The sequence below is a fragment of the Hemitrygon akajei genome, chromosome 11 (genome assembly GCF_048418815.1).
Source record: "Hemitrygon akajei chromosome 11, sHemAka1.3, whole genome shotgun sequence".
In the NCBI taxonomy this organism is placed as follows: Eukaryota; Metazoa; Chordata; class Chondrichthyes; order Myliobatiformes; family Dasyatidae; genus Hemitrygon; species Hemitrygon akajei.
Genome location: NC_133134.1, coordinates 170996464 through 171068552, shown reverse-complemented (window position 1 = coordinate 171068552; position 72089 = coordinate 170996464). Strand labels below are relative to the sequence as shown.

General features: G+C 47.9%; 1 protein-coding gene across 1 annotated transcript; it reads right to left on the bottom strand.

Annotated features, from left to right (window-relative positions):
* Positions 1-37057: 37057 nt before the first annotated feature.
* Positions 37058-58129, bottom strand: mrgbp (MRG/MORF4L binding protein). The gene is made up of 5 exons (XM_073062254.1): positions 57953-58129; positions 55114-55235; positions 44538-44619; positions 43767-43841; positions 37058-37611 (listed from the first exon to the last, which is right to left on the bottom strand). The coding sequence occupies exons 1-5, from the start codon at positions 58071-58073 to the stop codon at positions 37439-37441; spliced, it is 573 nt and encodes a 190-aa protein (XP_072918355.1). The 5' UTR covers positions 58074-58129; the 3' UTR covers positions 37058-37438.
* Positions 58130-72089: the final 13960 nt, after the last annotated feature.

Genomic DNA, 72089 nt, shown 5'->3' with positions numbered 1-72089 from the left:
ACTAGTATAAATTTATTACAAAGTAGACATAACACATATAGGATGTACTAGTATAAATTTATTACAAAGTAGACAATACACATATAGGATGTACTAGTATAAATTTATTACAAAGTAGACATAACACATATAGGATGTACTAGTATAAATTTATTACAAAGTAGACAATACACATATAGGATGTACTAGTATAAATTTATTACAAAGTAGACATAACACATATAGGATGTACTAGTATAAATTTATTACAAAGTAGACATAACAATTTCTTTTGAACTTCGATTCAAAGTTGGCTTGGTGATGGGAGCTAATAGGATTGGTGGAAGGGATGCATTTCTGAATGAGCAAACAACCATAATTTAGTTTGTGGTGCAATACTGTGCAAAGGTCTTACACACACACACACACACACACACACACACACACACACACACACACACACACACACACACACACACACACACACACACACACACACACACACACACACACACACACACACACTCACACACACACACACACTTACTTTGTACTGCTGCCACAAAATAAAAACAGATCTCCTGACATATGAGTGATGATAAACCTGATCTGGTTTGGGTCTCTTTTGTGGACTGAGAGTGGGAAGGGGGCAGAGAGAGAGGATTCATGGTTGGGAAAAGGCAAAAGGGAGAGGGGAAGGAGTGGGAAGCACCAGAGAGACATTCTGTAATGATCAATAAACCAATTGTTTGGAATCAAATTACGTTGTCACACATAACCCGCAGTGGGGTTAATAATTAGCCCACCTGATGTGAGCCCCTGACTAAGTCCACTTTAGAGAAAGTTATCTTTCTGGCCAGGTGGGATTGGGTAATGATGGGGGTAGTGGCTTTGTTAAGGCAGTGGTAATGGCCACGTGGGTGGCAACCACAGGCTTTGGGACCACGTGGAGGGGAGAAGCCCAAAGGATATTCAACCTGCTGACAATTAAAGCATTTCCATGTTACCAACTGGCCACCTTTCCTGAGTCCAGTCTACCAGTGTGGACTAGTGAGCCGGTTGTGGAAATGTGGTGCTGGACCCCATGCTCTGTGACTGTAGTGGAAAATCAGGTTTGGGAATTTGCCCAGTAGGCATGAATTTACATGTGGTGGTGCGTCAGAACTTACTGGGGTACAGTGTAACGACCCAAAGTCCTCCGTGTCCATAAGCCAGCAGTTTTTAAGATCTAACAGTCCTTCGGCCCAAGCAGAGGCCTAGCAACTTTAGCCAAGGCAATGCCCGTTGTGTAGTATCGTCCACTGAAGCAGAGCGTCACACATCTCGTCCCATAAGTGTGCATCCTGCTGCCATTGGCAGCCTCCAGCAAGGGCTCTTATAATCAAAGGATTCAAAGTACATTTATTATCAAAGTGTGTACACAGTATACAACCCTGAGGTTCATCTTTCCCACAGACAGTCACAAAACAAATAATGGTACACGTTCAAAGAAAAAAAATCACTCACCCCAGGCTAAAAGAACAAATCGCACAATTGGCAACAGGAACATCAACACCCTCACACAAACAGCAATTCACACAATTGGCAACAGGAAGATCAATACCCTCACACAATCAGCAACAAAAACATCAACACCCTCGCACAAATAGGAAATCGCACAATTGGTAATAGGAAAGAATGAATGAAAACACAGAATGTAAAACACAAAATCGAAAGAATCCATATTGAGTTCAGCTCAGTGCTCATTTTCCAATTCAAAGTCACCCAAAATTACAAAAGAAAAAGGAGCGACCAGGACCAATCCACAAACCGCAGACCAGAACTTTGGCAGCCGCATCCGACAGCATCGAGGGAGAGAGACATATTCCCTCAGGAGCAGGGAGCGAGGGAGAGGGAGACCATCATACACAGACAGCTTCCTCCAACAGCAGCAAGTGAGGGGCTGCTAGACAGCGCTGAAAACTTGCTCACTTTCCACACTCACCTCAATATTTTAAATCTTCCTCAATGCTTTATTTGACAAGAAATGTAGCTAACCTTAGGCTCACGCCCAATCTTTAAGCCTCTTGACTTTGAGGCCACTTGGCTCATTAACCCTCTGGAGGACAGCAAAGAGCCAGACTGCTCAATCGGCCCAAAGACACACCCTCAAACTGTAGATCACAGGCTCCTACGGTACTGGACCCACATCGGAAAGAAAAAGAAGTGAAAGAAACAGTTTCATGGACCTTCTGCAGAGCATCGTCCATGCTTGTGTTGTTCGCTGGTGCAACCCGGCAGCACTCACCACAGCACCCATCTCACACAGCAGCTGTCACTCTGAAAGGGTGTCTGGAATGAACAGTAGACCAGCCTCGGTATTCACAGACCTCGGATGTCCCGATAATCCGGCAAAGCTGCATCGCAGTCATCACCTCTTGGCATTTGTGCCAAAGTGTGCATGGTGAAAACACAGACCCAGCATTGTCTGGTTCGGAGTCACGGGCATGAATCTGCTGGAAGCTCTGCTGACAGGGCTTATTGAGACAAGAAAAGGAGGAGGAACGGTGCACCTCAGCCTGGCTGAGTATAGACTACTGGCCATTATACCCAACTCCCTATAGTCCTTCGTGTCTGTATTAGCGATGGCTATATGAACTTGATCAGGCATTTGCTGCATGAAGAGTTCCTCAACAATAAAACAAGGGTGGGGATTGCCCAGGAGAGACAGCATGTGCTGATTCGTTCTGAAGCCCTAGTGTCACCAGGCTGGGAAAGGAGAGCAACTGCTTGGCACAGTCACACTCAGACAGCACAAAGGTCTGTAAGAGGGGAGGTTTCAGAGTTATATATTTATCATATACAGGTAGGTCCGGGTCAACTACTAGGCTCACCACTTCGGCTGCGACTTAATGAAATAACATAGTACACAGTAAAACTAGGTATTGTCCATGGTGACTGGGCTTCTGCCTGTGCAAACCACGCAGTAACATGATGCTCCCAGTACAAACCACGCAGTAACATGATGCTCCCAGTACAAACCACGCAGTAACATGTCACCCCAGTACAAACCACGCAGTAACATGTTACCCCCAGTACAAACCACGCTGTAACATGATGCTCCCAGTACAAACCACGCAGTAACATGTCACCCCCAGTACAAACCACGCAGTAACATGTCACCCCAGTACAAACCACGCAGTAACATGTCACCCCAGTACAAACCACGCAGTAACATGTCACCCCCAGTACAAACCACGCAGTAACATGTCACCCCAGTACAAACCACGCAGTAACATGTCACCCCAGTACAAACCACGCAGTAACATGTCACCCCAGTACAAACCACGCAGTAACATGATGCTCCCAGTACAAACCACGCAGTAACATGTCACCCCCAGTACAAACCACGCAGTAACATGATGCTCCCAGTAGAAACCACGCAGTAACATGATGCTCCCAGTACAAACCACGCAGTAACATGTCACCCCAGTACAAACCACGCAGTAACATGATGCTCCCAGTACAAACCACGCTGTAACATGTCACCCCCAGTACAAACCACGCAGTAACGTGTCACCCCAGTACAAACCACGCAGTAACGTGTCACCCCAGTACAAACCACGCAGTAACATGATGCTCCCAGTACAAACCACGCAGTAACATGATGCTCCCAGTACAAACCACGCTGTAACATGTCACCCCAGTACAAACCACGCTGTAACATGTCACCCCAGTACAAACCACGCAGTAACATGTCACCCCAGTACAAACCACGCAGTAACATGTCACCCCAGTACAAACCATGCAGTAACATGATGCTCCCAGTACAAACCACGCAGTAACATGTCACCCCAGTACAAACCACGCAGTAACATGATGCTCCCAGTACAAACCACGCAGTAACATGTCACCCCAGTACAAACCATGCAGTAACATGTCACCCCAGTACAAACCACGCAGTAACATGATGCTCCCAGTAGAAACCACGCAGTAACATGATGCTCCCAGTACAAACCACGCTGTAACATGTTACCCCCCAGTACAAACCACGCAGTAACATGTCACCCCAGTACAAACCACGCAGTAATGTTACGCCCAGTACAAACCACGCAGTAATGTGTCACCCCCAGTACAAACCACGCAGTAACGTGTCACCCCCAGTACAAACCACGCAGTAACATGATGCTCCCAGTACAAACCACGCAGTAACATGATGCTCCCAGTACAAACCACGCAGTAACATGATGCTCCCAGTACAAACCACGCTGTAACGTGTCACCCCCAGTACAAACCACGCAGTAACATGATGCTCCCAGTACAAACCACGCTGTAACGTGTCACCCCCAGTACAAAACACGCAGTAACATGTCACCCCCAGTACAAACCACGCAGTAACGTGTCACCCCAGTACAAAACACGCAGTAACATGTCACCCCCAGTACAAACCACGCAGTAACATGTCACCTCCAGTACAAACCATGCAGTAACATGATGCTCCCAGTACAAACCACACAGTAACATGTCACCCCCAGTACAAACCACGCAGTAACGTGTCACCCCAGTACAAAACACGCAGTAACATGTCACCCCCAGTACAAACCACGCAGTAACATGTCACCTCCAGTACAAACCACGCAGTAACATGATGCTCCCAGTACAAACCACGCTGTAACATGTCACCCCAGTACAAACCACGCAGTGACATGTCACCCCCAGTACAAACCACGCAGTAACATGTCACCCCCAGTACAAACCACGCAGTAACGTGTCACCCCCAGTACAAAACACGCAGTAACATGTCACCCCCAGTACAAACCACGCAGTAACATGTCACCCCCAGTACAAACCACGCAGTAACATGATGCTCCCAGTACAAACCACGCTGTAACATGATACTCCCAGTACAAACCACGCAGTAACATGATACTCCCAGTACAAACCACGCAGTAACATGATGCTCCCAGTACAAACCACGCAGTAACATGATGCTCCCAGTACAAACCACGCAGTAACATGTCACCCCCAGTACAAACCACGCAGTAACATATCACCCCAGTACAAACCACGCAGTAACATGTCACCCCCAGTACAAACCACGCTGTAACATATCACCCCCAGTACAAACCACGCAGTAACATATCACCCCTAGTACAAACCACGCAGTAACATGTCACCCCAGTACAAACCACGCTGTAACATATCACCCCCAGTACAAACCACGCAGTAACATATCACCCCTAGTACAAACCACGCAGTAACATGTCACCCCAGTACAAACCACGCAGTAACATGTCACCCCAGTACAAACCACACTGTAACATGTCACCCCCAGTACAAACCACGCAGTAACGTTACCCCCAGTACAAACCACGCAGTAACAGGTTACCCCCAGTACAAACCACGCAGTAATGTTACCCCCAGCACAAACCACGCAGTAACGTTAACCCCAGTACAAACCACGCAGTAACAGGTTAACCCAGTACAAACCACGAAGTAATATGATGCTCCCAGTACAAACCACGCTGTAACATATCACCCCCAGTACAAACCACGCAGTAACATATCACCCCTAGTACAAACCACGCAGTAACATGTCACCCCAGTACAAACCACGCAGTAACATGTCACCCCAGTACAAACCACACTGTAACATGTCACCCCCAGTACAAACCACGCAGTAACATGCTGCTCCCAGTACAAACCACGCAGTAACATGATGCTCCCAGTACAAACCACGCTGTAACATGTCACCCCCAGTACAAACCACGCTGTAACAGGTCACCCCCAGTACAAACCACGCAGTAACATGTCACCCCCAGTACAAACCACGCAGTAACAGGTTACCCCCAGTACAAACCACGCAGTAACGTGTCACCCCCAGTACAAACCACGCAGTAACAGGTTACCCCAGTACAAACCACGCAGTAACGTGTCACCCCCAGTACAAACCACGCTGTAACATGTCACCCCCAGTACAAACCACGCTGTAACATGTCACCCCCAGTACAAACCACACTGTAACAGGTTACCCCAAGTACAAACCACGCAGTAACATGATGCTCCCAGTACAAACCACGCAGTAACATGATGCTCCCAGTACAAACCACCCAGTAACATGTCACCCCAGTACAAACCACGCTGTAACATGATGCTCCCAGTACAAACCATGCAGTAACATGATGCTCCCAGTACAAACCACGCAGTAACATGATGCTCCCAGTACAAACCATGCAGTAACATGATGCTCCCAGTACAAACCACGCTGTAACATGTCACCCCAGTACAAAACACGCAGTAACATGTCACCCCCAGTACAAACCACGCAGTAACGTGTCACCCCCAGTACAAACCACGCAGTAACGTGTCACCCCAGTACAAACCACGCTGTAACATGATGCTCCCAGTACAAACCACGCAGTAACATGATGCTCCCAGTACAAACCACGCAGTAACATGATGCTCCCAGTACAAACCACGCAGTAACATGATGCTCCCAGTACAAACCACGCTGTAACATGATGCTCCCAGTACAAACCACGCTGTAACATGTCACCCCAGTACAAACCACGCAGTAACATGATGCTCCCAGTACAAACCACGCTGTAACATGTCACCCCAGTACAAACCACGCTGTAACATGTCACCCCCAGTACAAACCACGCAGTAACATGTCACCCCCAGTACAAACCACGCTGTAACATGTCACCCCCAGTACAAACCACGCTGTAACATGATGCTCCCAGTACAAACCACGCAGTAACATGATACTCCCAGTACAAACCACGCAGTAACATGATGCTCCCAGTACAAACCACGAAGTAACATGATGCTCCCAGTACAAACCACGCAGTAACATGATACTCCCAGTACAAACCACGCAGTAACATGATGCTCCCAGTACAAACCACGCAGTAACATGTCACCCCAGTACAAACCACGCTGTAACATGTCACCCCAGTACAAACCACGCCGTAACATGTCACCCCAGTACAAACCACGCAGTAACATGTCACCCCAGTACAAACCACGCAGTAACATGATACTCCCAGTACAAACCACGCAGTAACATGTCACCCCAGTACAAACCACGCAGTAACATGATGCTCCCAGTACAAACCACGCAGTAACATGATGCTCCCAGTACAAACCACGCAGTAACGTTAACCCCAGTACAAACCACGCAGTAACATGATACTCCCAGTACAAACCACGCAGTAACATGTCACCCCAGTACAAACCACGCAGTAACATGTCACCCCAGTACAAACCACGCAGTAACATGTCACCCCAGTACAAACCACGCAGTAACATGATGCTCCCAGTACAAACCACGCAGTAACATGATGCTCCCAGTACAAACCACGCAGTAACGTGATACTCCCAGTACAAACCACGCAGTAACATGTTACCCCCCAGTACAAACCACGCAGTAACATGTTACCCCCAGTACAAACCACGCAGTAACATGATACTCCCAGTACAAACCACGCAGTAACAGGTTACCCCCAGTACAAACCACGCTGTAACATGATGCTCCCAGTACAAACCACTCAGTAACATGATGCTCCCAGTAGAAACCACGCAGTAACATGATGCTCCCAGTACAAACCACGCAGTAACATGATGCTCCCAGTACAAACCACGCAGTAACGTTAACCCCAGTACAAACCACGCAGTAACATGATACTCCCAGTACAAACCACGCAGTAACATGATGCTCCCAGTACAAACCACGCAGTAACATGATGCTCCCAGTACAAACCACGCAGTAACATGATACTCCCAGTACAAACCACGCAGTAACATGTCACCCCAGTACAAACCACGCTGTAACATGATACTCCCAGTACAAACCACGCAGTAACATGATGCTCCCAGTACAAACCACGCAGTAACATGATGCTCCCAGTACAAACCACGCAGTAACATGATACTCCCAGTACAAACCACGCAGTAACATGATACTCCCAGTACAAACCACGCAGTAACATGTCACCCCAGTACAAACCACGCTGTAACATGTCACCCCAGTACAAACCACGCAGTAACATGTCACCCCCAGTACAAACCACGCAGTAACATGTCACCCCCAGTACAAACCACGCAGTAACATGTCACCCCCAGTACAAACCACGCTGTAACATGATGCTCCCAGTACAAACCACGCAGTAACATGTCACCCCAGTACAAACCACGCTGTAACATGTCACCCCCAGTACAAACCACGCAGTAACATGTCACCCCCAGTACAAACCACGCTGTAACATGTCACCCCAGTACAAACCACGCAGTAACATGTCACCCCCAGTACAAACCACGCTGTAACATGTCACCCCAGTACAAACCACGCAGTAACATGTCACCCCCTGTACAAACCACGCAGTAACATGATGCTCCCAGTACAAACCACGCAGTAACATGTCACCCCCAGTACAAACCACGCTGTAACATGTCACCCCAGTACAAACCACGCAGTAACATGTCACCCCCAGTACAAACCACGCAGTAACATGTCACCCCCAGTACAAACCACGCTGTAACATGATGCTCCCAGTACAAACCACGCTGTAACATGTCACCCCCAGTACAAACCACGCAGTAACATGTCACCCCCAGTACAAACCACGCTGTAACATGTCACCCCAGTACAACCCACGCAGTAACATGTCACCCCAGTACAAACCACGCTGTAACATGTCACCCCAGTACAAACCACGCAGTAACATGTCACCCCAGTACAAACCACGCAGTAACATGTCACCCCAGTACAAACCACGCTGTAACATGATGCTCCCAGTACAAACCACGCTGTAACATGTCACCCCAGTACAAACCACGCAGTAACATATTGCTCCCAGTACAAACCACGCAGTAACATGTCACCCCAGTACAAACCACCCAGTAACATGTCACCCCAGTACAAACCACGCTGTAACATGTCACCCCCAGTACAAACCACGCTGTAACATGTCACCCCCAGTACAAACCACGCAGTAACATGTCACCCCCAGTACAAACCACGCAGTAACATGTCACCCCCAGTACAAACCACGCTGTAACATGATGCTCCCAGTACAAACCACGCAGTAACATGTCACCCCCAGTACAAACCACGCAGTAACATGTCACCCCCAGTACAAACCACGCTGTAACATGTCACCCCCAGTACAAACCACGCAGTAACATGATACTCCCAGTACAAACCACGCTGTAACATGATGCTCCCAGTACAAACCACGCAGTAACATGTCACACCAGTACAAACCACGCTGTAACATGTCACCCCAGTACAAACCACGCCGTAAAATGTCACCCCAGTACAAACCACGCAGTAACATGTCACCCCAGTACAAACCACGCAGTAACATGATACTCCCAGTACAAACCACGCAGTAACATGTCACCCCAGTACAAACCACGCAGTAACATGATGCTCCCAGTAGAAACCACGCAGTAACATGATGCTCCCAGTAGAAACCACGCAGTAACATGATGCTCCCAGTACAAACCACGCAGTAACATGATGCTCCCAGTACAAACCACGCTGTAACATGTCACCCCCAGTACAAACCACGCAGTAACGTGTCACCCCAGTACAAACCACGCAGTAACATGTCACCCCAGTACAAACCACGCAGTAACATGATGCTCCAAGTACAAACCACGCAGTAACATGATGCTCCCAGTACAAACCACGCAGTAACATGATGCTCCCAGTACAAACCACGCAGTAACGTGTCACCCCAGTACAAACCACGCAGTAACATGTCACCCCAGTACAAACCACGCAGTAACATGATGCTCCCAGTACAAACCACGCAGTAACATGATGCTCCCAGTACAAACCACGCAGTAACATGATGCTCCCAGTACAAACCACGCAGTAACATGTCACCCCAGTACAAACCACGCAGTAACATGATGCTCCCAGTAGAAACCACGCAGTAACATGATGCTCCCAGTAGAAACCACGCAGTAACATGATGCTCCCAGTACAAACCACGCAGTAACATGATGCTCCCAGTACAAACCACGCTGTAACATGTCACCCCCAGTACAAACCACGCAGTAACGTGTCACCCCAGTACAAACCACGCAGTAACATGTCACCCCAGTACAAACCACGCAGTAACATGATGCTCCAAGTACAAACCACGCAGTAACATGATGCTCCCAGTACAAACCACGCAGTAACATGATGCTCCCAGTACAAACCACGCAGTAACGTGTCACCCCAGTACAAACCACGCAGTAACGTGTCACCCCAGTACAAACCACGCAGTAACATGTCACCCCAGTACAAACCACGCAGTAACATGATGCTCCCAGTACAAACCACGCAGTAACATGATGCTCCCAGTACAAACCACGCAGTAACATGATGCTCCCAGTACAAACCACGCAGTAACATGTCACCCCAGTACAAACCACGCAGTAACATGTCACCCCAGTACAAACCACGCAGTAACATGTCACCCCAGTACAAACCACGCAGTAACATGATGCTCCCAGTACAAACCACGCAGTAACATGATGCTCCCAGTACAAACCACGCAGTAACATGATGCTCCCAGTACAAACCACGCTGTAACATGTCACCCCAGTACAAACCACGCTGTAACATGTCACCCCAGTACAAACCACGCAGTAACATGTCACCCCAGTACAAACCACGCAGTAACATGTCACCACAGTACAAACCATGCAGTAACATGAAGCTCCCAGTACAAACCACGCAGTAACATGTCACCCCAGTACAAAGCACGCTGTAACATGTCACCCCAGTACAAACCACGCTGTAACATGTCACCCCAGTACAAACCACGCAGTAACATGATGCTCCCAGTACAAACCACGCAGTAACATGATGCTCCCAGTAGAAACCACGCAGTAACGTGTCACCCCAGTACAAACCACGCAGTAACATGATGCTCCCAGTACAAACCACGCAGTAACATGTCACCCCAGTACAAACCACGCAGTAACATGATGCTCCCAGTACAAACCACGCAGTAACATGTCACCCCAGTACAAAGCACGCTGTAACATGTCACCCCAGTACAAACCACGCTGTAACATGTCACCCCAGTACAAACCACGCAGTAACATGATGCTCCCAGTACAAACCACGCAGTAACATGATGCTCCCAGTAGAAACCACGCAGTAACGTGTCACCCCAGTACAAACCACGCTGTAACATGTTACCCCCAGTACAAACCACGCAGTAACATGTCACCCCCAGTACAAACCACGCAGTAACATGTCACCCCCGTACAAACCACGCAGTAATGTTACGCCCCGTACAAACCACGCAGTAACATGTCACCCCTAGTACAAACCACGCAGTAACATGTCACCCCAGTACAAACCACGCAGTAATGTTACGCCCAGTACAAACCACGCAGTAATGTGTCACCCCCAGTACAAACCACGCAGTAACATGTCACCCCCAGTACAAACCACGCAGTAACGTGTCACCCCCAGTACAAACCACGCAGTAACGTGTCACCCCAGTACAAAACACGCAGTAACATGTCACCCCCAGTACAAACCACGCAGTAACATGTCACCTCCAGTACAAACCACGCAGTAACATGATGCTCCCAGTACAAACCACACAGTAACATGTCACCCCCAGTACAAACCACGCAGTAACGTGTCACCCCAGTACAAAACACGCAGTAACATGTCACCCCCAGTACAAACCACGCAGTAACATGTCACCTCCAGTACAAACCACGCAGTAACATGATGCTCCCAGTACAAACCACGCTGTAACATGTCAGCCCCAGTACAAACCACGCAGTGACATGTCACCCCCAGTACAAACCACGCAGTAACATGTCACCCCCAGTACAAACCACGCAGTAACGTGTCACCCCAGTACAAAACACGCAGTAACATGTCACCCCCAGTACAAACCACGCAGTAACATGTCACCCCCAGTACAAACCACGCAGTAACATGATGCTCCCAGTACAAACCACGCAGTAACATGATACTCCCAGTACAAACCACGCTGTAACATGATGCTCCCAGTACAAACCACGCAGTAACATGTCACCCCCAGTACAAACCACGCAGTAACATGTCACCCCAGTACAAACCACGCAGTAACATGATGCTCCCAGTACAAACCACGCAGTAACATGTCACCCCAGTACAAACCACGCTGTAACATGTCACCCCAGTACAAACCACGCAGTAACATGTCACCCCAGTACAAACCACGCAGTAACATGTCACCCCAGTACAAACCACGCAGTAACATGTCACCCCCAGTACAAACCACGCAGTAACATGTCACCCCCAGTACAAACCACGCAGTAACATGATGCTCCCAGTACAAACCACGCTGTAACATGATACTCCCAGTACAAACCACGCAGTAACATGATACTCCCAGTACAAACCACGCAGTAACATGATGCTCCCAGTACAAACCACGCAGTAACATGTCACCCCAGTACAAACCACGCAGTAACGTTACCCCCAGTACAAACCACGCAGTAACATGATGCTCCCAGTACAAACCACGCAGTAACATGTCACCCCAGTACAAACCACGTAGTAACATGTCACCCCAGTACAAACCACGCTGTAACATGTCACCCCAGTACAAACCACGCAGTAACATGATGCTCCCAGTACAAACCACACAGTAACATGATGCTCCCAGTACAAACCACGCAGTAACATGTCACCCCAGTACAAACCACGCAGTAACGTGATGCTCCCAGTACAAACCACGCAGTAACATGTCACCCCAGTACAAACCACGCAGTAACATGATGCTCCCAGTACAAACCACGCAGTAATGTTACCCCCAGCACAAACCACGCAGTAACGTTAACCCCAGTACAAACCACGCAGTAACATGTTACCCCCAGTACAAACCACGCAGTAACAGGTTAACCCAGTACAAACCACGCAGTAATATGATGCTCCCAGTACAAACCACGCTGTAACATATCACCCCCAGTACAAACCACGCAGTAACATATCACCCCTAGTACAAACCACGCAGTAACATGTCACCCCAGTACAAACCACGCAGTAACATGTCACCCCAGTACAAACCACACTGTAACATGTCACCCCCAGTACAAACCACGCAGTAACGTTACCCCCAGTACAAACCACGCAGTAACAGGTTACCCCCAGTACAAACCACGCAGTAATGTTACCCCCAGCACAAACCACACTGTAACATGTCACCCCCAGTACAAACCACGCAGTAACGTTAACCCCAGTACAAACCACGCAGTAACAGGTTACCCCCAGTACAAACCACGCAGTAACAGGTTAACCCAGTACAAACCACGCAGTAATATGATGCTCCCAGTACAAACCACGCAGTAACATGTCACCCCAGTACAAACCACGCAGTAACATGATGCTCCCAGTACAAACCACGCAGTAACATGTCACCCCCAGTACAAACCACCCAGTAACATGTCACCCCAGTACAAACCACGCAGTAACAGGTTAACCCAGTACAAACCACGCAGTAATATGATGCTCCCAGTACAAACCACGCAGTAACATGTCACCCCAGTACAAACCACGCAGTAACAAGATGCTCCCAGTACAAACCACGCAGTAACATGTCACCCCCAGTACAAACCACCCAGTAACATGTCACCCCAGTACAAACCACGCAGTAACATGATGCTCCCAGTACAAACCACGCAGTAACATGTCACCCCAGTACAAACCACGCAGTAACATGATGCTCCCAGTACAAACCACGCTGTAACAGGTCACCCCCAGTACAAACCACGCAGTAACATGTCACCCCCAGTACAAACCACGCAGTAACAGGTTACCCCCAGTACAAACCACGCAGTAACGTGTCACCCCCAGTACAAACCACGCAGTAACAGGTTACCCCAGTACAAACCACGCAGTAACGTGTCACCCCCAGTACAAACCACGCTGTAACATGTCACCCCCAGTACAAACCACGCTGTAACATGTCACCCCCAGTACAAACCACACTGTAACAGGTTACCCCAAGTACAAACCACGCAGTAACATGTCACCCCCAGTACAAACCACGCAGTAACATGTCACCCCCAGTACAAACCACGCAGTAACATGTCACCCCCAGTACAAACCACGCAGTAACATGATGCTCCCAGTACAAACCACGCAGTAACATGATGCTCCCAGTACAAACCACGCAGTAACATGTCAGCCCCAGTACAAACCACGCAGTAACGTGTCACCCCCAGTACAAACCACGCAGTAACGTGTCACCCCAGTACAAACCACGCAGTAACAGGTTACCCCCAGTACAAAGCACGCAGTAACATGTCACCCCAGTACAAACCACGCTGTAACATGATGCTCCCAGTACAAACCACGCAGTAACATGATGCTCCCAGTACAAACCACGCTGTAACATGTCACCCCAGTACAAACCACGCAGTAACATGTCACCCCAGTACAAACCACGCTGTAACATGTCACCCCAGTACAAACCACGCAGTAACATGTCACCCCAGTACAAACCACGCTGTAACATGTCACCCCCAGTACAAACCACGCTGTAACATGATGCTCCCAGTACAAACCACGCAGTAACATGATACTCCCAGTACAAACCACGCAGTAACATGATGCTCCCAGTACAAACCACGCAGTAACATGATACTCCCAGTACAAACCACGCTGTAACATGATGCTCCCAGTACAAACCACGCAGTAACATGTCACCCCAGTACAAACCACGCAGTAACAAGATGCTCCCAGTACAAAACACGCAGTAACATGTCACCCCCAGTACAAACCACCCAGTAACATGTCACCCCAGTACAAACCACGCAGTAACATGATGCTCCCAGTACAAACCACGCTGTAACATGTCACCCCAGTACAAACCACGCCGTAACATGTCACCCCAGTACAAACCACGCAGTAACATGTCACCCCAGTACAAACCACGCAGTAACAAGATGCTCCCAGTACAAACCACGCAGTAACAAGATGCTCCCAGTACAAAACACGCAGTAACATGTCACCCCCAGTACAAACCACCCAGTAACATGTCACCCCAGTACAAACCACGCAGTAACATGATGCTCCCAGTACAAACCACGCTGTAACATGTCACCCCAGTACAAACCACGCCGTAACATGTCACCCCAGTACAAACCACGCAGTAACATGTCACCCCAGTACAAACCACGCAGTAACAAGATGCTCCCAGTACAAAACACGCAGTAACATGTCACCCCCAGTACAAACCACCCAGTAACATGTCACCCCAGTACAAACCACGCAGTAACATGATGCTCCCAGTACAAACCACGCAGTAACATGTCACCCCAGTACAAACCACGCAGTAACATGGTGCTCCCAGTACAAACCACGCTGTAACAGGTCACCCCCAGTACAAACCACGCAGTAACATGTCACCCCCAGTACAAACCACGCAGTAACAGGTTACCCCCAGTACAAACCACGCAGTAACGTGTCACCCCCAGTACAAACCACGCAGTAACAGGTTACCCCAGTACAAACCACGCAGTAACGTGTCACCCCCAGTACAAACCACGCTGTAACATGTCACCCCCAGTACAAACCACGCTGTAACATGTCACCCCCAGTACAAACCACACTGTAACAGGTTACCCCAAGTACAAACCACGCAGTAACATGTCACCCCCAGTACAAACCACGCAGTAACATGTCACCCCCAGTACAAACCACGCAGTAACATGTCACCCCCAGTACAAACCACGCAGCAACATGATGCTCCCAGTACAAACCACGCAGTAACATGATGCTCCCAGTACAAACCACGCAGTAACATGTCAGCCCCAGTACAAACCACGCAGTAACGTGTCACCCCCAGTACAAACCACGCAGTAACGTGTCACCCCAGTACAAACCACGCAGTAACAGGTTACCCCCAGTACAAAGCACGCAGTAACATGTCACCCCCAGTACAAACCACGCAGTAACATGTCACCCCCAGTACAAACCACGCAGCAACATGATGCTCCCAGTACAAACCACGCAGTAACATGATGCTCCCAGTACAAACCACGCAGTAACATGTCAGCCCCAGTACAAACCACGCAGTAACGTGTCACCCCCAGTACAAACCACGCAGTAACGTGTCACCCCAGTACAAACCACGCAGTAACAGGTTACCCCCAGTACAAAGCACGCAGTAACATGTCACCCCAGTACAAACCACGCTGTAACATGATGCTCCCAGTACAAACCACGCAGTAACATGATGCTCCCAGTACAAACCACGCTGTAACATGTCACCCCAGTACAAACCACGCAGTAACATGTCACCCCAGTACAAACCACGCTGTAACATGTCACCCCAGTACAAACCACGCAGTAACATGTCACCCCAGTACAAACCACGCTGTAACATGTCACCCCCAGTACAAACCACGCTGTAACATGATGCTCCCAGTACAAACCACGCAGTAACATGATACTCCCAGTACAAACCACGCAGTAACATGATGCTCCCAGTACAAACCACGCAGTAACATGATACTCCCAGTACAAACCACGCTGTAACATGATGCTCCCAGTACAAACCACGCAGTAACATGTCACCCCAGTACAAACCACGCTGTAACATGTCACCCCAGTACAAACCACGCCGTAACATGTCACCCCAGTACAAACCACGCAGTAACATGTCACCCCAGTACAAACCACGCAGTAACATGATACTCCCAGTACAAACCACGCAGTAACATGTCACCCCAGTACAAACCACGCAGTAACATGATGCTCCCAGTACAAACCACGCTGTAACATGTCACCCCAGTACAAACCACATAGTAACATGATGCTCCCAGTACAAACCACGCAGTAACGTTAACCCCAGTACAAACCACGCTGTAACATGTCACCCCCAGTACAAACCACGCAGTAACATGATACTCCCAGTACAAACCACGCTGTAACATGTCACCCCAGTACAAACCACGCCGTAACATGTCACCCCAGTACAAACCACGCAGTAACATGTCACCCCAGTACAAACCACGCAGTAACATGATACTCCCAGTACAAACCACGCAGTAACATGTCACCCCAGTACAAACCACGCAGTAACATGATGCTCCCAGTACAAACCACGCAGTAACATGATGCTCCCAGTACAAACCACGCAGTAACGTTAACCCCAGTACAAACCACGCAGTAACATGATACTCCCAGTACAAACCACGCAGTAACATGATGCTCCCAGTACAAACCACGCAGTAACATGATGCTCCCAGTACAAACCACGCAGTAACATGATGCTCCCAGTACAAACCACGCAGTAACATGATGCTCCCAGTACAAACCACGCAGTAACATGATACTCCCAGTACAAACCACGCAGTAACATGTCACCCCAGTACAAACCACGCTGTAACATGATAGTCCCAGTACAAACCACGCAGTAACATGATGCTCCCAGTACAAACCACGCAGTAACATGATGCTCCCAGTACAAACCACGCAGTAACATGATACTCCCAGTACAAACCACGCAGTAACATGATACTCCCAGTACAAACCACGCAGTAACATGTCACCCCAGTACAAACCACGCAGTAACATGTCACCCCAGTACAAACCACGCAGTAACATGTCACCCCCAGTACAAACCACGCTGTAACATGTCACCCCAGTACAAACCACGCTGTAACATGTCACCCCAGTACAAACCACGCAGTAACATGTCACCCCCAGTACAAACCACGCTGTAACATGATGCTCCCAGTACAAACCATGCAGTAACATGATGCTCCCAGTACAAACCACGCTGTAACGTGTCACCCCAGTACAAACCACACAGTAACATGTCACCCCAGTACAAACCACGCAGTAACATGTCACCCCAGTACAAACCACGCAGTAACATATCACCCCAGTACAAACCACGCAGTAACATGTCACCCCAGTACAAACCACGCTGTAACATGTCACCCCAGTACAAACCACGCTGTAACATGTCACCCCCAGTACAAACCACGCTGTAACATGATGCTCCCAGTACAAACCATGCAGTAACATGATGCTCCCAGTACAAACCACGCAGTAACATGTCACCCCCAGTACAAACCACGCAGTAACGTTACCCCCAGTACAAACCACGCTGTAACATGTCACCCCCAGTACAAACCACGCAGTAACATGTCACCCCCAGTACAAACCACGCAGTAACGTTAACCCCAGTACAAACCACGCAGTAATGTTACCCCAGTACAAACCACGCAGTAACATGTCACCCCAGTACAAACCACGCTGTAACATGATGCTCCCAGTACAAACCACGCAGTAACATGTCCCCCCAGTACAAACCACGCAGTAACATGTCACCCCAGTACAAACCACGCAGTAACATGTCACCCCAGTACAAACCACGTAGTAACATGTCACCCCCAGTACAAACCACGCAGTAACGTTACCCCCAGTACAAACCACGCAGTAACGTTACCCCCAGTACAAACCACGCAGTAACATGTCACCCCCCGTACAAACCACGCAGTAACATGTCACCCCAGTACAAACCACGCTGTAACATGATGCTCCCAGTACAAACCACGCAGTAACATGTCACCCCAGTACAAACCACGTAGTAACATGATGCTCCCAGTACAAACCACGCAGTAACATGATGCTCCCAGTACAAACCACGCAGTAACATGATGCTCCCAGTACAAACCACGCAGTAACATGATGCTCCCAGTACAAACCACGCTGTAACATGATGCTCCCAGTACAAACCACGCTGTAACATGTCACCCCAGTACAAACCACGCAGTAACATGATACTCCCAGTACAAACCACGCAGTAACATGTCACCCCAGTACAAACCACGCAGTAACATGATGCTCCCAGTACAAACCACGCAGTAACATGATGCTCCCAGTACAAACCACGCAGTAACGTTAACCCCAGTACAAACCACGCAGTAACATGATACTCCCAGTACAAACCACGCAGTAACATGATGCTCCCAGTACAAACCACGCAGTAACATGATGCTCCCAGTACAAACCACGCAGTAACATGATGCTCCCAGTACAAACCACGCAGTAACATGATGCTCCCAGTACAAACCACGCAGTAACATGATACTCCCAGTACAAACCACGCAGTAACATGTCACCCCAGTACAAACCACGCTGTAACATGATAGTCCCAGTACAAACCACGCAGTAACATGATGCTCCCAGTACAAACCACGCAGTAACATGATGCTCCCAGTACAAACCACGCAGTAACATGATACTCCCAGTACAAACCACGCAGTAACATGATACTCCCAGTACAAACCACGCAGTAACATGTCACCCCAGTACAAACCACGCAGTAACATGTCACCCCAGTACAAACCACGCAGTAACATGTCACCCCCAGTACAAACCACGCTGTAACATGTCACCCCAGTACAAACCACGCTGTAACATGTCACCCCCAGTACAAACCACGCAGTAACATGTCACCCCCCAGTACAAACCACGCTGTAACATGATGCTCCCAGTACAAACCATGCAGTAACATGATGCTCCCAGTACAAACCACGCTGTAACGTGTCACCCCAGTACAAACCACACAGTAACATGTCACCCCAGTACAAACCACGCAGTAACATGTCACCCCAGTACAAACCACGCAGTAACATATCACCCCAGTACAAACCACGCAGTAACATGTCACCCCAGTACAAACCACGCTGTAACATGTCACCCCAGTACAAACCACGCTGTAACATGTCACCCCCAGTACAAACCACGCTGTAACATGATGCTCCCAGTACAAACCATGCAGTAACATGATGCTCCCAGTACAAACCACGCAGTAACATGTCACCCCCAGTACAAACCACGCAGTAACGTTACCCCCAGTACAAACCACGCTGTAACATGTCACCCCCAGTACAAACCACGCAGTAACATGTCACCCCCAGTACAAACCACGCAGTAACGTTAACCCCAGTACAAACCACGCAGTAATGTTACCCCAGTACAAACCACGCAGTAACATGTCACCCCAGTACAAACCACGCTGTAACATGATGCTCCCAGTACAAACCACGCAGTAACATGTCCCCCCAGTACAAACCACGCAGTAACATGTCACCCCAGTACAAACCACGCAGTAACATGTCACCCCAGTACAAACCACGTAGTAACATGTCACCCCCAGTACAAACCACGCAGTAACGTTACCCCCAGTACAAACCACGCAGTAACGTTACCCCCAGTACAAACCACGCAGTAACATGTCACCCCCCGTACAAACCACGCAGTAACATGTCACCCCAGTACAAACCACGCTGTAACATGATGCTCCCAGTACAAACCACGCAGTAACATGTCACCCCAGTACAAACCACGTAGTAACATGATGCTCCCAGTAGAAACCACGCAGTAACATGATGCTCCCAGTACAAACCACGCAGTAACATGTCACCCCAGTACAAACCACGCAGTAACATGTCACCCCAGTACAAACCACGCAGTAACATGATGCTCCCAGTACAAACCACGCAGTAACGTTACCCCCAGTACAAACCACGCAGTAACATGTCACCCCAGTACAAACCACGCTGTAACATGTCACCCCAGTACAAACCACGCTGTAACATGTCACCCCAGTACAAACCACGTAGTAACATGATGCTCCCAGTACAAACCACGCAGTAACATGTCACCCCAGTACAAACCACGCAGTAACATGATGCTCCCAGTACAAACCACGCAGTAACATGTCACCCCAGTACAAACCACGCAGTAACATGATGCTCCCAGTACAAACCACGCAGTAACATGATGCTCCCAGTACAAACCACGCAGTAACATGTCACCCCACTACAAACCACGCAGTAACATGTCACCCCACTACAAACCACGCAGTAACATGTCACCCCTGTACAAACCACGCAGTAACATGTCACCCCAGTACAAACCACGCAGTAACATGATGCTCCCAGTACAAACCACGTAGTAACATGATGCTCCCAGTACAAACCACGCAGTAACATGTCACCCCAGTACAAACCACGCAGTAACATGATGCTCCCAGTACAAACCACGCAGTAACATGTCACCCCAGTACAAACCACGCAGTAACATGATGCTCCCAGTACAAACCACGCAGTAACATGATGCTCCCAGTACAAACCACGCAGTAACATGTCACCCCAGTACAAACCACGCTGTAACATGTCACCCCAGTACAAACCACGCAGTAACATGTCACCCCAGTACAAACCACGCTGTAACATGTCACCCCAGTACAAACCACGTAGTAACATGATGCTCCCAGTACAAACCACGCAGTAACATGATGCTCCCAGTAAAAACCACGCTGTAACATGTCACCCCCAGTACAAACCACGCTGTAACATGATGCTCCCAGTACAAACCACGCAGTAACATGATGCTCCCAGTACAAACCACGCTGTAACATGATGCTCCCAGTACAAACCACGCTGTAACATGATGCTCCCAGTACAAACCACACTGTAACATGATGCTCCCAGTACAAACCACGCAGTAACATGATGCTCCCAGTACAAACCACGCTGTAACATGATGCTCCCAGTACAAACCACACTGTAACATGATGCTCCCAGTACAAACCACGCTGTACATGTCACCCCCAGTACAAACCACGCTGTAACATGATGCTCCCAGTACAAACCACGCTGTAACATGATGCTCCCAGTACAAACCACGCTGTAACATGTCACCCCAGTACAAACCACGCAGTAACATGATGCTCCCAGTACAAACCACGCAGTAACATGATGCTCCCAGTACAAACCACGCAGTAACATGATGCTCCCAGTACAAACCACGCAGTAACATGATGCTCCCAGTACAAACCACGCTGTAACATGTCACCCCCAGTACAAACCACGCTGTAACATGTCACCCCAGTACAAACCACGCAGTAACATGATGCTCCCAGTACAAACCACGCTGTAACATGTCACCCCAGTACAAACCACGCTGTAACATGTCACCCCCAGTACAAACCACGCTGTAACGTTACCCCCAGTACAAACCACGCTGTAACATGATGCTCCCAGTACAAACCACGCAGTAACATGTCACCCCAGTACAAACCACGCTGTAACATGTCACCCCAGTACAAACCACGCTGTAACATGATGCTCCCAGTACAAACCACGCAGTAACATGATGCTCCCAGTACAAACCACGCAGTAACATGTCACCCCAGTACAAACCACGCTGTAACATGATGCTCCCAGTACAAACCACGCTGTAACATGTCACCCCAGTACAAACCACGCTGTAACATGTCACCCCAGTACAAACCACGCAGTAACATGTCACCCCAGTACAAACCACGCAGTAACATGTCACCCCAGTACAAACCACGCAGTAACATGATGCTCCCAGTACAAACCACGCAGTAACATGTCACCCCAGTACAAACCACGCAGTAACATGATGCTCCCAGTACAAACCACGCTGTAACATGTCACCCCAGTACAAACCACGCAGTAACATGTCACCCCCAGTACAAACCACGCAGTAACATGATGCTCCCAGTACAAACCACGCAGTAACATGATGCTCCCAGTACAAACCACGCAGTAACATGTCACCCCAGTACAAACCACGCAGTAACATGATGCTCCCAGTACAAACCACGCAGTAACATGTCACCCCAGTACAAACCACGCAGTAACATGATGCTCCCAGTACAAACCACGCAGTAACATGATGCTCCCAGTACAAACCACGCAGTAACATGATGCTCCCAGTACAAACCACGCAGTAACATGATGCTCCCAGTACAAACCACGCAGTAACATGATGCTCCCAGTACAAACCACGCAGTAACATGTCACCCCAGTACAAACCACGTAGTAACATGTCACCCCAGTACAAACCACGCTGTAACATGTCACCCCAGTACAAACCACGCAGTAACATGATGCTCCCAGTACAAACCACGCAGTAACATGTCACCCCAGTACAAACCACGCTGTAACATGTCACCCCAGTACAAACCACGCAGTAACATGATGCTCCCAGTACAAACCACGCAGTAACATGATGCTCCCAGTACAAACCACGCAGTAACATGATGCTCCCAGTACAAACCACGCAGTAACATGATGCTCCCAGTACAAACCACGCAGTAACATGTCACCCCAGTACAAACCACGCAGTAACATGATGCTCCCAGTACAAACCACGCAGTAACATGATGCTCCCAGTACAAACCACGCAGTAACATGATGCTCCCAGTACAAACCACGCAGTAACATGATGCTCCCAGTACAAACCACGCAGTAACATGTCACCCCCAGTACAAACCACGCAGTAACATGTCACCCCAGTACAAACCACGCAGTAACATGTCACCCCCAGTACAAACCACGCTGTAACATGATGCTCCCAGTACAAACCACGCAGTAACATGATGCTCCCAGTACCAACCACGCAGTAACATGTCACCCCAGTACAAACCACGCTGTAACATGTCACCCCAGTACAAACCACGCTGTAACATGATGCTCCCAGTACAAACCACGCAGTAACATGATGCTCCCGGTACAAACCACGCTGTAACATGATGCTCCCAGTACAAACCACGCAGTAACATGATGCTCCCAGTACAAACCACGCAGTAACATGATGCTCCCAGTACAAACCACGCTGTAACATGATGCTCCCAGTACAAACCACCCAGTAACATGTCACCCCAGTACAAACCACACTGTAACATGTCACCCCCAGTACAAACCACGCAGTAACGTGTCACTCCCAGTACAAACCACGCAGTAACATGTCACCCCCAGTACAAACCACGCTGTAACTTGTCACCCCCAGTACAAACCACGCTGTAACAGGTTACCCCCAGTACAAACCACGCTGTAATGTTACCCCCAGTACAAACCACACAGTAACATGTCACCCCCAGTACAAACCACGCAGTAACAGGTTACCCCCAGTACAAACCACGCAGTAACATGTCACCCCCAGTACAAACCACGCTGTAACTTGTCACCCCCAGTACAAACCACGCAGTAACATGATGCTCCCAGTACAAACCACGCAGTAACATGATGCTACAGTACAAACCACGCAGTAACATGATGCTCCCAGTACAAACCACGCTGTAACATGTCACCCCCAGTACAAACCACGCTGTAACATGTCACCCCAGTACAAACCACGCAGTAACATGATGCTCCCAGTACAAACCACGCTGTAACATGTCACCCCAGTACAAACCACGCTGTAACATGTCACCCCCAGTACAAACCACGCAGTAACATGATGCTCCCAGTACAAACCACGCTGTAACGTTACCCCCAGTACAAACCACGCTGTAACATGATGCTCCCAGTACAAACCACGCAGTAACATGTCACCCCAGTACAAACCACGCTGTAACATGTCACCCCAGTACAAACCACGCTGTAACATGATGCTCCCAGTACAAACCACGCAGTAACATGTCACCCCAGTACAAACCACGCTGTAACATGTCACCCCCAGTACAAACCACGCTGTAACATGTCACCCCAGTACAAACCACGCTGTAACATGTCACCCCAGTACAAACCACGCAGTAACATGTCACCCCAGTACAAACCACGCAGTAACATGTCACCCCAGTACAAACCACGCAGTAACATGATGCTCCCAGTACAAACCACGCAGTAACATGTCACCCCAGTACAAACCACGCAGTAACATGATGCTCCCAGTACAAACCACGCTGTAACATGTCACCCCAGTACAAACCACGCAGTAACATGATGCTCCCAGTACAAACCACGCTGTAACATGATGCTCCCAGTACAAACCACGCAGTAACATGATGCTCCCAGTACAAACCACGCAGTAACATGTCACCCCCAGTACAAACCACGCAGTAACATGTCACCCCAGTACAAACCACGCAGTAACATGATGCTCCCAGTACAAACCACGCAGTAACATGTCACCCCAGTACAAACCACGCAGTAACATGATGCTCCCAGTTCAAACCACGCAGTAACATGATGCTCCCAGTACAAACCACGCAGTAACATGATGCTCCCAGTACAAACCACGCAGTAACATGATGCTCCCAGTACAAACCACGCAGTAACATGATGCTCCCAGTACAAACCACGCAGTAACATGTCACCCCAGTACAAACCACGTAGTAACATGTCACCCCAGTACAAACCACGCTGTAACATGTCACCCCAGTACAAACCACGCAGTAACATGATGCTCCCAGTACAAACCACGCAGTAACATGTCACCCCAGTACAAACCACGCTGTAACATGTCACCCCAGTACAAACCACGCAGTAACATGATGCTCCCAGTACAAACCACGCAGTAACATGATGCTCCCAGTACAAACCACGCAGTAACATGTCACCCCCAGTACAAACCACGCAGTAACATGTCACCGCAGTACAAACCACGCAGTAACATGTCACCCCCAGTACAAACCACGCTGTAACATGATGCTCCCAGTACAAACCACGCAGTAACATGATGCTCCCAGTACAAACCACGCAGTAACATGATGCTCCCAGTACAAACCACGCAGTAACATGTCACCCCAGTACAAACCACGCAGTAACATGATGCTCCCAGTACAAACCACGCAGTAACATGATGCTCCCAGTACAAACCACGCAGTAACATGATGCTCCCAGTACAAACCACGCAGTAACATGTCACCCCCAGTACAAACCACGCAGTAACATGTCACCCCAGTACAAACCACGCAGTAACATGTCACCCCCAGTACAAACCACGCTGTAACATGATGCTCCCAGTACAAACCACGCAGTAACATGATGCTCCCAGTACCAACCACGCAGTAACATGTCACCCCAGTACAAACCACGCTGTAACATGTCACCCCAGTACAAACCACGCTGTAACATGATGCTCCCAGTACAAACCACGCAGTAACATGATGCTCCCGGTACAAACCACGCTGTAACATGATGCTCCCAGTACAAACCACGCAGTAACATGATGCTCCCAGTACAAACCACGCAGTAACATGATGCTCCCAGTACAAACCACGCTGTAACATGATGCTCCCAGTACAAACCACCCAGTAACATGTCACCCCAGTACAAACCACACTGTAACATGTCACCCCCAGTACAAACCACGCAGTAACGTGTCACTCCCAGTACAAACCACGCAGTAACATGTCACCCCCAGTACAAACCACGCTGTAACTTGTCACCCCCAGTACAAACCACGCTGTAACAGGTTACCCCCAGTACAAACCACGCTGTAATGTTACCCCCAGTACAAACCACACAGTAACATGTCACCCCCAGTACAAACCACGCAGTAACAGGTTACCCCCAGTACAAACCACGCAGTAACATGTCACCCCCAGTACAAACCACGCTGTAACTTGTCACCCCCAGTACAAACCACGCTGTAACAGGTTACCCCCAGTACAAACCACGCTGTAATGTTACCCCCAGTACAAACCACACAGTAACATGTCACCCCCAGTACAAACCACGCAGTAACAGGTTACCCCCAGTACAAACCACGCAGTAACATGATGCTCCCAGTACAAACCACGCAGTAACATGATGCTCCCAGTACAAACCACGCAGTAACGTGTCACCCCAGTACAACCCACGCAGTAACATGATGCTCCCAGTACAAACCACGCAGTAACATGATGCTCCCAGTACAAACCACGCTGTAACATGTCACCCCCAGTACAAACCACGCAGTAACGTGTCACCCCAGTACAAACCACGCAGTAACATGTCACCCCAGTACAAACCACGCTGTAACAGGTTACCCCCAGTACAAACCACGCAGTAACATGTCACCCCAGTACAAAGCACGCAGTAACAGGTTACCCCCAGTACAAAGCACGCTGTAGCATGAATTTCCCAAAACTCTGGCAGCTTCAAAGCGATTGATTTGGTTTGAGTTGAGTAACTCTGAATTATTCAAGAGCACTGGGATCACCAATATATAGATTTTGTGAATAAAACATGCGTGAGTTGTTTTATGTGCTTAAACAAAAGCCATACCCTTTACTTCTGTTAAGAACAAACCAAAAGCAGTCGCCTTCTCCCATCCCTAATAGATGATGCAAAGATCACTGCCAGAGGCTCAGCAATTTCCTCTCGTGCTTCTCACAGTAGCCTGGGTACATCTTGACCTGTCCCAGTGACTGATGTGAATGCTTTTCAAAAGCTCCAGCACATCCTCTTTCTTAAAGTTTATGTGCTCAAGCATTTCAGTCCGCTGTAAGTCATCCCCACAATTACCAAGGCCCTTTTCCCTGGTGAATACTGAAGCACTTTGTAATAGCAATGGCACTCAAACCTGCTCCCTGATACTGTTGGACCTCTGGCATACAGCTAGTGTTTTCCACTGTGAAGACTGAAGCAAAGTACTCATTAAGTTCATCTGTCATTTCTTTGTCCCCCATTACTACCACACCAGCATCACTTTCCAGTGGTCCAATATCAACTCTCACCTCCCTTTTACTCTTTATATAACTGAAACAACTTTTGATATCATGCTTTATATTATTGGCCAGTTTGCCCTCATATTTTCATCTTTTCCCTTCTTATATCCCCTTTATTTGCTGTTTGTTGGATTTTAAAAGCTTCCCAATAATCTAACTTCTCTCTCACTTATATACTTATATGCCCTTTCCTTGGCTTTTACGCAGTCTTTAACTTCCCTTGTCAGCCACGGTTGCCTACCCCGGCCTTTTTTGAGAACAACTTCTACTGTGGAACTATTCCCAGAAACTTCAGCCACCTCTGCTTTGCCATCATCCCCGCCAGTATCGTCCTCCAATCCACATAGACAAGCTCCTCTCTCATGCCTCTGTGATTCCCTTTATTCCACTGTGATACAGATACACGAGTTATGCTTCTCCCGCTCAAACTGCAGCATGAATTCAATCATATTATGATCACTGCCTCTTAAGAGTTCCTTTACATTAAGCTCCTGAAAAAGATCTGGGAAAACAAGATCTACAAAACACCCAGTCTAAGATAGCTTTTCCCTGCGTAGGCTCAAGCGCAAGCTGCTCTAAAAAGTCAGCTCATAGACATTCAACAAATTCCCTCTCTAGTGATCTGACACCAACCTGATTTTCCCAGTCCCCTATTACAATTGTATCATTACCCTTATTACATGCCTTTTCCAGCTCCCTTTGCATCTCAACCCCACATCTCGACTACTATTTGGAGGCCTATATACAATACCCATAATGCTTTTTTACACTTTCAGTTTCTTAACTCCACCCATAAAGATTCGACATTCTCTGACCCTATGTTACCTGTTTCTAAAGATGTAATTCCATCTCTTACCAACAGAGCCACACCACCACCTATGTCATCCTGCCTGTCCTTTCAATACAAAGTATATCCTTTGACGTTAAGCTCCCAACTATGACCTACTTTCAGCCATGACTCAGTGATGTCCACAACATCATACCGACCAATCTATAATTGCTCCACAAGTTCGTCCACCTTATTCCGAATGCTACACACATTTAAATACAGCATCTTCAGTCCTGCATCCTTTACCCTTTTGAACTTTGCCTCTGTGGTACAATTTACTCTTTGTTCTGTCTGCATTTGTACCCATTCATTGGCTTGTCCTTCCTTACATTCATGTTACACCCATCGTCTACTTGATGGGGTTGTAAAGAAAGCTTTTGGCATGCTGGCCTTCAAAAATCAATGTATTGAGTACAGGAGAGGGAATATTATGTTGAAGTTGTATAAAATGCTTCTGAGGCCTAATTTGGAGTATCGTGTGTAGTGTTATTTACCTACCTACAGGAAAGATGTAATCAAGGTTGAAAGAGTACAGAGAAAATTTACAGAGATGTTGCCGGGTCTGCAGGACCTGAGTTGTAAAAAAAGATCAAATCGGCTAGGAATGAAACATCAAAGATTGAGGGGAGATTTGATAGAGGTATACAAAATTGTGAGGAGTGTAGGGTAGATGCAAGCAGACTTTTTTCCACTGAGATGGGGAGGGACTACAACCAGAGAACATGGGTTAAGGATAAAAGATTAAAGGTTTAAAGGGAACGTGAGGGGAAATTTCTTCACTCAGAGGTTTGTGAGAGTGTAGAACAAGCTGCCAGCTGATGCAAGCAAGCAAGATTTCAACGGTTAAGAGAAGTTTGGATAGATACATGGATGGCAGGGGTATGGGGCACTACGGTCTGGTTGCAGATCGATGTGAGTGGGCAATTTAAATGGTTTGGCACGGGCCGAAGGACCTGTCTCTCTGCTGCACTGTTCTACAATGACACTTGTGGGCTGCCCCCGCACATCCTCGGATTGATGCAAGCCAAGCATTTCACTGTAGGTTTGATGTACGTGTAAGAAACAAAGCTGATCTACTGACCACTGACATAGGTGAAGTTGGACAAACTCTAGGGTGACGTTGCCACTTTTCCCGTGGAAGACATCCGGACCATGGGGAAGCCGCCTCTGCTCACAGGCTGAGGCTTTTCATTCCAGAACGAAGGCGATGTCCTCCTTCTTCAAAGAAAGGGGCTTCCCTTCCTCCACCATCAAAGCTGCCCTCAACCACATCTCTTCCATTTCATGCAAGTTGGCCCTCCCGCCACCCTACCAGGGATAGGGTTCCTTGTCCTCACCCTCCACCCCTCCAGCCTCCACATCCAGCACATAATACTCTGTAATTTCAACCACCTCCAACTGGAACTCACCCTCAAACACATCTCCCCCCCTCCCCCCCACACTTTCTGCAGGGATCGCTTCTTACGCGACTCCCTTGTCCATTCGTCCCTCCCCACCGATCTCCCTCCTGGCACTTATCCTTGCAAACGGAACAAGTGCTACACCTGCCCCTACACCTCCTCCCTCACTACCATTCATTGTCCCAAACAGTCCTTCCAGGTGAGGCAACACCACCTGTGAGTCTGTGAGGTTATATACTACGTCCTGTGCTCCCAGTGTGGCCTCCTGCTTATCAGTGAGACCTGGTATATATTGGGAGACCATTTCCCAGAGCACCTACACTCCGTTTGCCAGAAGATGCGGGATCTCCCAGAGGCCACCTATTTTAATTTCACTTCCCATTCCCATTCCAATATGTCTATCCACGGCCTCCTCCACTGTCCTGATGAGGCCACACTCAGGTTGGAGGAACATCACATTATATTCCATTTGAGTAGCCTCCAACCTGATGGCATGAACATCGATTTCTCTAACTTCCAGTAATGCCTCCATCCCCCCTTCACCATTTCCCATCCCCTTTTCCCTCTCTCTCCATATCTCCTTGCCTGCCCATCCTTCTAGTGCTCCTTCCCCCTTTTCTTTCTTCCATGACCTTCTGTCCCCTTCTATCAGACTCCCCCTCCTCCAGACCTGTATCTCTTTCACCAATCAACTTTCCAGCTCTTTACTTCATCCCTCCCCCTCCCAGTTTCTCCAATCACCTTGGGTTTCTCCCTCCCCTCCTCCCACCTTTTAAATCTACTCCTCATCTTTTATTCTCCAGTCCTGGTGAAGATTCTCGGCCCGAAACGTCGATTGTACTTTTTTCCATAGATGCTGCTTGGCCTGTGGAGTTCCTCCAGCATTTTGTGTGTGTTGCTTGGATTTGCATCAGCTGCAGATTTTCTTTTGTCATGGGAAAAGAAGCTGTTTAACCTGTGATCAGTGCTGGAGACACAATCAATTATACAGTCAATGAATGAATGAACACCCATCAACTGGATACAACCTGGATAAACATGTCTATAGGATGCACTTGGACAATCTCACCTGCAGGCTGAGGTGAGGGAACAGGACAACTCTGCCCTCCGGTGGACAGACCAGGAACTGCAGTAGGGTCTGTCTTGCGTCTCCATGGCAGATCAGGAATTGAATTGCAGTCACCTCCCTCACCTACAGCACAAAGTCACAAAGAGGGAGAGGGGAGCGGTACACCACTCATGGACCTTCATACAGTTGAGAGGGGACTGGAAGTAAACAGACTGAGCTAGTGTTCAAGTTCCTGGGTGTCAAAACCTCTGAAGATTTATCCTGGGCCCATAATATTGATGCAATTACAAAGAAGGCATGAGAGCAGGTATATTTTATTAGGAGTTTGAGGAGATTTGGTATGTCACGAAAGACACTTGCAAATTTCCACCAATGTACTGTGGAGAGCATTCTAACTGGTTGCATCACTGTCCGATATGGAGGGGTCACTGCACGGAATTGGAAAAAGCTGCAGAAAGTTGTAAATTCTCTCAGCTCCATCACGGGCACCATCAAAAGGCAATGCCTCCAGAAGACAAAATCCATCATTAAGTACCCCCATCACCCAGGACATGCCCTCTTCTCACTGCTACCATCAGGGAGGAGGTACAGGAGCCCGAAGACACACACTCACTGATTCAGGAACAGCTTCTTCCCCTCTGCAGTCCAATTTCTGAACAGACAATGCCCCTATGAACACCACCTCACCATTTCCCCCTCTCTTTTAGCAGTAATTAAAATTTTTAAAAATATATACTGCTTATAGTGATTTATAGTTTTGATGTATTATTGCACTGCACTGCTAGCACAAAATAACAAATTTCACGACATTTGTGCGATATTAAACCTGATGCAGATCCTGGCCAGCTGCCCACATCTGGAGAGATTTGGGGAGGATGGCGTGGATTGGGGGGTGGGGGTTAGCAGAGGACCATGATCACACTAACTACCATTGTGGATCAGCTGGTGACCCACATCACAGCAGTACACACACCGGCCCAAGAACTTCACAACATGACTTGATGGAGGTGTATAAGATGGACAGAGACTTTTTCCCATGGCTAGTACTGGGGGCATACTTTTAAGGTAATTGGAGGGACGTAAAGTGGGGGGAGGATATCAGAGCTAAATTCTTACAGAGAGTGGTGGGTGTGTGGAACACCCTGCCGGGGGGAGGGGGAGATTACAGACAGATACACTAGGGATGTTTAAGAGACTCTTAGATAGGCACATGGATAAAAGAAAAATGGAGGGATATGTAGAAGGGAAGGGTTAGATTGATCTTAGAGTAGGTTAAAAGGTTGGCACAGCATTGTGGGCTGAAGGGTCTGTACTGTGCTGTAATGTTCTAGCTAGCAGCCTGTCCGAGGGTGTGGGGGGGGGGGGGGGGGCGGGTAGTGGGAGGTCTGTGCATTGAAATTTGTATTTGTAGACTTTCTTTACAACTCCAGGATGTTCCGATGTGTTTTTTTTGCCAATGAGTTGCTCTGGAAGAACAGTCAATGTGGCAAGATGAGGCAAAGCACTGCCTAGCGGTACACAGTGCCGATGAAGCCTGCTGGAGGGGAGGTATTGGCTAACACACCCTCACTCCTAGTTGTGGGCAGGCGAGACCCCAATGCCAGCAGATCCTTTCTAACATAAGGGGTCCAAAACTGCTCTCAGTACTCCAAGTATGGTCTGACCAGTGTCTTATGATGCCTCAGTATTACTTCCTTGCTCTTGTGACCCTGATCCTGAATCCTCTGCACACTGCCAGGTTACTGAACTGTTGGAGAAAGCCAGCAGTGCGGAGGGTCACTGACATCTCACTGCAGCCTGGTTCCTCCTGACGCTCACAACTGATGAATGGGCCATGCAACATGTCTGACTTCTGAGAACAGGAACGCAGAGGCACTGACAGAGTAAAGACAAGAGACTGCAAAGTAAACGTTTTACTGGTGCAGAGTACAGGACAGTCGATTGAAATACAGCAGAGGGGGAGGTAGGTTACAGATAGCTTTGCCTCTGAACTGAGCCAACACCCCCACACCACACCATCATCTCATTCAGCTGGGGCACGTTCCTTAAACAAGGATCGAAGATGTGGTTATCGGCAACTCAAAGGGCAGCACACTCAAGTCAGAGGTCTGTCCCACACAGGAGAGACTACAGCAGTTTTATCGGGGCTGTTTTAAAGTGGGACAGTGAGGTCTGCTGTGCTTTTCACAAAACTAAAGTTATTTCTGTATAAAGCCTGTGTTGTCTCACAAAAATGCATTTAAGTCTTGGACAACACTACTAATTGACAGAAGGAAATTTAACTAATTTTTCCATAACTATTCATTGTGTCCTTCATAGAAACATAGAAAACCTACAGCACGATACAGGCCCTTCAGCCCTCAAAGCTGTGCTGAACATGCCCCTACCTAGGGTTACCCATAGCCCTCTATCTTTCTAAGCTCCATGTAGCCATCCAGGAGTCTATTAAAAGACCCTATCGTTTCCACCTACACCACCACCACCAGCAGCCCATTCCACGCACTCACCACTCTGTGTAAAAAAACATACCCCTGACATCTCCTCTGTACCTACTCCACAGCACCTTAAACCTGTGTCCTCTCGTGCTAGCCATTTCAGCGCTGGGGACACGATCAATGCCTCCCATTATCTTGTACACCTCTCACCCTCCGTCACTCCAAGGAGAAAAGGCCGAGTTCACTCAACTTGTTTTCATGAAGCATGCTCCCCAATCCAGGCAGCATCCTGTAAATCTCTTCTGCACCATTTCTATGGTTTCCATGTCCTTCCTGTAGTGAGGCGACCAGAATTAAGCACAGTACTCCAAGTGGGGTCTGACCAGGGTCCTATATAGCTGCAACATTACCTCTTGGCTCTTAAACTTAATCCCACGATTGATGAAGGCCAATGCTCTGTATGCCTTCTTAACCACAGGCAACCTGCACAGCAGCTTTCAGTGTCCTATGGACATGGACCCCAAGATCCCTCTGATCCTCCACACTACCCAGAATCTTACCATTAATACAACAGTCTGCTATCATATTTCACCTGCCAAAATGAACCACCTCACACTTATCTGGGTTGAACTCCATCTGCCACTTCTCAGCCCAGTTTTGCATCTTATCAATGTCCCGCTGTAATCTCTGACAGCTCTCCACACTATCCACAACACCTCCAACCCCCCCTTTGTGTCATCAGCAAATTTACTAACCCATCCCTCCACTTCTTCATCCAGGTCATTTATAAAAATCACAAAGAATAGGAATCACAAAACAGATCCCTGAGACACACCACTGGTCACCGGCCTCCATGCAGAATATGAATATGACCCTTCTACAACCACTCTTTGCCTTCTGTGGGCAAACCAGTTCTGGATTCACAATGTTCCCTTGGATCCCATGCCCCCTTACTTTCTCAAAGAGCCTTGCATTGGGTACCTTATCAAATGCCTTGCTGAAATCCATATACACTACATCTGCTGCTCTACCTTCATCAATGTGTTTAGTCACATCCTCAAAAAAAATTCGATCAGGTTCATAAGGCATGACCTGCCTTTGACAAAGCCATGCTGACTATTGCTAATCAGATTATGCCTCTTCAAATATTCATAAATCCTGCCTCTCAGGATCTTCTCCATTAACTTACCAACCACTTAAGTAAGACTCACTGGCCTATAATTTCCTGGGCTATCCCTACTCCCTTTCTTGAATAAAGGAACAACATCTGCAACCCTCCAATCCTCCGGAACCTGTCCCGTCCTCATTGATGATGCAAAGATCATCGCCAGAGGCTCAGCAATCTCCTCCCTTGCCTCCCACAGTAGCCTGGGGTACATTTCATCCGGTTCCGGTGACTTATCCAACTTGATGCTTTCCAGAACCTCCAGCATCCTCTTCCTTAATATCTACATGCTCAAGCTTTTCAGTCCACTGCAAGTCATCCTACAATCACCAAGATCCTTTTCCATAGTGAATACTGAAGCAAAGTATTCATTAAGTACCTTTGCCATCTCCTCCGGTTCCATACACACTTTCCCATTGTCACACTTGGTTGGTCCTATTCTTTCACGTCTTATCCTCTTGCTCTTCACATACTTGTAGTTTTCCTTAATCCTGTCCACCAAGGCCTTCTTATGGCCCCTTCTGGCTCTCCTAATTTCATTCTTAAACTCCTTCCTGCTAGGCTTATAATCTTCTAGATCTCTATCAAGAAGACTACAACCTCGTTGTTGGACTTGGAGGCTTGCATGCCTCAATGACCTCCCGGAGAGTCAGGGTCACCCATTGCAAACAGGTCAAAGGGTAGAAGTCAGACTAAGAGCGGTTCAGATTTGGGGATTCAGCTCAGGGCGAACAACCGTAACTGGACAAACAAAACTGTTACATAAACAGCACTGAATAATCCTCCTACTGAGTGCAATGGTATTCGAGTCTCCACCCAAGACTTGCATGACTGACAGCAGTGAAAATGGAGACGAAGCTTCTGACATGATGAAGGAAGCCCTGATCACTGTCAGGGATGGAGGACCTTCATTGCTGCCCTAAACACCAGCGGCTTAACAAGCAGTTAAGTAATTCATTGTAGTCTTGAAGCTGTGAAATGGCTGAAATATGGTTAGATCATTTCAGTTAATTGGCCCGGGGTAGACAGGTGGCAGATTCCTCTCCAGCACAGGGTGAGGATTTGGAGACGTGAAACTGTAATGCTCCCGCGCACATAGCCTTCATTGCCACACGGCTGGCATTTCCTTTTGCAGAATGTTTTATTAAAGTGCCGTGCAGTTTTCAGGCCGTGTGAAGACTTCCTGCTCAGAGCAATGGCTGCTCCGCACAATTAGAGGGAACGTTGACCGCAGCTGTCAGCTTTCAAAATCACATTTCTCTTTTCAGGCAATGGCTGCAATTGTAGATTCAGCTAAGAATAATCCTTAATGGGAATGTTGCAGGGAGAAGGTGGAACTGGGAAATTAATCAGCCATGATGGAATGGTGGAGCTGACTGGCCCAGTTCTGCTCCTACGATCTTGATCTCCAAGGTCCAGTACTGAGCGAGTGCCCTACTGAGGGGCAGCCACTTTATCAGAAGTACCGCACTGAAGGAATATCTCACTGCATGTTTTGATGTACATGTGATAAACATATCTGTTTCAGAACTTGCCCTTCTAGTTTGCTGTTCGACATCACCAATCCACCATGGTTTGAAATTGATTTCAGGGCAAGTGAGATGGGAAGTAGCTGTATGCAAGACCATGTTTGAGTGCGCTCAATAGGTATGGTAAAATAAATACCTTATGTGGACGACGCGATAGTGTAGCGGTTAGCACAATTGCTTTACAGCACCAACAATCATCAACCGGGGTTCGATTCCCAAAGTAGTCCTGTAAGGAGTCTGTATGTTCTCACCAGGGCTGTGTGGGTTTCCTCCCGTAGTCCAAAGACGTACGGGTTAGGGTCAGTGAGTTGTGGCAACTTGTGAGCTGCCCCAGCTCATCCTTGGTAGTTTGATATGATGCAAACAATGCATTTCACTGTATGTTCAGATGTACATGACAAATAACATTCCAATCTTTAAAGCTACTAACAATCGATGAAATCTGCATCAGTGCAGGATGTAGACTCTATATATTAACCCTGGTTCCACGGTGAAACACCAGGACTTGAACTGTCTTGAGTTGTATTCCAGGAGGTGAAATGTTAACAGCACTAGCACATATGCATTATGAAAGGTCAGCATGAAGAGAGAATGGTTTTGTTTCCAGGTACAATGACTATGTTTATGGGGTATTTAGACAGAGGATGAGCCTGGATGTATAGTCCTGATGTAGTCAAATAGGGTTAGCAGAGACTGGAGACAAGGTTAACATAGGCATAATGGGCCGAACAGCCTGTTTCTGTTCTGGACCTGTTCATGATGGAGTTCAGGGGGAAGGGAAGATCTCATTGAAACCTGTGCAACACTGAAAGGCCCGGATAGAGTGGATGTGGAGAGGATGTTTTCATTAGCGGGAAAGTCATGTGCCAGAGGGCAAGGTCTCAGAATAGCGGGACATCCATTGGGAATGGAGATGGAGAGGAATTTCTTTAGCCAGAGGGTGGTGAATCTGTAGAATTCATTACTACGGGCAGCGGAGAGGCCAAGTCATTGGGTATATTTAAAGCTGAGGTTCGTGGGTTCTTGATTAGTAAGGGTGTCAAAGGTTACTGGGAGAAGGCAGGAGGATGGGGCTGAGTAAAGTCAGGCATGAGCAGACCTGACAGGCTGAATGGCCTAATTCTGCTCCTATACCTCATGACATGGACGTTCCCAGCCAGATATCACCAACCTGGTTTTAATTAGAAATTCTTTGAAAAAACACAAATACATTCACAACTAGAAGTGAAGAGACATCCGAACAAGTACAATAGGGCAAAATGAAAACACCTTCCATCACCCTCACCCTCCCCCCCCTCCCCGTGGGTCCAGCACAGTTCAGGAAATTTGGGGATGTCCGCCAGAAGGGACTGAACAGTCCCTTGCACATCTGATGGCCTGGACAGGGTGGAGTGCAACAGAACGGGGCTGAAGAATCGAAGATCTAACAGATTTGAGAGACAAAGGGGCACTTGCCCCATAGCTGGCCTGCTGGGGTTACAGACCTCGTGGTCACTGTCCCTCCTTTCCTCAGTCTTGCTGCTGAACGTCCAATCTTGCGGACGTTACACCCGCCTGCGCTTGGCGCCGCTGGGGCTCGCTGGATTACTGTTCACACTCAGGAGGCTGGCTGTGGATCGGTTTCTCTTCCGCTTGTCCACCACTTCCTTGCTTCCTGCCTCGCCCGTCACCGACATCTTCTCCTTCACCATCAGCTTCTCTGCCACCTTGGCATTACCTGTGTGGGGGAGAAAGAGTCCCAACAGATCGCTGGTAAAGTGGAAAGGAATTCTCAGTGCCGACTTCGGGTTCAGGCACAGCAGTGAACAGAGTGCTGAATCCAGCCACACACTGGTTTGGCCCTAGTCACCAACCGGACTTCCCTACCTCCCCACTCTGCTGACAACGACACATTCCCACCCTGAGCTCTGCATCATAAGCACTCATGGCTCCGTGGAAGACTCCATTGTTAAAGATGTGGTTTCAGGGTACTTGGAAGCTCATGATAAAACAGGCCAAAGTCAGCATAAGCCAAAGAAATAACAGGAAAGTCAGACAAAGGAGAGTCAGTGGATGTTGTTTACTTGGATTTTCAGAAGGTGCTGCACATGGAGCTGCTTAACAAGCTGATGGTATCACAGGAAAGGTACTAGCAGGGACGGAAGATTGATAGGCAGGAGACAAGCAAGTTTCCTGCCGTGGTCTACAGGGGGTTGGTGTTGGGATTGCTTCTTTTCATGCTACGTATGAATGATTTGGATGAGGAATTGACGGTGTTGTGGCCAAATTTGCAGACAATACAAAGATAGGAGGAGGAGCAGGTACTGTTAAGGAAGCAGGACTGAGACAGATTGGGAGAATAGACAAAGAAGGGACAAATGGAATATAGTGTAGGGAAGTGTATGGCCATGCACTTTGGTAGAAGGAATAAAGGTGTATACTTTTTTTATATAAATGGGGAGAAGATTTAAAAAATCAGAGGTACAAAGGGACTTTGGAATCCTTGTGCAGGATTTCCTAAGTGTTAACTTGCAGGTTGAGTTGGTAGTAGGGAAGGCAAATGCAATCTTAGCATTAATTTCCAGAGGACTAGAATATAAGAGTAAGGATGTGATGCTGAGGCTTTACAAGGCATTGGTCAAACCACACTTGGAGTATTGAGAGCAGATTTCTGCCCTTATCCAAAAAAGAATGTGCTGGCACTGAAGGTCCAGAGGTTCATGAGAATCATCCCAGGAATGAAAAGGTTAATGCATGAGGAGTGTTTGATGCCACTGGAGTTTAGAAGAATGAGGGGGAACCTCATTGAAAGGCCAAGATAGAGTGGATGTGGAGAGTCTAGGACCAGAGGGCACAGTCTCAGAATAGAGGGATGTCCATTTTCAGCAGGGATTTGGGATGAATTTCTTTAGCCAGAAGGTGGTGAATCTGTGGAATTTGTTGTCACGGATGCTTGTGAAGGCCAGGTCACTGAGTATATTTAAAGCGGATGTTGACAGGTTCCTGGTTAGCCAGGCCATCAAAGGCTACAAGAGAAGGCAGGAGAATGGGGTTGAGAGGGATAATAAATCAGCCATGATGGAATGACAAAGCAGATTCGATGGGCAGAATGGCCTAATTCTGCTCCTATATCTTAAGATCTTCTGGGGTCTTGAAGACAGCTGTAGCAAGGAGTGCTGCGGAGTCAGGAGTGAGGTGTTAAAGCAAAGAACCACACACCAGCTCAGGTCACCTGTGCTTCACTCAGTGTTCCAGATGACTTCACCCGACACAGAACACAAGACATTGTCTAGATGCTTGAAATCCAGAGCAACACACAAAAAACTGCTAGAGGAACGTGGAACTATGATGCTGTGACCATTACAGAGACCTGATTGCGAGAGGGACACAGGAATGAGTCCCAAAGTTTCGGTGTTTTAGAAAGGATAGAGTGAGGTGGGGGGGGGGGGGGAGGGGTTGCATTACTAATCAGGAACCTTATCACAACTGCACTCAGAGGGGACATAAAGCAGGGCTTATCCACGGAGTCTATATGGGTAGAACGTAAAAACAGGAAGGTGGAATCACTCTGATGGGATTGTACTACAAATCCTCCCAGATGACCACTGGGACATTGAGGAAAAGATATGTGATTAAGGAAAGATATAAAAATAATAGGATTGTTGTTATGGGGGACAGTTTGCATTTCCTAATATAAACTAGGACCTCATGAATACAAGAGATTTAGATGGGGCAGAGTTTGTTGTGCATAGGCGCATCTGGGAGGGCTTCTTAAATCATTACATTTTATTAATTTGTATTACATTAAATCAATTATGTTTTATTCTATTTAACATTTGTCTTTATGATTTTTAATTTTGTCTTTTTATGAGTATGTTGATTTTCCTTTACAACCTATGTATAGCACTTTGAGCCCGCATTTTAATACATTGGTGCTAGAAAGTTTGTGAACCCTGTAGAATTTTCTCTATTTCTGCATAAATTTGACCTAAAGTGTGATCGGATCTTCATGCAAGTCTTAAAACTAGAGAAAGAGAACCCAATTAAATAAAAACATCATACCTACTCATTTATTTATTAGGAAAAATGATCCAATATTACATGTATTTGTTGGAAAAAGTATGTTAACCTTTGCTTTCAGTAACAGGTGCGACCCCCCTTGCCAAACGTTTCCACTAACTGTTGGTCTGTCCTGCACATTGGCTTGGAGGAATTTTAGGCCATTCCTCCTTAAAAACTGCTTCAACTCTGGGATGTTGGCAGGCTTCCTTGCGCGAACTGCTTCCACAACATTTCTATAGGATTAAGGTCAGGACTTGACTCGGCCATTCCAAAACATGAATTTTCTTCTTTTTAAACCATTCTGTTACTGATTTACTCGTCTTTCAGATCATTGTCTTGTTGCATTATCCAACTTCTATAAGCTTCAGGTGATGGACAGCTACCCTGACACTCTCCTGTCTTAATACAAAGTTGAAATAATTGTTCTCTCAACAATTGCAAGTTGTTCAGGCCCTGAGGCAGCAAAGCAGCCCCAAACCAAGATGCTTCTTCCACCTTGCTTCACAGTTGGGATGAGGTTTTGGTGTTGGTGTGCCGTGTTCTTTTTCCTCCAAATGCAGTGGTGTGTATTTCTGCCAGAAAGTTCAACTTTTGTCTCATCTGTCCACAGAACATGTCCCAGAAGTGTTGTGGAACATCCAGGTGGTCTTCTGCAAACTTGAGAGGTGCAGCAATGTTGTTTTGGTGAGCAGTGGTTTCTCCATGGTGCCTTTCCGTGAACACCATTCTTGTTCAGTGTTTTTCTTGTAGTGGACACATGAACAAAGACTTTAGCAAGTTCTAGAGATCTTTTGCTGATACCCTCGTGTCTTTATCACCTCTTTCAGGTGAATTGCATGTGCTCTTGGTGTGATCTTTACAGGATGCCCACTCCTAGAGAGAGTTCCAAGTTTCCTCCATTTGTAGACAATTTCTCTTACTGTGGACTGATGAACACTGGTATTTAGAAATGTTTTTCTAGCCTTTTCCATCTTTATGCATCTCTACAATTCTTCCTCTAAGGCCCTCTGAAAGTTGTTTTGATCGAGGCATGGCACACATAAACGGATCTTTCTGGAGAAGAGCAGGCTCTGTCAGTAACATGACTTTGGGTGTCTTTTTCATAGGGCAGGGCACCTCTACAACCGCATCTCCAATCTCATCTCATTGATTGGAACACTTGACTCCAAATAGCTTTTGTAGAAGTTTCACATACTTTTTCCAACAAATACATGTAACATTGGATAGCTTTTCCTTAATAAATGAACAAGTATAATGTTTGTTATTTATTTAATTGGGTTCTCTATCTAGTTTCAGGACTTAACATGATGATCTGATCACATTTTAGGTCATTTATGCAGAAATAGAGAAAATGCTACAGGGTACACACACTTTCTAGCACCACTATATACGGAAGGTGCTTTTTAAATAAAGTTATTATTGTTATTATTAATATGTAGATAGTCCAACAAGAGGAGGGGCTGATCTGGACCTGGTGCTTGGTAATAAGCCTGGCCAGGTAACCAACCTCTTAGTGAGTGAACAGTGACCCCAACTCCTTGCTTTGGATAAGTATGGACCTTGCAGGAGAGTATTAAATTGGAGCAGAACAAACTGAGAGCATGATACAGGACATAGGAAGAGCTCATCGGGAACAGGGCAAATCCACATCTGATGGGTGGCAGGTGTTTAAAGACCAACTGCACAGACTACAGGACAGTCAGAAGGAAGACAAAGTAAGAGAACCTTGGGTATCGACAAAGCTGATTAATTTAGTCAAGAAGAAAAAGGAAAAGTATGTAAAAGTTAGGAAGCTAGAATCAATGAGAGCCCTTGAGGGTTATAAAGAAGCCAGAAAAAGAACCCAAGGAGGGAATTAGGAAATCAAGAGGGGCCATAAAAAGTCCTTGCCAAGTAGGATAAAGGTGAATCCCAAAGCATTTTATACATACATCAAGAGCAAATGGGTAACTGGGGAGAAGGCAGGATAAAGGAGGCACCATTTACTTGGATGCAGAGAATGTGAGCGAGGTCCTTAATGAGTACTTTACATCAGGATTTTGTGTGGTGGGGTCTCTACCAAAGGAGATGTAAGGCACTCCTTCCCTCTACTAGCCTTCAGGTCACCCTGGGCAAGGTGAAGCACCTGCTTAGCTCCCAATCAGGGTCACGTGAAGCCATGGGAGCAGGTGGTGGATGGTTGTCTGAGCAGCTGGTGCAGATCACAAGTCCTGGTTATGCGACCACTGACACCAGGCTGACAATCTCTGAAGGGTTTTGTTAATGGCAAACCACTTCTGTAGAATTTGTCAAGAACAATCATGGTCATAGACCATGATCGAGCATGTCATACAACATGGCACACAATGATAATGATGACAATGACAACATCAGACTTTATCAAGGAGAAGGACGAGCAGGATAGGGATATGTATTGAGATGCTAGGACAGTTCGAGGTAGTGTTGGGGCTCTTGAAGAGCACTGAGGTGCAAACTCCCCAAGTACTGATAGGGTATACCCCAGGTTATTGAGAGGCAAGAGAAGAGATCTTTGGGGTCTGTGCCAATATCTTTGTGTCCTCTCTAGCCCCAGGTTAGGTCCCCGAGGACTGGCAAATAGCTAACGTTGTTCCACTATTCAAGAAGGGAACTAGGGATAATCCTGGAAACTAATCCAGGTGAATATCATGTCAGTGCTAAGGAAGTTACCAGAGCGTTCTTAGGGCTCGGACTTCTGAGCATTTGGAAACCATGGCCTAATTCGGGAGAGCCAACGTGGCTTTGTGTGAGGCAAGCTGAGTTTTTTTGGTGAGGTGACATGGGTGACTGATGAAGGCAGAGCTGTGGACGTAGCCGAGATGGATTTTTCCTAAGGCATTTGACAAGATCCCTCATGGAAAGCTCATCCAAGATGATTGGGATCCATGGTGAATTGGCCATTTGGATTCTGAACTGGTTTGTCCACAGAAGTCAAAGGGTAGTGATCGAAGGGACTTCTTCTAGCTGGGGGACTGTAATTAGTGATGTTCCACAGGAATCTGCACTGGGACCTCTGCTGTTTGTGATGTAGATAAGTGACCTAGATTAAAATGTAGATTGGTGGGTTTGTAAGATACAAAGATTGGCGATGCTGTGGATAGTGTAGGAGAGTGACAAGCAATACAGTTGCAGATACTGGTGGAGGAATGGCAGAGGGACCTGGCCAAATGTGGTGTTGCACCTCGGTAGGGCAAATGCAAGGAGGCAGTACACTGTTATGGGCAAGATCCTGAACGGTGTTGATGAGCAGAGGGGCATTTGAATCCAAGTTCATAGCTCCCTGAAAGTGGCCACACAGGCTGATAGGGTGGTTAAGACAGCATATGGCATGCTTGTTTTTATGAGTTGAAGCAATGAGTTCAAAGTTATGTTGCAGCTTAATAAAACTTTAGTTAGGCCACACCTGGAGTACTGCATTCAGTTCTGATTGCCCCATTGTGGAAGGATGTCAAGGCTCCAGAGAGGGCGCAGAAGAGATTTACCAGGATTACAGGGCATTAGACAGCAGCTTTTTCTCAGGGAGGGGATAATTTCAAAGGAGATGTGAGGGGCAAGTTTTTTTTACCACACAGAGTGATGGATGCCTGGATTGTGCTGCCTGGGGTGGTGGTGGAGGCAGATACATTAGAGACTGTTAAGAGCCATTTAGATAGGCAGATGGATGTGAGGGAAAATGGAAGGATATGGACATTGTTGAGGTAGAAGAGAGACTAGTTAGCTATTTGATTACTAATTTAATTGGTTTGGCACAACATTGTGGGCCAAAGAGCCTGTTCTGTGGTGTACTGTAGTAGGGGGATTCCACGCACACACCTTCCTCAGTCACTGCCAGCTCTGGCAACTCCTCCTTCAGCTCAGCCTTCAGCTCCTCCTCTGCTCCAGCCTTGCCTGTGGTGGAAGAGTATCAAATATTACACAGGGGACTCACCAGACCTAAGCCCACCGGTCAGAGAGACTGGACCCCTGGGGAACAGGCCACAACCGGGTCCAGAGACATTACTGGGACAAGTTGGGTCAGAGGGACAGTGGTGAATGTGGCATTTGGCATGTTGGTCTTCCCCGGTCAGGGAATTGAGTAAAGGTGGGATATTACACCGCACTGCTGGTGAAGCCACAGCTGGAGTACTTTAGCTTATCTGGAGATGCTGCACGGTGACAGGCTCTACTGGCCCAATGAACTCACACTGCCCAGTTACACCACATGACCAATCACCCTGCTAACCTGTACGTCTTTAGACCACCCCGCGCAGTCACGGGGAGAATGTACACACTCCTTACAGACAGCAGCGGGAATTGAAGCAGAGTTGCTGGCGTTGCAAACTGTTATGCTAACCACTACGCTGAGCCGCTCAAATTGCATACAGTTCCGGTCACCCTGTTATAGGAAAGGCATTATTAAGGTCAGAGAATACTGCCAGGACTTGAACAATCCTTAAATATCTGCAAGGCCGATGGAAGCAGAGTACAGATTTTCACTGAGGAATGTTACAGGTGAAAATGTGTAGATGAGGTTACGATAAGGGATCGGATAAAACAGCGGGCACAACCTCCCGCTCCTGCGCCTGCGCAATCACAGCTCCACACCTTCCTTCACCTCGTGGATGATGTCTTCAGGTAGAACAAAATTCCGCTCGCCATTTGGAAAAGGCAGGATTTCTGACTCGTGCTGGAAAACAAGGAAACAAGGAAGAGCTAGGGGACTCTGGACACAGTAACAATTCCCCAGACTTACAACACTGAAAGAATGGTGCACAGAGTCTGATTTGTGATGGGGGGGGGGAATAATGTGGAAAGCAGTGGGTTTAAGCAGCCTCAGAGATGCACAGAGATTGTAGGGGGTGAGTGGGGCAGGGCATGTCCTATAGGAGGAGGTGGGGTCCTAGGGTGAGGGAAAACCAAAATGAGGTGTATATAATTGAGGGGTCTCCAATACATATTTAATGATGTACATTGGAGGACGTGACTGGAAAAACAATGGACAATCCAGGACAATAGGTAAGTGTCAGCAATGTGTACGAGGAGTTTATTGTCCAGCACTTTCACAAACAAGAGAAAATCTGCAGATGCTGGAAATCAGAGCAACACACACAAAATGCTGGAGGAACTCAGCAGGCCAAGCAGCATCGATGGAAAAATGTACAGACAATGTTATGGGCTGAAACCTTTCCAATTTATTAGAGTGAAAGTGTCTAAATATTTGAAATACCTGAATTTTCCAAATTATATAGAACAATTAAAACCTCTCCAACCTGAATTTAATTGAAATTCAAAGTTCATGTTCCACTGAGAGTGCTCCCACTGAGATACAATATGGCCAGGCAGCTCCATAATGTAGCGGTTAGCGGTGGGAAGATGTGCCTGGAGGCTGTGGAAGTGAGCGAGGTCCTCAATGAATACTTCTCTTCGGTATTCACCAATGAGAGGGAACTTGATGATGGTGAGGACAATATGAGTGAGGTTGATGTTCTGGAGCATGTTGATATCAAGGGAGAGGAGGTGTTGGAGTTGTTAAAATAAATTAGGACGGTAAGTCCCCGGGGCCTGATGGAACATTCCCGAGGCTGCTCCACGAGGCGAGGGAAGAGATTTCTGAACCTTTATGTCCTCGTTGTCCACGGGAATGGTACCGGAGGATTGGAGGGAGGCGAATGTTGTCTCCTTGTTCAAAAAAGGTAGTAGGGATAGTCCGGGTAATTACAGACCAGTGAGCCTTACGTCTGTGGTGGGAAAGCTGTTGGAAAAGATTCTTAGAGATAGGATCTATGGGCATTTAGAGAATCATGGTCTGATCAGGGACAGTCAGCATGGATTTCTGAAGGGCAGATTGTGTCTAACAAGCCTGATAGAGTTCTTTGAGGAGGTGACCAGGCATATAGATGAGGGTAGTGCAGTGGATGTGGTCTACATGGATTTTAGTAAGGCATCTGAAAAGGTTCCACACGGTAGGCTTATTCAGAAAGTCAGAAGGCATGGGATCCAGGGAAGTTTGGCCAGGTGGATTCAGAATTGGCTTGCCTACAGAAGGCAGAGGGTCGTGGTGGAGGGAGTACATTCAGATTGGAGGGTTGTGACTAGTGGTGTCCCACAAGGATCTGTTCTGGGACCTCTACTTTTTGTGATTTTTATTAACGACCTGGATGTGGGGGTAGAAGGGTGGGTTGGCAAGTTTGCAGACGACACAAAGGTTGGTGGTGTTGTAGATAGTGTAGAGGATTGTCGAAGATTGCAGAGAGACATTGATAAGATGCAGAAGTGGGCTGAGAAGTGGCAGATGGAGTTCAACCCGGAGAAGTGTGAGGTGGTACACTTTGGAAGAACAAACTCCAAGGCAGAATACAAAGTAAATGGCAGGATACATGGTAGTGTGGAGGAGCAGAGGGATCTGGGGGTACATGTCCTCAGATCCCTGAAAGTTGCCTCAGAGGTAGATAGGGTAGTTAAAAAAGCTTATGGGGTGTTAGCTTTCATAAGTCGAGGGATAAAGTTTAAGAGACGCGAGGTAATGATGCAGCTGTATAAAACTCTGGTTAGGCCACACTTGGAGTACTGTGTCCAGTTCTGGTTGCCTCACTATAGGAAGGACGTGGAAGCATTGGAAAGGGTACAGAGGAGATTTACCAGGATGCTGCCTGGTTTAGAGAGTATGGATTATGATCAGAGATTAAGGGAGCTAGGGCTTTACTCTTCGGAGACAAGGGGAATAGACAGAGTGGACAGCCAGCGCCTCTTCCCCAGGGTACCACTGCTCAATACAAGAGGACATGGCTTTAAGGGGAGGGAAGTTCAAGGGGGATATTAGAGGAAGATTTTTTACTCAGAGTGGTTGGTGCGTGGAATGCACTGCCTGAGTCAGTGGTGGAGGCAGATACACTAGTGAAGTTTAAGAGACTACTAGACAGGTATATGGAGGAATTTAAGGTGGGGGATTATATGGGAGGCAGGGTTTGAGGGTCGGCACAACATTGTGGGCTGAAGGGCCTGTAATGTGCTGTACTATTCTATGTCCTATGTAACGCTTTACAGAGCCGGCGATTCTGGTTCAATTCCGCCTCTGCCTGTAAGGAGTTGTACGTTCTCCCCGTGACCGCAAGGGTTTCCTCTGGGTGCTCCGGTTTCCTCCGACTATCCAAAGATGTATGGGTTAGAAGGATAATTGGTCACACTGTAACACTGGGCCAAAAGGGCTCTAAATAAAGTAAGGTGCCAGGTTTAAATAAAAACAAAAAAAACTGCACATGTTGGAAATCCAAAGAAACACACAAAGATAGTGGAGGAACTGGAAAGGGGGCAGAAGCCAGAATAAGGTGGTGGGAGAAGGGGAAGCTTGCAGATGATAGGTGAGGGGAAGGTAGGTGGTTGAGCAAGGCCCTTTCTAGTCCTGATTAAGGGTCTCGGGCTGAAGCATCGACTGTTTATTCGCTCTCCGAGATGCTGCCGGACCTGCTGAGTGGATATGATCAGCTTTGAGGAGTACACACTAAACTTACACTGTTAACATGAGAACCAGTGGACAATGGACTTTGCCACAACAGCACAACATTCACCTGGAGATCAGTGATGGTTGTGTGTAGGCTGTGGTAGCGAGTAGATTTGAGATAGTGACTATGTCCGTTATTGCACTGGGCTGACATGGTGTGATGGGCAGAGATTACCAGGACTTTGCCTGGCCTGAGAAAAGCAAAGAGCTTCTAGAGGAATTAGGAAGACCATTTATACAGGCAGATTTCTATCTTATTTGCATAGCTTGGAATTCCAGAATCTGCAGATTTTCTCATTTACAGGGCACCTCCTTTCATGTTACAAACAGGAAGCGACAGTTATGTGTGGTTGTCTGGAGGTACTGTGGGTCATCAGATTCCCCACCATAGGACTTAAGAGCAGAACCTGGCTATTCAGCCCATCAAGTCTGCTCTGCCATTCCATCATGGCTGTTTTATTATCCCTCTCAACCCCATTCTCCTGCCTTCTCCCTGCAACCTTTGACACCCTGGCTAATCAAGAACACATCAACCTCCGCTTTAAATACACCCAATGACACAGCTGCCCGTGGCAATGAATTCCACAGATTCACCATCGAAGGATGTGTGCCTGGTTTCTTCAGCTGCTGAGAATTTCAGAGAGATTTTTACATATTCTCACTGCCTTGCAATTGTTGTCATCATATGCCACCTCAATTTCGTCCAAACTCTTCATCCTGAGATTCTGTGGGGACCGGGGTCCAGGATTTCAGATGCTGTGTACCTGCTGTTTTAGAGCTGATTAAGCAGTCTGTGTATTTAAGCCTGTGTTTTAAACTAGTGTTGGGGAAAGTGATAAAGGTACTTTACCATGGACACAAGGTTTGGTGTGAGTCAAAGAGATTATCCACAAATAACGCTTGTGTTTTGAGCAGGCTAGATGTCCGAATTCCTGATGAAGGGTTACGCAGAATGCTGGGTTATGTAAAAGTTTTGGGGAAATGCTGATTGAACGGCATTTTGACCAATCGGTCGGGAAGGATGTCATGTTAGTCCAAATTTGCAGTGATGTGAATGAAGTCATACTACCTGATTGGCTGGGAGATCCTGGAGAGGCGAGGCCCATGGGTAGTCCATTTTTTTTGAGAAGTGGGCGATGTGGCTGAGGCTGAAGACTTTAAAGACAAGTTATTGCTTCTGCGAAGTGAGGGAAGAGTTGTTTGATGTGAAAAGTTTAATGAGTCCTTCAGCGGTGGCTATAAGATCTGACTGGTTTCGGCAATTACATCACTGGTTGATAAATTAATAAGTTACTGTAGGCTGAGGGTGTTCTCTGGAGTCAAGCCCACACCTGATGGGATGAAGAATATGAGGCTTGAGCTGAGCAGACATCTCAGTTACTGAATGAATGGCAGTGCTCAGATAATATGGGAAAAAACAGATTGGTAGGGAGATTAAAGGGTCCAGCAGCTGACATAGGCAGAAAACCCAATAGTTGCTCTCAATTTTCCTGTGGGGATAGTGACCAGTTTTCAGGGGAAAATGGAAAGGAAACAGGCTCCTGGATTGAAGACGTTGACACCAAAGCAACTCTGGTGACTCACTGATACCCGAGAAATGGAAAAGGAGATAATTGAGAAGTTGTTGGAACGCAAAGGTGTTTTTTCTACTGATGCTGGCTGTTCCAAGAGGACTTGCCACATTATTAGAGTCACTGAGGACACCCCTTTCCGAGAGAGGTCTCACCGGTTTGCACCTACGGAGGCTGAAAACGTTCAGCAGCATCTGCTTAGGCTGAAGGAAGCCAAGTTCAGTAATGGGGCAGGGGAATCCGAGCCACCGGAAGGTAAGAGCGGTAGACAGGGGAGACATCCTCCCGTGGACAGGAAAGTCACAGAGAGTTCCTGTGGTACGAGTGATAGACAGGGGAGACATCCTCCCGTGGACAGGAAAGTCACAGGGAGTTCCTGAGGCCCGAGTGATAGACAGGGAAAGTCACAGGGAGTTCCTGAGGTCCGAGTGATAGACAGGGAAAGTCACAGAGAGTTCCTGAGGTACGAGTGATAGACAGGGGAGACATCCTCCCGTGGACAGGAAAGTCACAGGGAGTTCCTGAGGTACGAGTGATAGACAGGGGAGACATACTCCCGTGGACAGGAAAGTCACAGGGAGTTCCTGAGGTCCGAGTGATAGACAGGGAAAGTCACAGGGAGTTCCTGAGGTCCGAGTGATAGACAGGGGAGACATCCTCCCGTGGACAGGAAAGTCACAGGGAGTTCCTGAGGTCCGAGTGATAGACAGGGAAAGTCACAGGGAGTTCCTGAGGTACGAGTGATAGACAGGGGAGACATCCTCCCGTGGTGAGGAAAGTCACAGGGAGTTCCTGAGGTCCGAGTGATAGACAGGGGAGACATCCTCCCGTGGACAGGAAAGTCACAGGGAGTTCCTGAGGTCCGAGTGATAGACAGGGAAAGTCACAGGGAGTTCCTGAGGTCCGAGTGATAGACAGGGGAGACATCCTCCCGTGGACAGGAAAGTCACAGGGAGTTCCTGAGGTACGAGTGATAGATAGAGGGAGACATCCTCCCGTGGACAGGAAAGTCACAGGGAGTTCCTGAGGTCCGAGTGATAGACAGGGGAGACATCCTCCCGTGGACAGGAAAGTCACAGGGAGTTCCTGAGGTCCGAGTGATAGACAGGGAAAGTCACAGGGAGTTCCTGAGGTCCGAGTGATAGACAGGGGAGACATCCTCCCGTGGACAGGAAAGTCACAGGGAGTTCCTGAGGTACGAGTGATAGATAGAGGGAGACATCCTCCCATGGACAGGAAAGTCACAGGGAGTTCCTGAGGTACGAGTGATAGACAGGGAAAGTCACAGGGAGTTCCTGAGGTACGAGTGATAAACAGGGGAGACATCCTCCCGTGGACAGGAAAGTCACAGGGAGTTCCTGAGGTTGAAGTGATAGACAGGGGAGACATCCTCCCGTGGACAGGAAAGTCACAGGGAGTTCCTGAGGCCCGAGTGATAGACAGGGAAAGTCACAGGGAGTTCCTGAGGTCCGAGTGATAGACAGGGAAGACATCCTCCCGTAGACAGGAAAGTCACAGGGAGTTCCTGAGGTCCGAGTGATAAACAGGGGAGACATCCTCCCGTAGACAGGAAAGTCACAGGGAGTTCCTGAGGTACGAGTGATAGACAGGGGAGACATCCTCCCGTGGACAGGAAAGTCACAGAGAGTTCCTGTGGTACGAGTGATAGACAGGGGAGACATCCTCCCGTGGACAGGAAAGTCACAGGGAGTTCCTGAGGTCCGAGTGATAAACAGGGGAGACATCCTCCCGTGGACAGGAAAGTCACAGAGAGTGACTGAAGCTGGAGGAGCTGAAGATGAGATAAAGGACATCTAAGAGAGTCAGGAAACCCTTAGCTAGGCTGGCAGAGGATGCACCTGGGAAACAGAGTTATGTCCATTCCCATGGTGAGATGTGCTACTTCCATTTATAAATGGATTAGGGTCCTGAAGTCACGAAATTCATTTGAATACTGTGTTAATAATGGTTTAATAAGTTACAAAGTCATGAGGACATGACTGTTTTTGGTGGGTGGGAGAGCACAATACCCTGGTTAAGAGTCATACTGCTATGCTGTAGGTACTTCATTTCAGAAGTTTTCTGTAAAAGCAGTGTGCCCTGCTGGTAGAACGTTTTGGCTTCGGCTAGTTCCAATGAGGATGGTGAATCGGGAGAAAGATGTCGAGAGAGAGAGGGCAGAGGACGCTTTTGGCAATGGACAGTGTGGTTCGTGTTTTTTCGCAGGAGCTGCTGAGAAGGCCGGAGGGAAGATGGACGAGAAGGCCGGAGGGAAGATGGATGAGAAGGCCGGAGGGAAGATGTCTGAGAAGACAGGAGGGAAGATGGACGAGAAGGCCGGAGGGAAGATAGACGAGAAGGCCGGAGGGAAGATGTCTGAGAAGACAGGAGGGAAGATGGACGAGAAGACAGGAGGGAAGATGGACGAGAAGGCCGGAGGGAAGATGGACGAGAAAAAGGAGGGTAGATGGATGAGAAAAAGGAGGGTAGATGGACGAGAAGGCCGGAGGGTAGATGGACGAGAAAAAGGAGGGTAGAAGGACGAGAAGGCCCGTGGGAAGATGGCTGAGAAGGCCGGAGGGAAGATGGACGAGAAGGCCGGAGGGAAGATGGACGAGAAGGCCGGAGGGAAGATGGACGAGAAGGCCCGTGGGAAGATGGACGAGAAGACAGGAGGGAAGATGGACGAGAAGGCCGGAGGGAAGATGGACGAGAAGACAGGAGGGAAGATGGACGAGAAGGCCGGAGGGAAGATGGACGAGAAGACAGGAGGGAAGATGGACGAGAAGGCCGGAGGGAAGATGGACGAGAAGACAGGAGGGAAGATGGACGAGAAGACAGGAGGGAAGATAGACGAGAAGACAGGAGGGTAGATGGACGAGAAGGCCGGGGGGGTAGATGGACGAGAAGACAGGAGGGAAGATGGACGAGAAGTCCCGTGGGAAGATGGACGAGAAGGCCGGAGGGAAGATGGACGAGAAGACAGGAGGGAAGATGGACGAGAAGACAGGAGGGAAGATGGACGAGAAGACAGGAGGGAAGATGGACGAGAAGACAGGGGGGAAGATGGACGAGAAGGCCCGTGGGAAGATGGACGAGAAGGCCCGTGGGAAGATGGACGAGAAGACAGGAGGGAAGATGGACGAGAAGGCCCGTGGGAAGATGGACGAGAAGGCCCGTGGGAAGATGGACGAGAAGGCCCGTGGGAAGATGGACGAGAAGACAGGAGGGAAGATGGACGAGAAGGCCCGTGGGAAGATGGACGAGAAGGCCCGTGGGAAGATGGACGAGAAGGCCCGTGGGAAGATGGACGAGAAGGCCCGTGGGAAGATGGACGAGAAGGCCGGAGGGAAGATGGACGAGAAGACAGGAGGGAAGATGGACGAGAAGACAGGAGGGAAGATGGACGAGAAGGCCGGAGGGAAGATGGACGAGAAGACAGGAGGGAAGATGGACTAGAAGACAGGAGGGAAGATGGACGAGAAGACAGGGGGGAAGATGGACGAGAAGGCCGGAGGGAAGATGGACGAGAAGACAGGAGGGAAGATGGACGAGAAGACAGGAGGGAAGATGGACGAGAAGACAGGAGGGAAGATGGACGAGAAGGCCCGTGGGAAGATGGACGAGAAGGCCGGAGGGAAGATGGACGAGAAGGCCGGAGGGAAGATGGACGAGAAGGCCGGAGGGAAGATGGACGAGAAGACAGGAGGGTAGATGGACGAGAAGGCCAGGGGGGTAGATGGACGAGAAGACAGGAGGGAAGATGGACGAGAAGTCCCGTGGGAAGATGGACGAGAAGGCCGGAGGGAAGATGGACGAGAAGGCCAGAGGGAAGATGGACGAGAAGACAGGAGGGAAGATGGACGAGAAGACAGGAGGGAAGATGGACGAGAAGACAGGGGGGAAGATGGACGAGAAGACAGGGGGGAAGATGGACGAGAAGGCCCGTGGGAAGATGGACGAGAAGGCCGGAGGGAAGATGGACGAGAAGACAGGAGGGAAGATGGACGAGAAGGCCCGTGGGAAGATGGACGAGAAGACAGGAGGGAAGATGGACGAGAAGGCCCGTGGGAAGATGGACGAGAAGGCCCGTGGGAAGATGGACGAGAAGGCCGGAGGGAAGATGGACGAGAAGGCCGGAGGGAAGATGGACGAGAAGGCCGGAGGGAAGATGGACGAGAAGACAGGAGGGAAGATGGACGAGAAGACAGGAGGGAAGATGGACGAGAAGGCCCGTGGGAAGATGGACGAGAAGGCCGGAGGGAAGATGGACGAGAAGACAGGAGGGAAGATGGACGAGAAGGCCGGAGGGAAGATGGACGAGAAGGCCGGAGGGAAGATGGACGAGAAGGCCCGTGGGAAGATGGACGAGAAGGCCGGAGGGAAGATGGACGAGAAGGCCGGAGGGAAGATGGACGAGAAGACAGGAGGGAAGATGGACGAGAAGACCCGTGGGAAGATGGACGAGAAGACCCGTGGGAAGATGGACGAGAAGGCCGGAGGGAAGATGGACGAGAAGGCCGGAGGGAAGATGGACGAGAAAAAGGAGGGAAGATGGACGAGAAGGCCGGATGGAAGATGGATGAGAAAAAGGAGGGTAGATGGACGAGAAGGCCGGAGGGAAGATGGACGAGAAGGCCGGAGGGAAGATGGACGAGAAAAAGGAGGGAAGATGGACGAGAAAAAGGAGGGAAGATGGACGAGAAGGCCGGAGGGAAGATGGACGAGAAAAAGGAGGGTAGATGGACGAGAAGGCCGGAGGGAAGATGGACGAGAAAAAGGAGGGAAGATGGACGAGAAGGCCGGAGGGAAGATGGACGAGAAGGCCGGAGGGAAGATGGACGAGAAGGCCGGAGGGAAGATGGACAAGAAAAAGGAGGGAAGATGGACGAGAAGGCCGGAGGGAAGATGGACGAGAAAAAGGAGGGTAGATGGACGAGAAGGCCAGAGGGAAGATGGACGAGAAAAAGGAGGGAAGATGGACGAGAAAAAGGAGGGAAGATGGACGAGAAGGCCGGAGGGAAGATGGACGAGAAGGCCGGAGGGAAGATGGACGAGAAGGCCGGAGGGAAGATGGACGAGAAAAAGGAGGGAAGATGGACAAGAAGGCCGGGGGAAGGAGTGTCCCTGTTGCATGGTGCTATGTGCTGATGTGTGACTACAAAGGAGGAAGGGCCAATACTCCCGAGAGAGCCCGCTGGAGATGGATTTTGAGCGAAGTTCGGATTGTGGTGTGCTTCCACGCAGACCGTGGGACCCGCAACTCCACGATGAACTCCAACTTTCTGTGCACCTTTAACTGTAATGGGCTCTTTTATTTTTTTTCTCTTCACTGCTAACTGTTTGATAAAGCTGGAATTGGTAAATATACTTTCTTTATAATTTAATACGGTGTATGATCTGTTATTTCTTGCTGACCAACAATTGTGTATAGGCAGTACTTTTGCAGCAGTCACTTAAATCAAGGTTTCTTTAATCAGAACATCATGATGTTCCTGTTTGGTTGAACCCCAATTCATACTGACCCTAGACACATTGTTTGTGAAAGGCAGCCTTCTCTCCGCTGAGTCCTGTGGCTGTTAGCAGAGCCGGCTAACAAGCCAAGTCTGCATATGAGCACGGTGAGGGGGTTACATGTGAACTAGAATAAGCTTCCTAGTTTATTTGTCATGAGAATTCTGATAGGCTATAGAACCCAGCTGTCGATGACACGATTGTTAACAACCAACCCTGGGCAAAAGTTTGAGGTGATTGACCCTTTGATCATTGTTATATTTCATTTAGACATACAGCACGGTAACAAGTCCTCAGTCCGTTAACCTAATAACTTACAAGTCTTTGGAAAGTGGGAGGAAACCAATGCAGTCATGGAGAGAACATACAAACTCCTTGCAGACAGTAGGGGGATTGAGTCTGGGATGCTCGTACTGTGATAGCATCACACTGACCATTACACTACTGCACAACCCTTAACTTATTTCACTGCCAAGTTCAAAAAGTTCCAGAAGGCCTTGTGGGTGACTGTGAAGGAAGTGACATCGGTGTGAGGGAGCAGACTTCTCCCCAAGGCGAGACCCCAATCTAAGAGTAAATCTGAGGGCCAGCGACATACCAGTGCTTGCATGTCGTACATGACATTGAGGTGCTCCCAAACTATCTTGGAGGAGATCTGGCGTCCAATATTCTGGCTGAATTTGTCCCGGATACAGATCATGTGAAAGTGTCGGTTAACCCCTGTGGATGGACAGAGAGAGTATTTATTCACCATTACTCTGCTTGTTAGTATGGTACAGGAGCCTGAAAACACACTCAATGTTTCAGCTTCTTCTCCTCCGCCACCAAATTTCTGAACGCTCCGAAGTTCGAAGTACATTTATTATCAAAGTATGCACACTACACACAACCTTGAGATTCGCCTCCTTACAAACAGCCACAAAACAAAGAAACCCAATAGAACCTATTAAAAAGACTATCAAACAGCCAATGTTTGCTAGACTGGACTGCCAACACAGATGCCTTGTGCAGGAAGGCACAGAGTCGACTGTACTTCCTAAGAAGGTTGGCGTCATTCAATGTCTGTAGTGAGATGCTGAAGATGTTCTATAGGTCAGTTGTGGAGAGCGCCCTCTTCTTTGTGGTGGCGTGTTGGGGAGGAAGCATTAAGAAGAGGGACGCCTCACGTCTTAATAAGCTGGTAAGGAAGGCGGGCTCTGTCGTGGGCAAAGTACTGGAGAGTTTAACATCGGTAGCTGAGCGAAGGGCGCTGAGTAGGCTACTGTCAATTATGGATAACTCTGAACATCCTCTACATAGCACCATCCAGAGACAGAGAAGCAGTTTCAACGACAGGTTACTATCGATGCAATGCTCCTCAGATAGGATGAAGAGGTCAATACTCCCCAATGCCATTAGGCTTTACAATTCTACCGCCAGGACTTAAGAACTTTTTAAAAGCTATTATTAATGCTTTTTGAGACAGTGATTTAGATGCATATCATATTTTTTACTGAGTTAAGTATTGTATGTAATTAGTTTTGCTACAACAAGTGTATGGGACATTGGAAAAAAAGTTGAATTTCCCCATGGGGATGAATAAAGTATCTATCTATCTATCTATCAATGTGCAGAAGAGAAACAAAGTGTCCAAAAACAAAAGCAGGCCAAGTACCGAAGCTCACGAAAGTGGGTCCAGAGTCGAGAAGCCCGTTAGTTGCAGGCCACAGCCTTGGTTCATCACAGAGACGATTAACCTCGCAGGGCAGCAAGCTGAACTCCGGTTCGACCCGACACCCTGAGACTTCAACTAAATCAGTCAAAACCAGTCATTCCTTGCTCTCGGACCTGGGCACAATCTCACTACTTTGCCCTCTTTTTGCACCATTTATTTTTTTATACATGTTCATTTTCAGTGATAGTGTTTTTATGTATTGTTTTACTACTGCCATGAAACAAAGCGTACACTGGGTCAGTGATAATACAGCTGGTCTGATTCTGAAACAAGTCAGGGAGGTCATGCTGGTCTTGACAGAGGGACTTTGTTCCCTGAATCTGAGCAGGCAATGTCCCTCCTTCTGTAACACTGGGTAAATCATGCAAACTGGAGTGCCAGTGGTGGCTGGGTGGCAGGGACGGGGGAAAGAGACAGAATTGTTGACTGGGCCAGACTGAGACAACAGGAAACATTGATTTGGAGTGTAAGGTCACTGGCCCTATGAGCCTGCTCTGCCATTTAATGAGAACACGGTTGATCTGACTCTTCATTATTGATTTGGTTTATTATTCTCACACATACCAGGATGCAGTGGAAAGCTTGTCGTGCATACTGTTCATCCAGATCAGACCATTACACAGTGCACTGAGCCCAGGCAGTTCAGATTGGCAACAACATCGTCTCCACAATCTCCTTCAGCATAGGTGCACCACAAGGCGGTGTGCTTAGCTCCCAGCTCTACACTATGACTGTGAGGCTAAGCACAGCTCCAGTGTCATAGTTAAGTTTGCTGATGACACCACTGTCGATGGCCAAATCAGCATACAAGAGGGAGACTGAGTGGTGTCATAACAACCTCTCACTCAATGTCAGTAAGACCAAGGCGCTGATTATAGACTTCAGGTGAAGGAAACCAGAGGTCCAGTGGAGAGGATCAGAAACTTTAAATTCCTCGGTGTTATCATTTCAGAGGTCCTGCCCTGGGCCCAGTCACGAAGAAAGCACAGCAGTGCCTCTACTTTCTTAGAAGTTTGCAAAGATTCGTCATGTCATCAAAACTCACAAACTTCTATAGATGCAGGGTGGAGAGTATATTGACTGGCTACATCATGGCCTGGTATGGAAACACCAAATGGAAAATCCTACAAAAAGTAGTAGATACAGTCCAGTCCATCACAGGTAAAGCCCTCCCCACTATTGAGCACATCTACATGGAATGTTGTCACAGGAAAGCAGCATCCATCAAGGACCCCCAGCATCCCACCCACACTCTCTTCTCACTCCTGCCTCAGGACTCACACCGGGTTCAGGAAGTTCTTACCCCGCAACCATCAGGCTCTTGAACCTAGGGGATAACTTCACTCATCTTAACAGTGAACTGATTCCACAACTCAAGTTCTTGACTTTTTAATTATTGCTTTGTACTTGTACAATTTCCACCGTGGTTGTTTGCCCCATAGTTTTTAATTGATTCTATTGTACATCTTTGTATTTACTATGAATACCTGCAAGAAATTGAATCTCAGGGTTGTATACAGAGACATTTACTTTGAGCGACAATAAGGTTATAATATAATAAATAACAATGCGGAATAAAGTGTAAGAATCTAGCAAAAAAGTGCAGTGCATGTAAAAGATAAAGCACAGCATAAACAAGTATCAAGATACAGTGATGTCTGACCCCTCACTGTCACATTCAGTCAGTGTGGGAGAGGGCCCCCGTTTATCGCCTCAGACTCACCGACGGGCTTGTGACCCAGCATGGCGTGGAAGAGGCAGACCTCGACCTCGGGAGTCCACGACACCGACTCCTCCTCACGCTCCTTCTCTCCCGGGCCTGCCGCCACCTGAACCTCGGCCATTGTCACCGGGACCCAACGATGGCGGCGCAACCACGGTCCTCCTTACTCCCGCCAGGAATCCCATCATTCTCCGCGCCGCCAACGGTCCTCCACAGTTCTGCCAAGAATCCCATCACTCCCCACGCGTGCCGCATGCCCCGGCGCCTGACCACGAGGAGGCAGCGTGATTCCAGCTCTCGGCTTCATCCCACCCCCTCCGGTCTCCTATCATTTCTCATTTCTTTCAAATCTCTTGGTATCTTTCCTTTCAGTTAGTCCTGATGAAGGGTCTCGGCCTGAAAAGTCGACAGTGCTTCTCCTTACAGATGCTGCCTGTCCTGCTGTGTTCCACCAGCATTTGGTGTATGTTCTTTGAATTTCCAGCATCTGCAGATTTCCTCGTGTTTGCGCTGAAAAAAGTCTCTAGTCCTAGTCCATATCCAAAACACCGAAAATCTGGGTAAAAATTTCCCAAGCACAGTGGCAGGACTTTTCCTCTGCCGTAGAGTGATCCCACCAGTGATCAACAGGCAGTCTCCCCTCTCCGGTACAGAGTGATCCCACCAGTGATCAGAAGACAGTCTCCCCTCTCCGGTACAGAGTGATCCCACCAGTGATCAGAAGACAGTCTCCCCTCTCCGGTACAGAGTGATCCCACCAGTGATCAGAAGACAGTCTCCCCTCTCCGGCAGCAGAGTGATCCCACCAGTGATCAACAGGCAGTCTCCCCTCTCCAGTAACAGGGTGATCCCACCAGTGATCAACAGACAGTCTCCCCTCTCCGGTAACAGGGTGATCCCACCAGTGATCAACAGGCAGTCTCCCCTCTCCAGTAACAGGGTGATCCCACCAGTGATCAACAGACAGTCTCCCCTCTCCGGTACAGAGTGATCCCACCAGTGATCAACAGGCAGTCTCCCCTCTCCGGCAGCAGAGTGATCCCACCAGTGATCAACAGGCAGTCTCCCCTCTCCGGTACAGAGTGATCCCACCAGTGATCAACAGACAGTCTCCCCTCTCTGGTACAGAGTGATCCCACCAGTGATCAGAAGACAGTCTCCCCTCTCCGGTACAAAGTGATCCCACCAGTGATCAACAGACAGTCTCCCCTCTCCGGTACAGAGTGATCCCACCAGTGATCAACAGGCAGTCTCCCCTCTCCGGTAACAGGGTGATCCCACCAGTGATCAGAAGACAGTCTCCCCTCTCCGGTACAAAGTGATCCCACCAGTGATCAACAGGCAGTCTCCCCTCTCCGGTAACAGGGTGATCCCACCAGTGATCAGAAGACAGTCTCCCCTCTCCGGTACAGAGTGATCCCACCAGTGATCAACAGGCAGTCTCCCCTCTCCGGTACAGAGTGATCCCACCAGTGATCAACAGACAGTCTCCCCTCTCCGGTTCAGAGTGATCCCACCAGTGATCAACAGGCAGTCTCCCCTCTCCAGTAACAGGGTGATCCCACCAGTGATCAGAAGACAGTCTCCCCTCTCTGGTACAGAGTGATCCCACCAATGATCAGAAGACAGTCTCCCCTCTCCGGCAGCAGAGCGATCCCACCAGTGATCAACAGGCAGTCTCCCCTCTCCGGTACAGAGTGATCCCACCAGTGATCAGAAGACAGTCTCCCCTCTCCGGTACGGAGTGATCCCACCAGTGATCAACAGGCAGTCTCCCCTCTCCGGTAACAGGGTGATCCCACCAGTGATCAGAAGACAGTCTCCCCTCTCCGGTACAGAGTGATCCCACCAGTGATCAACAGGCAGTCTCCCCTCTCCGGTAACAGGGTGATCCCACCAGTGATCAGAAGACAGTCTCCCCTCTCCGGTAACAGGGTGATCCCACCAGTGATCAGAAGACAGTCTCCCCTCTCCGGTACAAAGTGATCCCACCAGTGATCAACAGACAGTCTCCCCTCTCCGGTACAGAGTGATCCCACCAGTGATCAACAGGCAGTCTCCCCTCTCCGGTAACAGGGTGATCCCACCAGTGATCAGAAGACAGTCTCCCCTCTCCGGTACAAAGTGATCCCACCAGTGATCAACAGACAGTCTCCCCTCTCCGGTACAGAGTGATCCCACCAGTGATCAACAGACAGTCTCCCCTCTCCGGTACAGAGTGATCCCACCAGTGATCAACAGACAGTCTCCCCTCTCCGGTTCAGAGTGATCCCACCAGTGATCAACAGACAGTCTCCCCTCTCCGGTTCAGAGTGATCCCACCAGTGATCAACAGGCAGTCTCCCCTCTCCGGCAGCAGAGCGATCCCACCAGTGATCAGAAGACAGTCTCCCCTCTCCGGCAGCAGAGTGATCCCACCAGTGATCAACAGGCAGTCTCCCCTCTCCAGTAACAGGGTGATCCCACCAGTGATCAGAAGACAGTCTCCCCTCTCTGGTACAGAGTGATCCCACCAGTGATCAACAGACAGTCTCCCCTCTCCGGTACAGAGTGATCCCACCAGTGATCAACAGACAGTCTCCCCTCTCCGGTACAGAGTGATCCCACCAGTGATCAGAAGACAGTCTCCCCTCTCCGGTACGGAGTGATCCCACCAGTGATCAACAGGCAATCTCCCCTCTCCGGTACAGAGTGATCCCACCAATGATCAGAAGACAGTCTCCCCTCTCCGGCAGCAGAGCGATCCCACCAGTAATAAAAGGCAGGCAGCCAGCGTTCATCTTCTGCATTCGCCTCAATGTTTGAATCTCCCTCGTCACTTTAATCAGCAAAATGGAGTCACAGATTGGCTCACAGCTTTCTCACCACGAGGTTCCCGCACACTGCCTCTGCCTTCCGGAAACCTGTTGGAAGCTGCAGCGCTGGAACACCCAAACAATCTCCAAACAGCAAATCTCTGGCTCCAACGGTTCCAGAACCACATCCAGGATGGAAAACAAACTTAAGGACGCAGTGAAATATGTGGTTTCATGATTTATCCAGATGGCAGCCAAAGGAGAATTGCATGCAGGCACCATCTTACCAGTGATTGAATAGACTTTAATTACGGACCGCTCAGAGTCTCTGAATGAAGAGCTTGTCAGCTTCCTCTTCTGTCCTGGAAAATTGTCCCTTTCAAACATTTTGCACTTCCTCATCTCCATTTACCTGCTTTTAGGAAACCTGTTTACACCAGAGGAATGTCTCGGTCAACAATCAGACAGCCCCTCGCGTGCTAGCCATTTCAGCCCTGGGAAAAAGCCTCTGACTATCCACACGATCAATGCCTCTTCATTATATTATACACCTTTATCAGGTCACCTATGATCCTTCGTCACTCCAAGGAGAAAAGGCCGAGTTCACTCAACCTATTCTCATAAGGCATGCTCCCCAATCCAGGCAACATCCTTGTAAATCTCCTCTGCATTCTCTCTATAGTATCCACATCCCTCTTGTAGTGAGGTGACCAGAACTGAACACAGTACTCCAAGTAAAACTCATCAGCCTCTCTTTGGAAAAGTTGTTCCCTTAAACCTTTGCTCTCTCCCCCCCCCCCCCCCCCCCACTCTTAAACCAGTGTTCTCTAGTTTTAGATTTTCCCCACCCTGGGGAAACGACTGTGCCATCCACATGGTTTTATAAACCACTCAGCACTCTGCACTCCTGCCAAACAAGTCCCTGTCTATCTAATCTCTCCTAGTAACTGAAACCTCTGGTGCTGGTAACATCATGGTGAATCTATCCTTCATCTTTTCCAGCTTAACGACCTCCTTTCCGTAGAGTGGCAGGCGACAGAAACTGTCTCACCAACATCTTGTAACATGACAACCCAGCTCTTGAGGTCTGTGTCAAGAGTCCTTGACAAGGATGGTTTGGAACCAAATGGTGGCGCATTTGAAGCAAGGATGCAGAACTGAGCATAAAACAAACACTAGACAACATTGAGCACCCACCACCAGCTCATGTGCTCTTTAAATACCCAATTCTTGGCTCCCAACAGATGATTGCCAATTAGCAGGTCGGTCCTGAACCCTTAAAGGGGCTGCCCCAGCTATCCGTACTCCAGAGAGTTCCAGCATCGAAATCCTGAAAGCTGTGTGGTTGAGAATGTATCGTATCATCGACAGTGTCCTGACTGATCTGGGATCAATTCAATCATTCCTGTGAGGAAATCTGTGCCAGTTGCAGAGGAGATTTACACGGAGTGCTGTCGCAGGAAAACAGCATCCGTCATCAAGGACTCCCACCACCCAGGCCCATAAGACATAGGGACAGAATTAGGCCATTCAGCCCATCGAGTCTGCTTCACCATTCCATCGTGGATGATCCCGGATCCCACTCAACACCATACACCTGCCTTCTCAATAAATTCTTTGATGCCCTGACCGATCAGGAAATGATCAACTTACACTTCCTCTCCACATCCTCCCTATCTAGAACTTTCAACATTCAGTAGGTTTCAATGAGATACCCCCCTGCCCCTGCATTCTTCTAAATTTCAGTGAGTACAGGCTCAAAACTGCCAAATGCTCCTCATATGTTAACCCCTTCATTCCCAGAATCATCCTCGTGAACCTCCTCTGGACTCTCTCCAATGACAACACATCCTTTCTAAGATAGGGGCCCAACACTGTTGACAATACTCCAAGTGCAGCCTGACTAGTGTCTTATAAAGGCTCAGCATTATCTCCTTGATTTTACATTCTATTTGCCTGGAAATAAATGCCAACATTGCATTTGCCTTCTTTACGAGACTCAACCTGTAAATTAACCTTCTGGGAGTCTTGCACCTCTGAAGTCTGAATCTTCTCCCCATTTAGATAATAGTCTGTGCTATTGCTCCTTTTACCAAAATCACTGTCGTACATTTCCCAACACTCTATTCCATCTCCCACTTTTTTGCCCATTCTTCCAGTTTCTCTAAGTCCTGCTGCAATTGCATTGATTTCTCAGCACTACCTACCTTCGTATCATCCACAAATTTTGCCACAAAGCCATCAATTCCATTATTTAAATCACTGACAAAATATGTGAAAAGTAGTGGTCTCAATATTGACCCCAGAGGAACACCACTAGTCACTGGCAGCCAACCAGAAAAGGCCCCTTTTATTCCTACTTGCTGCCTCCTGCCTGTCAGCCATTCCTCTATCCATGCCAGTATCTTTCCTGTAATTTTGTCGTGGTTTCTCGTGCCCCACAAATGACCAGGAGACACAGAAGATTCATCAAGAAGTATTAAACTTTAATTTGCAAATCAAAGCTGAGACAGTCATTGAGCTAGTCGCCAATTGCCCACCGATCCTTGTACATAGCATTTTTTATAGCAATCTCCTGGTTTAGTTGCATTAGCATATCCAATTGGTCTACCCATTGACTTAATCATGTTCTAATCTACATCTCTTAGCTACCTCTCATTAACACACCATTATAATCTACATCCTTAGCTAGCCTCTCATTAACACACCATTGTCTTCTACATTCTTAAGATTTCATTCTCTTACTAAGTTGGATACATGCATAGCAAAATAGCAAGTTCAAAGCTGACTACATAGTTTTGGTTACACAGCAAACAATACAACTTTTATACTCCAATATATCCCCCCTTTGTCTCACACAGAGAAAGAAGACTAAGAGTCCGCGCACAAAAGCCCCAATAAACTCAAGCACTTATTCCCAAATCTCAGGTTAAACTATAATTTTCTGCACCAAGACCTCAAAGTATTCTCTCCGTTACCCTGGGCCGCTGAGCCAAAAACCTGTCCCTTTGTACCTGAGACAGGGAAAAAAACTCAGAAGCCCTTACAATCTACTCCCACACTGTCGTTTTGCTCTTGTTCATCCTGCGGGTGTTGTAGGCTGTAACGATACATTTTCGGTGTTTCTTTCTCCACTAAGCTTGCTTCAGTAATTGCCACGAGCATCGGAAATTGTTTGGTTGCAGCACGCACTACAAGAGACTTGAGACAAGGAAGAAAACAGCACAGCACAAGCGCACAGCTCAATAATACAATACTGACAGTTATTGCCATTTTAGTCAGCCATGCTCCCCATCCTCCGAGTCAACTTTCTAACCAGTCAAATAACTGATGTCCAGACCCTGCATTCTATTTAACTTCCTTTCTTAGACTTTTCAACTTATACATTGCCTTAAAACGATCCTTCTGGACTAGTGTTATTTGGTATAAAAGTACAGAACTTCTCTCCAAACATCACATAAACTCCTCCTTTTTCTGCCAACAGCCAGTCCAATGCTTGTCTATTCTGCCACGCCATTTTGCTAGTTGCATCTAACTGTTCTCCCAAGGCCTCCAGTGCATCATTGGTGTAGTTGATGAATCTTTGCTGATTGTAATATATATATAATTTATCCATTCAACATTCTTAATAGTTCCTATCAAGGGTAGAAATGTTTCGAAGCCTGCAGCAATCTCATTTCTCGCCTTAAATTCGTTAGGTATACCTCTCGGCTGTCCTATACTATCTATCCAGATCATCGAGTCGGGTTCATATTTTCTCCTTTTCCACAATAGTGTCTGCTGTTCAGAGATATCAGTGTTGAAGTGTACTTCAGGGAATACTATAACTTCTTGAAGTAGCATAACACGTGTACACATACCTGCCCAATTGATGGGAAGCGTGGATCTTAGACATCCATCCTCACCACACAGCCACCAGGTGTCTGCTAAGGGGATGGTCTGTGCGTCCAATGCACCTTCAGGTGAAGGGGAACCTACTATGTGTCTTTCGCCTGGGGTTACATCCCACATCTGAGTGCAGCTACCTCTGAAATGACCCACTGGATGAGCACCTTTCCTCGTAAAACATTCATAGCTCAACTGATACTGCATTATAAGCTGTTCCAGTGTAGGTGTCTGGCTTCATTTGTTTACAGCCCATGGTCTGCTGTAGTTGCAGTCAGAGGCAAGCTTGCGTTGATCAAACTGCGAGGAAGCCTGATATAACATACACCAATATGGGCACATTGGTGCGTTTCTCATACAGCTTTGATAGCAGGGATCTGTTATAGCACAAAGCTTCAGGAAGCAAGCCTTAATTGAACCTGGAAACTGTCGTTCACATTGCTCCCTATACTCTCTTTGCCACTGCGTGCAAGTGGAGGAGTTATAAGGCATGGGAACTACATGCTGAGTGGGGCGTTCCCTTGAGCACAGGTAACAATTCTGTCTCTTCATCATTCCTGCCGTGTAAGTTGCCCGTTGATACCACTGATTAGTACATGTCTGTAACCATGGCGAGGAGGTAAGTGTTGTGCTCCTCTTACTTCTTTTCTGCAGGTTACCAATCCCATTCCATATCTGCCACACTAATGGTTTCCAAGTCTGCACTGGAGTATGTGGGTGCTTTGTCCCCAGGGGCACAACTGGTCATTCCTAGCTCATCCCCATTATCTGAAGAAGCCCTACTGTCCACCACCACATCCTGAGGGTCTTCAGGCCCGTCCTCAGAATCAAAAATTTCCTTTACTAATTGATCAAACTCCTGCGGTGCAGTGTCAGCTTCTTGTTCCTCCTGTCTGTCTCCTGCTAACTGCTCTTCCGCATCACTTACCTCGGACACCTCACCTGATTGCCCTTGAGGGACTGCCCTCGTGCAGTGGTTCAGATGGTACCAGGTGGAGCGTCCTTCTACCTGAACTGCGGTGGGTGATGCCTTGGTCACTGTAAAGGGTCCTTCCCTTCTTGGCTCGGTCCATTTCTCCGAAAAACTCGCACGTAAACCTGGTCTCCTGGTTTGATCGGTCCTTCCCCTTGTACGGTCTCTGGCTCTTCCTGTTTTTCCTGGGCATAAATAGACTGATGTATCATAGTTAGCTGCTGCATGTATTGTTTCAATTCTATTTCCAATTGTTCCAAACTAGGTCCTTTATACGGCCCTCTCCACTGGGGCACTGGCATGGGCCTCCCAGTGAGCATCTCATGTGGTGTCAGGCATGTGATTCGATTAGTTTGCATGCGGTAACTCATCAATGCTAACGGTAAAGCATTGACCCAATTAAGTTTAGTGTCTGCACAAATTTTGTTCAGCTTGGCTTTCAGGGTTCCATTAACTCTCTCTACCATGCCCTGCGACTGAGGGTGGTATACACATCCAAATCTTTGCTTTATCCTCAGCGCTTGTAGTACCAATTTGACCGCTTTCTGGATAAAAGCTGAACCATTGTCTGAGCCAACTTCTGTAGGTATTCCAAACCTTGGGATCACTTCATTTGTCAGAAATTTTACCACTGTCTTTGCCCCTTGATCTTTCGGAGGTACCGCCTCCACCCATCTGCTAAATCGATCAATTACTACCAGCATGTATCTCTTCCCTTTCACTGGCTTTATCATGTCTACGTAATCGATCACTAGATGTTTAAATGGTCCTTCAGGTACGGGAATGTGACCTATTGGGGTTGTAATTCCCTTCCGAACATTATTCTGTGCGCATACCTCGCACTGTGACAAGACAAAGTCCACTGAAGCCTGTAAATAAGGTGACCAAAAACCATCCTTCTTTATTTGCTTTATCACTTCCCCCCTTGCACAGTGGTCAATCCCATGCGCTTCTGAAATCAGAATAGTCAGTAGAGGGGTGGGCACTACCAACAAACCATCCTCCATGCTCCACAAGCCTTCCGGGTTCTGCTTGGCCCCCCTTCATCTCCACATTGTCTGTTCTGCCAAAGTTGCCTTACCTTGTATTTCAATTAGGTCCTCTACCACAGGTTCTGGAGCTAGGCTTACCTGGGGGGCAATGACAGCTGATGTACATCCAGACGCTTTTCTGGCTGCCTCGTCTGCAGCTTGATTTCCCTTTGTTATTACATCATTTCCCTTTTTATGTGCCTGGCATTTTACTATAGCCAATGCTTTAGGTTTCATTATTAAGTCTAGAATTTGCTGACAATGTTGTATGGGATCTCCACTGCCTTTTTTAAAACCTCTCTATTTCCACACTGCCCCGAACAAATGGCATACTCCATGATCATATGCCGAATCAGTATACCGTAGTTGTCTACTTTCTCACCTTCCATCATTTCACAAGCAGCTGTCAGGGCTTTGATTTCCGCTAGTTGGGCGGAACACGGTTGGGGACAGGACTCCATCCTAATAATCTTATAGCTCGACTGATCCTGCTGCACTACTGAGAACCCTGCATGATTTCCATCATAATCCCTATAACAAGAGCCATCTACGAACAGAACCTTTTTATCTGCATCCTCTAGTGGTTCTGACCGTAAATCTGCTCTCAATTTGGCAAATGCCATCGTCTTCCCTACACAATCATGGGGTTCTCCTTCATAGCCCAAAGGGACAAAATCGGCTATATTACTGGTAGTGCATCTCTGTATAGTTACGTCTGGAAATGTCAATAGCATCTGATATGCTGCCATCCTGGCTGGCGTCAGCACAAATTTCCCTCTTTCCAGCAATTCTGCTACTTTGTGGTGTGTGTACAGAGTCACAGGATAGCACAGGGTTACAGATGATGCCTTTTCATATGCATAGTACAGCGCCGCCAATCCCTGATAACAGGGTGGATACCCCTGAGCCACCTCATCTAGTCTCGTACTGTAGTATGCTATGGGCTGCTTTGCTTTTCCTGTGCCTGTCTCTTGTGTTAGAACCGCTGTGACATAACCCTCCTGTCTGTTGGATACATACAAATGAAAAACCTTCTCGTAGTCAGGCAAAGCTAATGCTGGTGCTGACTGCAATTCCTGCTTAATAGTATTGAAAGCTATCTCCGCCTCTCCATTCCACTGTAAGCCGTTCTTCAAATTTGTATGTCCTGCTTCTTTCATTATCTTTCTCAAAGGTGCCACAATCTCAGCATATTCTCCTATCCAATCTGAGCTGTACCCTGCCATTCCCAAAAACGTCATCATCTGCCCTACAGTCTGGGGTTTTGGGGCCTTAGTTATTGCCTCAATCTGATCTGGTGCTATCGCCTTCACTCCCTTGGATATTACCCTGCCTAAGTATTCCACTTGCTGCGTGCAAAATTGCAGTTTCTTTTTGGATACTTTATGTCCTCCGTGCGCCAGCTTCTCTAACAGAGTTATAGTGTCCTGCTTACACTGTTCCTTACTGTGGGAGCAAATCAACAGGTCATCCACATACTGTAACAATGTACTTTCCAATGGTATGCCCTCTAAGTCTGCCTTCAACACCTGATTAAAAACGTGTGGTGAATGTTTAAATCCTTGCGGCATTCTGGTATAGGTATACTGAGCACCTCTGTCAGTAAATGCAAACAGATACTGACACTGGTCAGCCAGAGAAATGCTGAAGGAAGCCGAACACAAATCAATCACTGAAAAGTAACTTGCTTCTGGTGGAACATTAGTCAAAAGCGTGTGTGGGTTGGGGACTACCGCTGGCCAGTCCTCTACCACATCGTTTACCGCTCGCAAATCATGCACCAATCTCCACTTAGATTTATTTGCTTTTAAGACCGGCAGCAACGGGGTATTGCATGGACTGTTTGTTCTTTTAAGCACTCCTATTTCAAGCAACCCTTGCACTGTTAATGCTATTCCCTCTTCTGCTTCTGGTCTTAGAGGGTATTGTGGTCTCCTGGGTAGAATTGCTCCCCTTTTCAGCCTTATTTCCATCGGACTAGCTGTTTTTATTTTCCCTACGTCCGTGTCATGCTGTGACCACACAATAGATGGCAACTCATCTAACCTTCTATCTTTCTGCTGGCCTCTTTCCTTTCCCAGCAAGGGCATGTGTGGTTGGGGAGTTATTTCGACCTCTCTCACTGTCCCTACCATATCTACACTTACCATTATTTTAATGCAATTGTTGTCTTCTGATATCCACACCCCTGGCGTGATTTTCCTCCACACTGTTACGGTTTCAGCACTCTTAACTAAGGGTCCTAAGTCTTTAGACTGATATCCCTTATTTACCAACAACGTTACGTGGGGCGCAGCCTCCGGTATCCTGTACCATTTTTCCAAAAAGGTGTTCCACTTAACTTGTAAAGCTGCCCCATGCTTTCCAATTATCACAGCCTCCCCTTCCAGGTGCTGTTGGGTACATGTCTCCAGGTGCCATCTCTCCTCTAACTCCCTGTTCTGAGTCTCGTACAATGTAGCTCAGATTTGGGGATTACAGCCCTGGGTAATATTGCCTGCACGCCCTTTTTCCATTTCTCCCAGGTTTCCTGAATCTGATCTGCGATGTCTCCTATCCAAAAGACATTAGCCTTCTTGTCTTCTCACACTATCAATTGAGCCCCTGCTCTTTCCACACTCAGCCCATTTCTGGTGCACTCTAATTTTTATTCCAGTTTCAATAAGGCATCTCTGCCTAACAAATTAATCGGAGTTCCTTTAAATACTAGCACCGGCAAAACAATTCCTTTATTTCCCATTCTCAACTGCACTGGAGCCGTGCACTGTGTCAACTGTGCTTTCCCCGAGAACCCTACTGTCTTAATAAACTTTCCTGACATGGGAAGGTGAAGGGCATACTGTGGCTGTACACAAGTGTACGTGGCTCCAGTGTCTATCATCATTGGTATCAGTTGCCCTTCTAACATAACCTGAACAATGGGTTCCTCGTCTGCCTCCCTTGTTATCATTGGATAATGTCCCTTCGTACTCGGGTTCTCAGGGCACCCCTAATACCTCGCATAGGGGTTCACAGGTCCGCTTGGGCCTGTGGGGGCTGGTCCTTGGCTAAACTTTAGTTCCCTTCTTATCGGTTCCTGCTGGTGTGTGACAGGTCATGGTGTAAACAGACAATCTCTTCTCATGTGACCTGGCTGATTACATCCCCAGCACACTCTCTCTACCTTTCTTTCCCCCTGTTTCCTCACTGGTCCCCTCTGCCCATAGCTCCTCTGTCCCCCTCCTTGGGACTTCCAGTCCTGTCTGGGCTGTTTGAATTTAGTCTGTTCCTGATAGGGCATTTGTGGGAATGCTCCTCCAAAGACGTTGATTATTGGCATGGGGTTTTCCGGCCCTTGTCTTATAGTATGATCGGTTCCTCCATATAGTGGTGCTTCATCCAGTTCGATGGCTGTACTCAGACCGGTGGTTGCTGGCAGCATCTTTTTGCTTTTCTCTTTTTCCTTCTTTTTGAGTTCTTCGAGCTGCATTTGTATTAACTTTCTTTGCACCTCTTCCTGCTGCTCAGCCAACCTTCGTTTGTCCTTCTGGTATTTCTCAACCGCATGGACTACATAGATAGATAGATAGATAGATAGATAGATACTTTATTCATCCCCATGGGGAAATTCAACTATTTTTCCAATGTCCCATACACTTGTTGTAGCAAAAAAATAAAAAATATGATATGCATCTAAATCACTATCTCAAAAAGCATTAATAATAGCTTTTAAAAAGTTCTTAAGTCCTGGCGGTAGAATTGTAAAGCCTAATGGCATTGGGGAGTGTTGACCTCTTCATCCTGTCTGAGGAGCATTGCATCGATAGTAACCTGTCACTGAAACTGCTTCTCTGTCTCTGGATGGTGCTATGTAGAGGATGTTCAGAGTTATCCATAATTGACCGTAGCCTACTCAGCGCCCTTCGCTCAGCTACCGATGTTAAACTCTCCAGTACTTTGCCCACGACAGAGCCCGCCTTCCTTACCAGCTTATTAAGACGTGAGGCGTCCCTCTTCTTAATGCTTCCTCCCCAACACGCCACCACAAAGAAGAGGGCGCTCTCCACAACTGACCTATAGAACATCTTTAGCATCTCACTACAGACATTGAATGACGCCAACCTTCTAAGGAAGTACAGTCGACTCTGTGCCTTCCTGCACAAGGCATCTGTGTTGGCAGTCCAGTCTAGCTTCTCGTCTAACTGTACTCCCAGATACTTGTAGGTCTTAACCTGCTCCACACATTCTCCATTAATGATCACTGGCTCCATATGAGACCTAGATCTCCTAAAGTCCACCACCATCTCCTTGGTCTTGGTGATATTGAGACGCAGGTAGTTTGAGTTGCACCATATCACAAAGTCCTGTATCAGTTTCCTATACTCCTCCTCCTGTCCGTTCCTGACACACCCCACTATGGCCGTGTCATCAGCGAACTTCTGCACATGGCAGGACTCCGAGTTATATTGGAAGTCTGATGTGTACAGGGTGAACAGGACCGGAGAGAGTACGGTTCCCTGCGGCGCTCCTGTGCTGCTGACCACCGTGTCAGACCTACAGTCTCCCAACCGCACATACTGAGGTCTATCTGTCAAGTAGTCCACTATCCAATCCACCATGTGAGAGTCTACTCCCATCTCCGTTAGTTTGTGCCTTAAGATCTTGGGCTGGATGGTGTTAAAGGCACCAATGGTCTCTAAATTCTTGTGGGGTCATTGACGTCAGCCCAACCACTTCCTCCAGTTTGGATTTTACTTGCGGAGGCATTGCATCCAAAATGCCATGTTGGAACAGTGTGGTGATAAATAAGCTATTTTCCACCTCTTGTTCAGTCTCCGGTCTCCACCTTTTCAACTGGTTTTTTACGTAGGTTGCTGGGTTTTCAGTGTCTCCCAGTGGATCCCCCTTTAAGGCTTTGGGGTCCACTTTGGGTGGATAAAGCTTCCTGAGGGCCTGCCATACCCTCTGCCTCACTCTGTCAAACCCGTCTCCGTCGGTTCTTGGGTCGTTCGAGTTTATTATGCCAGCCATTTCCATTAGTTTGTTAAATTTGGAGTTTCCCATCAACCTTATCAATAGTGCCTTCAAATCTCCCATAGTCAATAATCGTCCCGTCGTTTCTTCTTCAAAGGCTCTAATCCATTTCCCTGCTCCTTCATGTAGATTGGGCAGAGTGTTTTTCAGCCCTTCTAGGTCCTGGGATCCCCAAGGGATGTACTACACTTATCCTGATCCTTTAACTAACAACGGCATCATTCTTCCTCCTTCTTCCCACCTACCCTGGCTCTCCTCCTCGCCTGACTCCCCATCTGTCTCAGGGTATGTCTTTACTGCCTCCCACACAAATGTCTCCGGGGACCTCTTCTTCCCTCGGTCTCCCTGTGGAGACCTTCCTTTCTGTCCTGGTTCAATACTTGGTTGGCCCCTGGAGTATTTTTCGCATCTCCTCTGGCAATCCCCTCTCAGTAACTTAT

Excerpts from the sequence above, each read along its gene's own strand:
- mrgbp (XM_073062254.1), bottom strand. The coding sequence starts at position 58,073 with ATGGCCGAGGTTCAGGTGGCGGCAGGCCCGGGAGAGAAGGAGCGTGAG. Across the intron at positions 55,236-57,952 it reads GCTGGGTCACAAGCCCGTCG|GGGTTAACCGACACTTTCAC; the intron begins GTGAGTCTGAGG and ends GTCCATCCACAG. Across the intron at positions 43,842-44,537 it reads CATCCACGAGGTGAAGGAAG|GCAAGGCTGGAGCAGAGGAG; the intron begins GTGTGGAGCTGT and ends CTTCCACCACAG.